Source organism: Cryptomeria japonica, chromosome 4 (genome assembly GCF_030272615.1).
Source record: "Cryptomeria japonica chromosome 4, Sugi_1.0, whole genome shotgun sequence".
Classification (NCBI taxonomy): Eukaryota; Viridiplantae; Streptophyta; class Pinopsida; order Cupressales; family Cupressaceae; genus Cryptomeria; species Cryptomeria japonica.
This window is the reverse complement of record NC_081408.1, coordinates 766,254,919-766,327,007: the sequence shown is the minus strand read 5'-3', so window position 1 is coordinate 766,327,007 and position 72,089 is coordinate 766,254,919. Positions and strand designations below refer to the sequence as shown.

The 72,089-nt window shown below is 36.5% G+C and overlaps 1 protein-coding gene across 1 annotated transcript; it reads left to right on the top strand.

Moving 5' to 3' along the window:
* Positions 1 to 18,512: 18,512 nt before the first annotated feature.
* Positions 18,513 to 51,878, top strand: LOC131074832 (uncharacterized). The gene is made up of 11 exons (XM_058011544.2): positions 18,513 to 18,967; positions 32,335 to 32,435; positions 47,672 to 47,828; positions 47,981 to 48,286; positions 48,480 to 48,627; positions 48,748 to 49,610; positions 49,730 to 49,784; positions 50,085 to 50,146; positions 50,555 to 50,661; positions 50,798 to 50,885; positions 50,979 to 51,878. The coding sequence occupies exons 1-11, from the start codon at positions 18,827 to 18,829 to the stop codon at positions 51,354 to 51,356; spliced, it is 2,406 nt and encodes an 801-aa protein (XP_057867527.2). The 5' UTR covers positions 18,513 to 18,826; the 3' UTR covers positions 51,357 to 51,878.
* Positions 51,879 to 72,089: the final 20,211 nt, after the last annotated feature.

Here is a 72,089-nt window from a genome sequence, read left to right as displayed (position 1 = left end):
GAAAAATTGGGCGATCTCTCGAAAAAGAATGAAAATTGGCAGGGTGGTAGAAGAGAAGAAGTTAGGCATACTGGGGGAAAATAGAAGAAAACGGGGGAAACATGGAGAAATGGGGGGTTCGGGAAGTTCACGGGGACCACGGCGATGAGCGGGGCGAAGTTACGGTGACGGCGAGGGGTATAAATGGGGTGAAAGGGGTGAAAACAGGACCATTTGTGACCGCGACCAGTTGAAAACGAGAGCTCTGACAGTGACATTTGGAGGAGCAAGGAGGAGTGAAGATGCCGATTCCGATTACCGAGCACCGATTCGAGCGAGTCCGACAGTTCCAGCGCCCAGCCGACTACAGACCAGCGGTACGCAAATTCGAAAACTTATTTTTTATGCATTTTTGATAGGTTTTTAGCTGAGTCCAAGTCAAGTCGGAGCAAGAGCGCTGGAACTATGGTTTTAGCGCTTTTGCTCCATGAATTAGTGCTTTTGTGCCGCAATAGCGCTATTGTGGTCTGGTTTGAGCGCTTTTATATGCAAGTTTTAGCGCTCTTGTCTAAGTAGCACTATGGTAGAGTTAATTGAGCGCTATTGATGTGTAATAGCGCTATTGCATAGCGGGTTTAGTGCTTTTGTTTTTGTAGCGCTTTTGTAGAGTTGTTTGAGCGCTTTTGTTATGATTGTAGCGCTATTGTGGATAACTAGCACTATTGTAGATGAAATAGTGCTTTTGCCTTAGGATAATGAGATGCCCCAGTTTTGGACAAAATAAATCTCCTGATGCGGATGATTGATGGATGGCGAGGTGAAATGGGAGTTGTTTTGAACCATAGCAGCCCGATGAGACTTAAGTCATTTGTTAGAATAAATGTCTGTTGAAGTCTAGGCGGCCATGATTGCTTACCTGTTGAGACCCGAAGATACTTGATCAAAGTATCTGATGATAGTCTAGGTTTAAACTTAAGAAAGTTTGATAACAAAACAACTGATGGTGATTTGATGAATGTCGATGTGCAGGAGGATCTGCGCGTGTTGCAGTTACGCGAGCGTCATCCTGCGACACAGGGGTTGCAGGACCGATTGACTCAGACTGAGATAGACTGCATTGCTGCGACTGGTTTGTACGAGGTGATGCACATGCCCGTGATTCGTATGAATCACGGTCTGATTACAGCCTTGGCAGAGCGATGGCACAGTGAGACGTGCACGTTTCATCTAGCCCAGGGAGAGATGACGGTGACTTTAGAGGATGTGTGGCGTATCCTTCGGATTCTGATTCGGGGGGAGCTGGTGACATATGATAGATCCTGGGGGACGGTGTCTTGTCAGAGGATTTTTGAGGAGGATGTATACATTGATGATGGCTCGATCGCATGGGAGGATATAGCGGCACTATATGAGCCCCATCCAGCAGTGTTATCAGGGATCGTGGGAGGACTTCTGTGTCCAGACAGGCGATCACATGGATTGGCGGTGGGATGGGGACAGGTGATAGAGATGATGATGACTGAGGGGACCCAATTTGCATGGGGGTCGTGCGTGCTAGCGCACATGTATCAGGAGCTACACGAGGTAGTGTACAGGGGGAGAGGTTCTCTTGCAGTGGGCATGACGCTGCTGCATGTGTGGGCATGGGAGCACTTACCAGTGACTCGACCAGTGAGTCTCAGATTCTGAGCCGTGGACCAGCCATACATGTTTATGTATAGTGGCATGATGAGTCAGCCCCACTTGGGGAAGTTAGAGTGGTGGCGGCGGGCATTGGATGACTTGGATGCAGTGATTTGGCGGCCATACTTGGAGTGTGAGCCATGGGAGGATGATGTGGAGGCACTACCTTATGTGTTCATGACCCGATTCCTCATTGGGAGGACCTCGTATCATGTGGAGAGACAGGTGTCAGGACGAGTGATGAGGCAGTTCGGACGGCAGCAGGGACTGCCTAGTGGATCTGGAGAGTATGCACGGGTGATTCGGGAGCGGTATGCATGGGGTCCAGTGCTACCGTATGATCAGGCACTAGTAGAGTTTCGGACACTGCAGGCGAGGCCATGGGACTTACGACCGAGGGTCGTTGATGCAGGGGTTACAGATGAGTACACGCAGTATCGGGTGGCGCACCCGATCCTACGGATATCAGACCCAGCTGAGCCAATCCCATCTTTTGAGGATGAGAGGACGGGGACGAGGACAGAGAGCAGGAGGCCGAGGAGGAGGAGGAGATGGAGGAGGAGATGGAGGAGGAGGTGGAGGTGGAGGAGGAGGAGGAGGAGGTGGGGGTGGAGGAGGAGGTGGGGGTGGAGGAGGAGGAGGAGGTGGAGGAGGTGGAGGAGGTTTGGGGATGCCGAGGCAGCGGAGAGGGAGAGGGGGACTACCTCTTCAGATATCACAGGGACCTTTGATGCAGGGAGGAGTGCAGCTGAGTGGGAGGGGGATGGAGAGAGAGATCCCGATGGATACAGGTGCAGGGGAGGGTGGTGCAGGGGAGGGACCTAGTGGAGGGGGTGATATAGGTGCGGCAGCCATGGACATGGGGGAGGGAGCTACTGGGGATCTACGGGAGCATATGATAGGTTATTTGCAGACCCGGGTGGAGAGATTAGAGGAGGAGATAGCAGCTAGGGATGTGCAGCTATTTGCACGTGAGTCAGAGCTGACAGTGGTGCTGCGGGAGAGAGATGCTGCGGTGGAGAGATTGGCGGAGCTGCAGGAGAGAGTTCGAGCCGGAGTAGGAGCACAGGGGCCTTCAGGGGATGTTATGAGGCAGTTTGGGCGAGCACAGGCTGAGATAGAGTATTGGCGAGGTTTATATGAGCAGGTGGTGCCACTCAGTCAGCGAGCTCTCAGTTATACCCAGATGCGGCATACGAGATCAGAGCGATCACAGAGGATGCAGAGCAGTGGGGGAGTGATGGGTCCTTTGAGGCGGGAGAGATCAGGAGATGCAGGAGGGAGTGGGGGTTCGATGAGGCCTCCACGGAGAGATGGATCAAGTGGTGCAGACACCAGTGGTGGAGCAGGGGGAGGTATTGGGACAGCATCTGGCCAGAGCGGCATTTGAGAGAGCATTCATGCCTATATGTGTTTGTAGCATCGTTTATTTATAGACTGTATCTTGGATGGCTCTTGGTAGCCAATTTTGTAGACTTCATTGTACTCTGATATATGAGATGAGATATATGAGGAGATCCCATAGTTTGATGATATGCATTTGATTATGTATGGATGCTTATGCATGATGATGATTTATGGCTTAGATGGATATGTGTACATGTATGCATTTGATGAGATGTTTCTTTTTATGCATGTTTTTATGATGATTTATGATGTTGGATACTGACATATGAAATGCAGGTTTTATATATATATGATGTATTTGATTTGTGATGTAATGCTTTATGTATGGAATGCCATGATGAGGATGTATGCTTATGCTTGATGTATGAATAGGATTTTTGATGTTTCCTATTGCAATGTAATGATAAGATAATGTTAATGCAATGGTCAAATGAACAAATAGTTAGTTTAAGATCAAAGAACACAAAAACACACAAAACGTTAGTGTTAGTCAATCCAAAACTAAACATATGAAGGCATTCCAAAAGAGACACTAAAAAGCATGCTAATGTATCTAATGAACAAAACAAAGATCATGAGGCATCTCCAACTGCCTCTTAGCATGATATTAGCTCCTTCTCCCTTGTTCCTCTCCTCTCCAAGTTCCAAAATAGTGTAGCTCTCAACAGCTTTTTGCACTATGGATGCTTATGGAGGATTGAGATTTGTAGTATAGCTCCACATACGAAATGAAAAGCTAATTTTATGCTAAAATGATGTATTTTAACTAAAAAGAAAAGATTTAGTTATGCTATGCTAAATGCTCTCTAAAATGTCTATAGCTTAGATGCATACAAGTTTTTCAGGATCTGGATTATGAAGGAATGGGCTCTATTTATAGGAAAAATGGAGCAATGGATGGTTGAGATTGAGTAATCTCAACAAGGGCCAGGATTGAATGATTTCAAATCCATGCGAGGGCTTTCAACCCAATCCCAGGATGACAAGTGTCAATGTGAGATAGGTTGAGAGGAGAGGGAATAAGCATTAAATGCCTGACATGACTTTGGGATTTTGAGTCAAGGTTGGTTGAATGAATAACCTCTTTATTCAAAGAATAAAGCTTTTATCCAATAGATAAACTCTTGTGCAAATGTGAAATGGATGAATATGGTCAAAACAATAAATGTTTGGGGAGACAAGATTGAAATAACCATTAGTGGTCTTGGAAGACTTTGGGGGTTAATTTGTTGAACACACAAAGCATTAAATGCTTTTCAAAGACTTTGGAGTCTTTGAGAAGTGACTCCATTTTTCTTAGGAATGTGACAATAATTAGGGGATGGATTAGGCTAATTAGGAAGGGGTTAGAAGAATCTAGAAGGGGATTAGGTTTGCAAGTGGATTTGGTGGGTGAGGGAAAATAAGATTTTATTTAAAATAAAAATTCATTTATTTCAATAAATGTGTGCAAGTTGCATTTGTAGGAAAATGCAAGTGGGGTGGGGATAATGATTTAAATAAATGTTTTATTTGATTTATTTAAAAGAGGAAAAGGGGATTTAACTAAATAAATTGATTTTATTTATTTAATTGATTGAAATTTGATTTAATGAATTAATTAAAATAAATTGAATAATTTATTTAATTAATAGAAGAATGTTTGGAGATGAATTAATTAAATATTAATTTAATTAACTGATGGCTAGTGGATTTTTAATCAAATAAATACGAAATATTCATTTAATTAAAATGGACAGATTTATGTGACTACAGGACCTTTCTAGAATGAATCAAATTTAGCATGTTGACTTGGTTTTGCAGCTCACTTCTCATGCATTAAAGCCAAATATCCTTCTTTAAAACCCAAATCTAATGCTTTCTTATCAATCCACTTATTTACTATTTCTTGATGATTGGTCATGGATTCAAAATCTTTTTCTCTAGTCTCTTGGACATTGAGAAACTCGACTATTCTCACTTCCATAGCTTTGCTCTCCTTGTTAATCTAAGAGGATCTGGTTAATACTGAGAGGGGGGGTGAATTAGTATTAACACCACTTTAAAATATGAAACTTAAACTTATGAAACATAAACCAACAATAGAATCATTTACCAGTACCGGTATTTGTTGATTATCATCTGTTAATTTAATTTATCAACGTTGCTCATTAAGTGTTCATTAATCATGCATAAACTGAAAGTAAATGAAATCAACATATCAAAGACATTCACCATATGAACACCATGTTTTTCACGTGGAAAATCAAATAGGGAAAAACCACGGTGGGAATTGGTACCCATAAAAATTGTGCACTCTTTCGGAATGCAGCCTGTTAGGAGCTTACAAATATGTCATGTTAGGAGCAAACCTTGTTAGGAGTCACCCAGTTAAGGGATTTAAATAATGAGCCCTATTAGGAGCTTTGACCTATTAGGATCAACCTCGCAAGAGGATTTAAGACTCTGATGTAGAGCTACCATGTTAGGGGATTTACAATATAAGGCTTGTTAGGACCTACTCGGTTAAGGGATTTTGACTGCTGCAACTATTAGGGAATAACAATGAATGATCTGGGTTATGCACTTAACTGCTTGCTTGACCAGATCCAATTATGCTCCAAATCTGCAACACTCTGGTTCGGCTTCACACACTTCTCAAAACCACCGACACAACAAACATCAACAATACTGACATAAATAACTTTTACAACTAGGTCGACAACTAAACCCTAGATACATCAAGAATTTACAATATAAATCATCACAGATCATATCAGATCATCATACAAATCATTACAGCATTCTAAAAGACTATCAATCATTGAGTGACCATAAGTCGTCACAACAACTCGATCTGATATGTTGTTAAACCCATAAAACATTATTCCAAGTGCTTCATTGTTTCCCAAGAGATTCCATCTTCAAATGTGCCAAAAAATCAATTCCAACATTTGAAATTGATGTAGATCACTGCCAAACCAAAAATCATTACCGATTATGAGAATTATTTACCGGTCCTTAAACCCTAGCAAAAACTCAACAAAAATCATAAACATGACTTCCGGTAACCAAAACATGATAGGGTTTCGGTCAGATACATATTACAATGATACAAACTCACATTCCAAACCGCAACACTTCAATCATCACCAATCACCAGATCCAATCAAAACATTTCCTCGATTACCGGTTAAGGTCCTAATTCTCAATTCATCGATTCATTATCGATAAGCAATTTCTGGTAGACCAAAAACACTTATATGACAAAATACAACATAGTAAACATTAGTTTCCATCAATGACAACATAAATAACTAATCAACACAAATAGTCCTTTACCAGTTCAGTCAACATTCTCCGTTTGCATCAGTTATGCCAATCGTGTTGTAGACACCTAAAAATAATTATTTTAATTATTTTTAATTCTTGACATGATTAATTTATTAATTATGCCAATTTTAATTCTCCTCGATATTAATTAATTATAATTAGTATTGTCACTATCTGTGATTTATTTATTTATTAAATCAACCCCTTTTTATTCTTCTAAAAATCTTCAATATTAAATCTTCTCAAAATCCTCCTCTTAACTAATTAATTTCAATTAATTAGTTAACTTAAGTGATTCCTACAAATCATCTTTTCCTAATCCATCGTTAACCTAATAAATTCTTCTAGAAACTCCCTAAGCTCACTTAGTATTATTCTTCTAATTTTTAATTCCCTCCACTCATTTTGTCTCCTAGTCAAATCCTCCTACAAATCTTATCTATCCTAATCCCACCCAACCTTTCCTCTAATCCCACTCCCAATGAGTTGCTAGTGGCTATCATCACGATTAGCCACAAAGTCAACTCCTTATCCCTTCCATCCAACCACTCTCCTTAAATGCCCTTTTCCTAGGTGAATGTGAGATTTTCAAAATCTCACATTCCTCTAGGCATCTCATCTTCCAAGGAATTTTTAATTCCTTCTTATTCCTCCAATCCCCATGAATATCCCTTTTTGAAGAATTTTTAATTCTTCCTCTCCATCCCTCAAGAAATGTCCCATCCCTTTCTCTTCTCAAGGCACATTGGGAAGTCTTCCCAATGTACCTTGAGGAGTGTGGAGACAAGAAATGCCTTTAAGGAATATCTCTTGGTCTCCACACCTCCTCTTGGGTCTTGTGTGGGCTCACAAAGAATCCTAACCCTCCATCTTGGGTCAATCATAGCCCTTCATTTTTCCTCTTCTCTCTATAAATTGAGGATTCCATCCCCTCACATTTGATCTCCAATTCTAGCAAGTTCATGCTGTTAGTTTGTGCCTAGAAAACCATATTTTCATCCCCACCATGCCAAAATTATCCTTCATCCATACTTAGCCATATTATCCATCTCATCCTTCGAATCCATTTCATCCATTTGTGCACAATGTTGGAGAGCCAACCACATCAAGAAATATAGGAGAAAATCGACATCACGTTGGTGGAATTTGGGCATACTTCGATTTCATCCAAGCTCCATCTGAGGAAGAAGGTAAAGGTTTGCAAGGTAAAAAGTATTAATCTTCATGTTTTCATGTGAGTTGATTTATGCTTTTATGATTTCATATGTTTTTGTGTTTTGATTTGCATATTAACCATCCAAATCCACCTTCCATTCTTTTCCCCTCTTCACATGCCAACATTCTCCCCCTTTGGCAGTGATGGCAACACCAACATAAACACTAACATACTCAACTCTTCATCTGTCGGTTACACTTATTCTGTTGGTTCTGATTCATTTTCATGTTTGATACTTCTCCCAGTTCTTCTCCCCCTTTCTGTTACACATATTCAATCATATTTCTTCTCCCCCTTGTCTATTATAGTTCTTCTCTCGGTTATATTACTTCTCCTCAATCATATTTCTTCTCCCATGTCTGATCTTTTTCTTCTCCCCCCTTGACAACAATGCCAAAGGTGCATATGCATCATCGGTCTTCAAATTTGTTGTTGTTGTCTTCAAACATCTCTGCAAATCATATTTAAGCCGCTCCCCCTACGAAGTAGGCTGCATCTCATCAATCCATAGTGAAGAATAATCAATGAGTCCATTGGATGGATGCATCTCCTGCATCCTAGTTTTTCTTGAGTAGGGGTCTGACCCCTAATTTACCTCTGAGGTACTTAAAGGTAGTCTCTGGCAATGACTTTGTGAAAATATCCGCTAGTTGTTTCTTGCTTGTCACATACTCAATTATGACTTGTTTTTCATGTACTCTCCCCCTTAGAAATTGATATTTCAGTTCTATGTGCTTTGTTCTTGCATGTAATATAGGATTTTTAGAAATATTAATTGCACTAGTATTGTCACAATAGATAGTCACCAATTCAAACACATCAATTTTAAAACCTTCTAACACATGTCTCATCTAGACTGCTTGTGTACAATTCATTGATGCTGCAACATACTTTGCCTCTGCTGTTGACTGTGAAACACAAGTTTTCTTTTTACTTGTCCAAGATATCGATCTACCTCCAAGAAGAAAAGCTCCACTGGTAGTGCTTTTCCGGTCATCAACATTGCCTGCCCAATCTACATCAGTAAACACATTCAAAGAAAAATCTCCTTTATAAGGATACCATAAACCACAATCTATTGTGCCTTCCAAGTACCGAAATATCCTCTTCACTGCTACCAATTGAGTCTCCTTGGGGTTCTTCTGAAATCTAGCAACCAATCCAACAACATGTGCAATATCCGACCTACTATGAACAACATAATGCAACTTACCAATCATTGACCAATATTCCTTCTCATCAACAAAAGGTGAATCATCTTGTTTAGACAATTCGTAGCTTGCCACCACCGGAGTACCAACTGGTTTACAATCCTCCATGCCAAAAGTTTTCAACACCTCCTTTACATACTTACTCTGATAGATAAATATTCCACCATCCAATTGATGGACTTGCAACCCAATGAAAAACTTAATCTCACCAAATCTAGGATATTCTCAGAAGAGAAAGACTTACTCTTATAAGATACAAAAGTCATCTTACCCATCTGACAGTCCTTGCATAACACATTGTTTGGTTTGATAAGCTAGGGCAAACCTCTCACAATACTTGATTTACTAACTTTTATCAAATTTTCAAAATTTACATGACAAAATCTCTTGTGCCATAACCAACTGTCTTCAATCTTTGCTAACAAACAATTATTCACATTAGTGTTCAGATGGAAAAGATTACCTCTTGTTTGCTTTCCAGTAGCAATCAGTTCACCATTACCTCCAAGAATCCCGCACACTCCACTTTTGAATTCAAGTAGATATCCCTTATCGTTAAGTTGTCCAACACTCAAAAGGTTATGTTTTAATCCATCAATCCGAAAGACATCATCTACATTACTCTTTCCATTCAATGAAATTGATCATTTACCTTTTACCATGCAAGGAGAGTTATTACCAAACCTTACAACACCTCCATCAAACTCTTCAAGGGATATGAACTTGTTTCTATCACCGGTCATGTGGTGTGAGCAACCACTGTCTATTATCCATTCATCACTGTTATCCATATGTGACACCAATGCCTTTTCATCAGTCAGATCTTCCTTCACAACAACAAACACTATCTCTTCATTCTCCTCATCTTCAGATTCTTCATTTGTTGCACCTTCATCAACTGCAACATAACACTGCTTTTTGCCTTTTCCTTTAAATTTCTTAAACTTCTCTTTCTTATCAGTGTTAGGGCAGTTAGCAGCAATGTGACCAATTTTATTACAAGATAAAAACTTCGAAGGTAACTTACTCTTATACTTACCAGTGCCTCTCGGTAATATTCTAGCTAATAATGCCTCAAGCTCCATCAGACTCTCTTCATTATCATCCTCAACTTTGTTACCGCCATGACTAGTCATGCAGTCAATATCCTTTCCTTTCCTCATAGATGTACCGGTTACAAAAGCTTTAAAAGCGGATTCAAATGGTTTTGAATACTATTATCAAAGTTGTTTAACTCAAAAGCAGTCAACTTTCCAATAAGAGAATCAACAATCACTTTATCTTTAGAAATAGATCTCAGTTCTTGAATTGCAAAAACTCTAATAGCATATTGTGGAAGAAGAGTTTTAAGCATTTTACTAACAACAACATCATCATCAATCTTACGTCCAACACTCTTTATACCACCTACAAATTTTTTAATCCTTTGACCATATTGTGTAATGTTCTCACCATCAACCATTTTTCATGTCATCAAATTTGCCTCTTAAACTTTCTTCTTTTGCTCTTTGTACATGTTCATCTCCTTCATAAATCAGATCTAGTTTCTCCCATACCTCAAATGTGTTAATGTTTGTAGCTTCAGTCGAATGATCATTTAGAATACATATAATATATGTTGATTAATAATAATATATTATTATGTTATATTATTATATTATTATTAATCATATAAAATTTAATATTCAATATTAATCTATTATATTATTCTAAATTAATAATTGATTGATGAAACATTATTATATTGATTAAATTAAAGGAGAGACATGTCCGTTCAAGGACATGCCTCTCCAGGGGAATATATATTGTATAATGTTATTCAATTTGAGAATATATAGAATTCCAAGAATGCAAGTATCATATTGAATCAGATATATACATTAAAATACATCCAATAAAACATGGGAAAATCAACATGGTATCAGAGCTCGGGCCTGTGAAGTTTAATTTGGAGGTTGGAGAGGGTTGGAGAATTCATTTTTTTATAGAATTTTTAGTCTGAAATATGCCATTGTACGACCCTTGGTTGGCCTCAAAATGAGGACTATAATATATGGATGGAAAGAAATGTGTTTCTAGTTTTTAAAATATGTTTATCTCATCAAATTTGATTCAGTTTTGTGCAAGATATGACGACTTTGGTGCAGGTCACTTGAAACCCTACCTAGGGTTAGCAGTTTTGGAAAAAATGTCATAACTTTTGTTTTAACCGTTGGATCTAGCTATAACTTGGAGAAAATGTTTTTAATTAGATTTTATAACATCTCACCGAAGAGATTGGATAAATTTAGTAAATTACAAAATTTATTAACAACTGTGTGTGGCAGATCATAATGAAAGTGTTGATCAAAATTATGAAAATGTTCTACATCATTCAGATGGAATTATGATGAGAGATGATTCATGCGTGATATTTCTTATATGGGCTCGCCTTATGAAAGGAAATGTTTTAAACTTAAGATAAGTATTCCATGTTTTATTAAGGCACATGAATTATTGAGTTTGTAATTTATGCTATAATATTGGCTAGTAAAATCTTGTATGCTTCTATCATTGGTATTTATGTTCGAGATAATTTAGTTTATGAGCTATTTGTAATCTCTCTCTGACATACCTTCAGGATGAAAGCACAATAAAATTGAATTAAAGGGAGAAATAAATTGATGCTTATAAACGAATTGATGATTGAGACCAGATGCAGAGGGAGTCTGACATTTCAAAAGAGGACAAGAGGTTGATACAAGAACTTGAGCTTCAGAGGGAGCAGATGGTTCAGTCAACTTGTGACAATTTCGATCATAGTGATTGAGAGGGATTTTCACTATTGAAGGTGAAACACTTATGAGGTAAAACTTTATTCAATTGATTATTATACTAATGAAATCATTTAATGCCTTATGGGCCCTGTGTAAATCATAAGGAAGTGACGACTTCCAAATGATTTCCACTTGTATTTTTTATGTTATTGGAAGGTGATGATCTTACAATAACTTGAGCTTGTGGATATAATCACCGACAAAGGCAATCCACATGAGAGCTCGTGGATAGAATCGCTGATTGAGGCAATCCACGTAAGAGCTTGTGGATAGAATCGCCGACCGAGGCAATCCACATAAGAGTTTGTGGATAGAATCGTTGACTGAGGCAATCCACGTGAGAGCTCATGGATAGAATCGCCGATTGAGGCAATCCACGTAAGAGCTTGTGGATAGAATCACTGACTGAGGCAATCCACGTGAGAGCTCATGGATAGAATCACCGACCGAGGCAATCCACATAAGAGCTTGCAGATAGAATCGCCGACTGAGGCAATCCACGTGAGAGCTCATGGATAGAATCTCCGATCGAGGCAATCCACATAAGAGCTTGTGGATAGAATCGTCGACTAAGGCAATCCACGTGAGATCTCATGGATAGAATCGCCGATTGAGGCAATCCACATAAGAGCTTGTGGGATAGAATCGCTGACTGAGGCAATCCATGTGAGAGCTCATGGATAGAATCATCGACTGAGGCAATCCACGTAAGAGCTTGTCGATAGAATCACCGACTAAGGCAATCCACGTGAGATCTCATGGATAGAATCGTCGACTGAGGCAATCCACATAAGAGCTTGTGGGATAGAATCGCTAACTGAGGCAATCCATGTGAGAGCTCATGGATAGAATCATCGACTGAGGCAATCCACGTAAGAGCTTGTCGATAGAATCACCGACTGAGGCAATCCACGTGAGAGCTCATGGATAGAATCACCGACTAAGGCAATCCACAGAAGAGCTTATGGATAGAATCGCTGACAGAGGCAATCCACGCAAGAGCTTGTGAATAGAATCGTCGACGGAGGCAAATTCACACCTTGAGACTATGGTCCCCTGTGATGAGCATCATATGGTTGATGCAAATACTCCCAATATCATGAGATGATATTTTTGAGTTATGGTGAATATCACGTGCCTTGATATTCTTGTTTATACCATACTTCCTGATATCATAGTGAGATAATATTTTCTCTAATTAATCTAGACTTAATGCATTTGCATTGATTTTATCTTCCCTGGCTAAGAGGGAGTGTTAATTATGTTTTGTGTAGCTATGGTGAGGGCCATAAGTGTTGACATGGGAGATCACTACACATTCTGTCTGATCATCCTCCCTAGCTAAGAGGGAGTGTTAATGTTTGTAGCTTCGGTCGAATGATCATTTAGAATACATATAATATATGTTGATTAATAATAATATATTATTATTTTATATTATTATATTATTATTAATCATATAAAATTTAATTTTCAATATTAATCTATTATATTATTCTAAAATAATAATTGATTGATGAAACATTATAATATTGATTAAATTAAAGGAGAGACATGTCCGTTCAAGGACATGCCTCTCCAAAGGAATATATATAGTATATTGTTATTCAATTTGAGAACACATAGAATTCCAAGAATGCAAGTATCAGATTGATATAGATATATACATTAAAATACATCCAATAAAACCTGAGAAAATCAACAAAATGTAGTTTCTAATCCATGAACATCTATATACTTAGAATCAAATAAAGTACTTACAATTGCTTCCAAGGCCTGAATACTTTCTTGTTGTTCCGAAAGATCATATGGTGTTAAGGGGCTGGTAGTAGGAGCAACATAATTGTTTACCACATGATTCCAGTACTGTGAACCCAATCCTTTAATGTAAATCTTCATCCGGTCTTTCCATATCTGGTAGTTGTCCTTGGTGAACTTAGGACCCTCCTTTTTCATCATCTTCCTTCAAGATCTTTCCCTCAAGTTGTTAAGCTTTCTGCACATAGAGGACCAATGCTCTGATACCAATTGTTAATCTAAGAGGATCCGGTTAATATTGAGAGGGGGGGGGGGGGTGAATCAGTATTAACACCACTTTAAAATCTGAAACTTAAACTTATCAAACTTTCACCAAATCAAACATAAACCAACAATAGAATCATTTACCAGTACCGATATCTGCTGATTATCATCTGTTAATCTGATTTGTCAATGTTGCTCATTAAGTTTTCATTAATCATGTATATACTAAAAGTAAATGAAATCAACATATCAAAGACATTTGAACCATATGAACACCATGTTTTTCACGTGGAAACCCAAACAGGGAAAAACCATGGTGGGAATTGGTACCCACAAAAATTGTGCACTCTTTCGAAATGCGCTCTGTTAGGAGCTTACAAATATGCCCTGTTAGGAGCAGACCCTGTTAGGAGTCACCTAGTTAAGGGATTAAAATAATGAACCCTGTTAGGAGCTTTGACCTATTAGGATCAACCTCGCAAGAGGATTTAAGACTCTGATGTAGAGCTACCATGTTAGGGGATTTACAATAGAAGGCCTATTAGGACCTACCTGGTTAAGGGATTTTGATTGCTGCAACTGTTAGGGAACAACAGTGAATGATTTGGGTTTTGCACTTAACTGCTTGCTTGATCAGATCCAATTATGCTCCAAATCTGCAACACTTTGGCAGATCTCTCACACTATGGTTCAACTTCACACACTTCTCAAAACCACAAACACAACAAACATCAACAATATCGACATAAATAACTTTTACAACTAGGTCAGCAACTAAACCCTATATACATCAAGAATTTACAATACAGATCATCACATACCATCATACAAATCATTACAACATTCCAAAAGACAATATCAATCATTGAGTGACCATAAGTCGTCACAACAACTCGATCTGATAGGTTGTTAAACCCACAAAACATTCTTCCAAGCGCTTCGTTGTTTCCCAAGAGATTCCATCTTGAAACACACTAAAACAATAATTCAATCATCCACGCGGGTTGTGCCACATCATCTCCAACATTTAAACTTGATGTAGATCACCGCCAAACCAAAAATCATTACCGGTTAAGAAAATTCTTTACTGGTCCTTAAACCCTAGCAAAAACTCAATAGAAATCATAGACATGACTTCCGATAACCAAAACATGATGCGGTTCTAGTCAGATACATATTACAATGATACAAACTCACATTCCAAACCGCAACACTTCAATCATCATCAACTGCCATATCCAATCAAAACATTTCCTCGATTACTGGTTAAGGTCCTAATTCTCAGTTCACTGTTTCATTACTGATAAGAAATTTCTAGTAGACCAAAAACAATTAGATGACAAAATACAACATAGTAAACATCAATTGCCATCAATGACAACGCAAATAATTGATCAAAGTCATGCAATCTCAATCTCTTCATCACAATTCAACTTTGTCAACACAAACAATCCTTTACCGGTTCAGTGAACATTCTCCATTTGAATCAGTTATGCCAATCATGCCAACACTCCTCAACTTCTAAAGACTTAAGTGATTGTAGTGTAAGGATTTATGTGAAAATGAGTAACACAACCTCTTTACCATAAACTAGATCATATGATATTGTTTTTAAAATTTCCTTTGGAGTGATCCTATCAACCCAAAATGTTGTTATTAGATGCTTATGCCACTCCTTTTGATGGTCAATGTCGATCTACTTGATCAACTCAAGGTTAGGTTCTTATTTGTGGATTCTACTAATTTGTTTCCTTGCATATAATATTTAGACAATTTTTGAGAAAAATCCCATTCTTCAACACAATATCTGACATTTTTAAGCCAAAGAAATCTCTTACATTATTTTATACGATGTCTTTCGGTGGGTCAAACCTTGTCACTAATTCTTCAAGGAAATTAAGGATCTCATTTTCTATAGTGCTTTTCAAAGGGATTGCTTTCGACCATCTGGTGAAATCATCTATTGCAGTGAGTCCATATATGTCTAGCACTAGATACTAGATTAATCATTTCAATGATGTCCAAACCCCATTGAGAAAAGGGATTCTCAATCACAATTGGGTTTGAAGGCATGGCTGAATTTTTACGCTTTCCAATAGAAAAATGGCATCGCAGACATCTCTTAACTAGATTTTGGCAATCTGTGAACAAATTCCTCTAGGGATATCCCACACATAATTTTCATTGCGGTTTTTTGCAAAAAATGACAACTCTAGGGCTACTATGGAATTCATATAAAATTTTATCGACCAATGCTTGTCCACACATTTGAGTAGTATTCCATCTGAATTTGTCTTCAATAGGACTCCCTCAACTAATACATAGCCAACTCCTTGTAATCTAGAAAATCTTTTCATATGTAGTAGAAAATCAACCGGGTATCTCCCTATCCCCATGAAATGAGTCCTATTAGCAACCCAAGACTCCATGGCTTCAAATCGATTAACCACAACTATTTTCAGAACTTCTTTTGCGTTGTAGCTTCAGTTTCTTTAGCTAAATATTCATAGAGCCCCTTACCTTAGATCACTTTTGTGGGCCTGACCTCTACATCATATTTGAGGATTTTATTGATCAAATTTTCTCTTTTATCCGTGATCTGGCCTTCCATAATATACTCTCTAACACTTGAGTGATCTATATAGATCATCATTTTATTTTTGGCTATCAAATGCCTTAACTTCTTAATACCTTTCACAATAGAAAATGCTTGTTTCTATACATAATTATATTTGGTCTCATACCCTCTCAAGGTCCTCGAATGGAAAACAATAGGACGCTCTCCTTTTCATCCCTCATCATTTTGAGTTAGCACTCCAACAATACTATGTTCATTGTTGTAAACATACATGATGAATCCCATAAAGAAATTAAGATTAATCAACACTGAAGTTGAAGAAATTGCGTTCTTAATCATCTCAAACATCTCTCTTCCTTTAGGAGTCCATTTAAAAGCTTGATCCTTCCTTATCATAATAGTAATAGGCTTGACAAGCCCAACAAAATTTGAGATAAATCTATTGGCAAAGTTGATTTGTCCTAAGAAAGATTGAACTCCCTTTTTGTTCATCGATAAAGACATTTCCTTGACAACTTTCACTCTTTTGGGATCTATAGAGATAACTTTTTTAGAGACTACATATCCAAGAAGCTTACCCTATGGGACTCCAAAGATACACTGATTGGGGTTCAAGGATACCTCGAACTCTTGGAATCTCTAGAATTTTTTTTCCAATTGATGAAAATGATCTTCTTTTGATTTTGAGAAAATTGTAAGGTCATCCAAGTATATGAGGATGATCAAATTAATTAGATCCTTGAAAGTGATATCCATTGCTCATCAAAAAGTAGCTCTTGCATCTAAAAGATTGAAAGACATTTTGGCATATGCAAATGTTTCCCATTTTGTTGTGAACACAGTCTTGTGCTGATCTTCCTTTTTTACCCATATTTGGTTGTATTGGAAGAAACCATCCAACAAGGAAAACATCTTGGAGCCCACAACTATTTGAAGAAATTTCTCCATAGAAGGAAGGGGATAATTGTCCTTTAATGATGCTCTGTTCAGGTCCCTCAAGTCCACACATAGCCTAATATCCCCATTCTTCTTCTGAACATGAACCAAGTTGGACACCTAGATACAATGCTTGATCAGATATATAATTTTTGAGTGAACGAGTTTCTTTAGTTCCTAAGCCATAAGAGATTCTATCTTCAAATTAATCAGTACATGATTACTATATAAATCAATCATCTTCAAACACATCAATCCTCCTTAATTTTTGAGAAAATTTACGTGAGGTCCATACTATCCACATGTTATCGAGGTTAGGCTAAATTGAAGGGCAATCCACATATCCAATTATTAAAATAAACACACACAAAGACCAATAGAACAATACCAAATTATGTGAAGGTATAATCATTTATTATTTCATTCGATACATTAATCTCATATTCTATCAAAATGATTGTTAAATGTGATATTTGATACTTTCACGATATTATTCCGGTCACTTACCTGCACACACTATTACTCATTTTATTATATTCTACTTTAAAATCAATTAATTTAAAAAATGGGTATTTGCCTTGGGCCATATACACTCTCTCCCCGATCAAGTGTTATATTTAATTTTTCCTTAATATGAGTGTGAAATTCTGCATATAGGGGAAAGGACCCAGTAGTTGTGCACCCTAACTTCGCGCTTCTCAAAATCCTACTTGGAGATTTCAAATCACTCCGATTTTTTTACAGCAGCTTACTTGTCAAGTCCCCTGCTTATAACTAAGGTTTCAGGGCCACATCATCAAATATGATGCCACATTAGCATGCGTTTTGCCAAGGTGTCCAAAACAACCCCCCAAAAAAGTGAGACCAATAGGCGTGCAAAAGAGACCCCAATAGTTGTGCAACTGACATGGCATCACCTGATTGGTTACTTTTTACAATATTAGTACATTTCTTAACAATTATTGGTACATTTCCTAACAACTGTTGGTACATTTCCTAACAAAAATTGATATTTTTTGTTTCAAACAATAGATTTTATTTGTTCAATTTTTGTAACAAAATGTATCAACAACCCTCACAACAATTGGTACATGCTCAACTCATGGATCCTTTACCCTATATAGTTTTTATTATTTTTATTTGTTTGTGCTTTACTTCTACACATATATAATATATTAGCACGTTTAATTTCTAAAAAGATGTATTATGGTCTGAGAGGACGAAAGTTGTTGGAACAACCAATCATATTACTCCCTTGGCTGTAAAAACGCAGTACCCCACGAGATTCCCCTAGATTCTAAACCCTCAACAAACCCCTACTAATTTTTTTCATACTGCCATACTTAAATCGACATGCACATACGAGTCATTTAATCATTGGGTGGACAAATAAAAACCCATAACAAAAAATTAACACACAATTAACAGAGTTTTAAGGTCGGCTAAAATACAAACTGAACCAACCTATCACCAAAAGCCCCAATATGCCTGCATGCATTCCATCTATACTTTATAATTATTGTTCTTCACGACCATTTTTGCTGCCCAGATTTCTCCCTTTGTAGTTTTTAAGTACAAATTTGGCGGATTAAATTCATTTTATCGAGCGAGGGTTTTCAGATTTTGTTGCGGCTGCATTTTTTCAGATTTTGTTTTAGGGGAAATCATGGAAGGCTCTTCAGGCGATCCGCTGAAAGGGAGGACGTTTGCAATAGAGCTTACCAGCGATGGGGCAGCCCGCTTGCGCGAGGTCATTAAACAGAAGCTCGCTGATTTCATGGGCAGCTACACAGACGATGTTTTAGCGGTGAGTTTGGTGACGTATTTGTTCTCTTATTTAATATGGTTCGTGAGTTCCTGTGAAAAATTTAGGGCTCTTTGAAGAGCAGTAACAATGTTATCCTGCTGTTTGAATTAGGTTTTGGATTTTAGAGAAATTTTAGGGCATTATGGGAAAGTAGCAATGTTTTTGTTCTGCAATTTAAACCGGCATATGGTTTGTTGCAATTAGGGTATTATGGAAAATTAGCAATGTTTTGGTCTTGCTATTTCATTTGGGCCACCGGGTTTGAGCGCAAATTTTAGGGCTTTGTCTAGTTTCAGCGACTTTTTTGGTCTGTTGTTTAACTATGTTGTGGATTATAATGCAAATTTTAGGGCTTTATGGAAATAAGTAACAATTTGCGTTGCCATTTAAATGGGGGTGTGGATTTTATAGTGAATTATATGGCGCTACAGAAAGTTAGTGGTGTTTTTGACTCACCGTTTAAATTGGTTCATGGAATATTATACATTTCTACTTAAATTGTCTTATGGAATATTAGCTCCTGCTTTCTAATTTGGGCTGTGGAATGTAGTCCAATCAGCGCATTGCGCTAAATTAGCAATGTTTTTATCACGTGCTATTTAATTTTGGTCTCGGTTTTTGTTGCAGAGTCAGGGTTTTGAAGAATGCTTCAAATATTTTTGTCCCAAGCAAAGTTTCAGTTCCACTGTTTAAGTTGTGTTACATATTTTAGACCAAATCTTAAGGCATTATGGAAAATGAGAAATGTTCTTCCCCACCTATATTATTAATGTTTTTGGTGCAAAGTTAAGGGCTTAGAGGAATGATAAAGCATTATTTCCCCCGCCCCCCTCCCCCTGGCTAATTGGGTTATGGACTATAGCACAAATCTAGGGCATCATGGAAAATTTGTAATTTTTTTTCTTGATATTTAATTTTGGCTGTGAAATTTAGAGTGAATATTAGGGCATTTGAAAAATTAATGATGTTTTTGTGCTGCTATAATTTGGGTAATGAGTTTCTTTCAAAGTTTAGGGCTTTGTGAAATGTCAGCAGAGTTTTTGTACCATTGTATAATTTGGGTTGTTGACCATACAAATTATGCTATGGATATAGTGTAATTCGGGCATTATGGAAAAATTGCAGTGTATTTTTTTTCTGGCTATTTAATTTGTTTGTCAGGTTTCAGTGTAAAGGTTATAGAATTGTGAGTAATTTGCAATGCTTTTTCCTGTCTTGACATTTGTTTAAATATTTTAGAGTGAAGCATAGGGTTAAATAGAAAATTAGCAATGCTTTTGTTTTGCTGGTTTAATTGGGTTATGGAGTATTAATATATTATGTCCTGCTACTTAAATTTGGGTATGAATTGTAGAAAACATTCTAGGCTTTTATAGAAAATTATTGGATAAATGTGGGGGATTTATTGGGGCACACATCCAAAAACCAGAAATTTATTATACAAAAAATATATCAGAGGGCTTACAGAGCCATTTACTTTAGACACCACCAAATGACTTATTGTAGCAAAATCCTTCAACCACCAAAAATCAGGCTAGCATGATTCAAGCCACTCTCTAAAGCCCAAACAAAACACATCCAGCACTCAACCACTTGATGAACCCATAACACATAAAATGCTGGAGTATGTACCCATATTTGTTTGGCTAATTAAATTTGGCTATGCGAAATTATGACCCGCTATTAGTTGGGTTATAAAATACAATGTACCACTATTTAAATTGGGCCATGTATTTTAGAACAAATTTTAGTGTATTGTGGATAAATATTAGTATTTTTGGTTTACTTCAAATTTGAGAGCTTTCTGTTTTTTTTGTTTTGATGGATAAATGTGGGATATATTGGGGTCCACACACATAACCAAAAAAAATATGTCCGTCAAGCCAAAATGGACCCAATAACAGGCCACTTTGACCCATTCAGACACCAAAAAATGCAAGACTCTGTCCTTGCACCCTAGGTTGAATATAGTTTTATATGTAACTATACATTTTTTTGTTTCCTTTCTCTCTCTAAAAAAATCACCACAGAGACCCTAAACTAGAGAACAAATGTTCAAGTTAGGTCATTGTCAAAATTGTGCATACTTTTTGTCTCACTTGCCAAACAGTTATTCAAGAGAGAATGAACTAGTCTTTGCTTTAGACATTTGGTCTCCCTCCTCCTTCCCCTCGAAACAATGGGGATGCTTTTAACTAGGATTCTAGCAAGGTTAAAGGTTCTTCGTTTAGGAGTAGTAAATTGCTTCTTTGACAAGCTAGACATAGTGTAGGAATTATGAATTTTAAATTTGTTGATGTGTTTTGAATGACACCACGCAACACATAATAAAATACTAGGTATTCTATCTTCTCTTGATGAAAGACCTCACGAATGCTAAACTCTATGATCAAACTAGACGACTCCAAGGTTTCGATAGCTAGGTCTTTTCTTTATACATGGATAGACTCAGTGTGTTGATGTGATTTTGCTGGAATCACAAGGGGACTTATGTTTATACTCGAACTACAATTAGGATACCTTCACTGTGACTGGAACTTGATCATCTGATATTGCAATCTTATGATGCTTTCTCCTAAACCAACTTGAATTGAAAAAAAGACATAAGAGGAAGGGTTTACGAAGACTAATCTAGTTCCTAAGGTCAATGACAACAATGAATGATGTTTTGATAGACAAATACTTCATGACTTCATATTGTAAACATTCCATTCAAACACCCAATATTGGCGCAATTGAAATGAAGTATTCACAGTCGAACGCAACCACAATAATGATTAGGTTTTGTAAAGTGGAAAATTGGATCCTAGTGACTCCCCACCTAGGAGAGAGAAAGGAAGCCACTAGGATGATTTTCACTTGGAAAGGACTTTACATTCAAAAGAGGGGTTGAATCTGCTAGATCCAAATCAGAAGGAAACAAGGATGTGAATTCTGAGTGGATTGCAAGTGGTTGAAGTGTGATTTACCCTCTTTCGTAAATGAGAAAGTTGACTTGTTGACTATGTGGAAAAGAGAGAGAAAATGAGTGAAATGAAGAGCTACCGATTCGGGATCGCGTTGTAACTTCGGATTTGAGCTAATTAGATTGATGCGGATCTACCTTGCAAATTTGGAGAAAAGTTGTTGGGACCGTGGCGGGAATGTACATGGTCCGCCACAAAATCCGCGAAACGAAAAGGGTTCTTCCGTCTCTGCAAATGAAGCCCAAACCTGCAATTATAGCTGTGCACCTGCAACCTACACACAAAAAGAGAAGAAAAAGGGGGTTGTGGATAGGGGTTTGCCTCAGTCAAACCCCAGCCGAGGAATCAACCTAGAAAGAAAGTAATTGCAAATGCTTGAATGTAAACAATGGAGATGTATACCTTGTAGATCTGCAACTTGTTGATGATGATTGCTTTGCTTCTTGAATGTAATCACAAATGTTGTATGAAATGGCATTGAACATGACAAAACCCTAACACACACATTCTTGCAAATGAATGTTGTAATGATGCTCCAATGGATGAATGAAGAAGACTTGAATGCTTGATGATGACCTTGAAATCTCGTATCTTCTCCTTATGCTCTCTATCTATCTTTTCGTTGTCCCTTTGTCCATGAATGAGGGTATTGAATTCCCTTTTATACATGCCTCAAGGATTAATTTTCAACCACCGAAGGTCGACAAAGAGGAATAACAACCCCCAAAGACAAGAAATGCATAGGAGATCGGGCAGCCCACACATAGGACCACCCTAAGAGGTGAGGACAGGGGTGCCACACCCTTGTCTTGCCCTATTTTGGGGCCCAGACAGGGTCTAGAGCAGACACAAGACATAAAGGAGGAAGAGAGAAGGGTTGGAAATGCAGAAATAGGTCTTGGTTAGGGAAGGAGATGCCATCGCCAAGGTGAGGACCCCAAATGTGGTTAAAATTGCAGGGGTCGCAATTTTATGACAGTATAGGTTCAAACTAACCATGCACTACGACTTGCAATCAGCAAGGTGTAAATGGTATGAACCAAAGGATTCATCAAATATCATCACACTTCTCCATCATAATCAATAAATTTTAATTAAATTTGAGGATATAACAAGAAACCATGCAATATGTAGAAGAAACACCACTATACACCATAAAATCAATGAATAGTATGTCTCAGATTAATTCTCAAATCAATGGGCAAGATTTTACAATAAAACCCTAATTAGGGTTTGTTACAACAAACTTCTTCTCAGCCAATAAGAAAATTACATTAAATTGGACACATGTCCATCTTTGAAGGCTGACCAATGAGTGATAAGGTTAGGTACATTGAACTTTGTGCTTTTAAATGTGGTAGTTATCCTCCTTGTTGGATGAGTCAAGTATTTGAATTTGGACCCTTTGACTTGGGAATGATGTGATTGGGTTGATGATGCCTAGGTGCCACCCTAGCTTGGTCAATTTGTAGATCATCACAAATGCTTGCGGTTGTAATTCTTCTTGATCATTTCACTTTTCATCTTCTTGTTTGGGAATTTCGCCTTATGATGTATTCTCTATGGTGTACTAGCCTTGAATCTTGGATTTCCGGAGGAAATTCAAGATAATTGCAATGTTTCCTCATGTTTATTGTTCTTCTCTTGGTGCGATGTCCTTGAACCTCTCTCCAAGTCTACCTTCAAATGTGTTGATCTCTCATCATCCTCATGTTGATGATTTTGATTACTCTTCCCTGCATTCTTGTGTTTGCTGATGAAGTAATATTCCTCGTGATTTGTATTGAGATGAACCCTTGATGTTACAGCCGCTTCTTCATTCCTTGCATCAGACCTGGAAAAGAAACATATTTCGAATCATAAAACACTAAGGAATGAATGAAATGACATTAACACTTTATAAACTGTGCCTCTTAAAACCTTCACCAAATCTGGAAATGCACATATTAAATCCTTTAATAGTTTTTACAGGTCTGGAAATGATATTTCAAACATAGAATTTCTTTATTTCAGATCTGGAAACGCATGGTTTTGGGTCTGATTTTCATGTAAATGACTGGGTTCTCTTTTACACTGCCCTTCCACGAATTTGGATAACAACCCTTGAGCTCTGGAAATGGGTCTTGTAGATCAGGGAAATTATATTATCAAGGCTGGAAATGACATCCTCAACTTGGCAAATTCTTGAAATATCAACTCTGCTGAAGAAAATTGTCCTCAATCAGAATCCTTGCATTTGATCATAAAATCATGGATAAATTTGTTTATCAATTCTCATCTATCTTGATAGTGCAACTTCTACTTGACCTAGCTCTTCAAGATTTCCAAGTTGTGGATTCCTTGGAGTCAAGGAATTTTAAAAGTCAAGTCGGGGATTCCTAGAGGTCAAGGAATTTGAGAACTCAAGTCAGGGATTCCTTGAGGTCAAGGAAAATGAGAAGTGAGGCTGGGGATTCCTTGACGTCAAGGAATTTGAGCACTTTTGCTTTCACCCACACTTGTCAATTTTTTTAATATCCACTTTTCATTTTCCTAATTTTTGATTGAATCTTCTCCTTCTTACCCAACCCTTGAGGTGTTCCACTTGCTTGAAAGTTACTCATCATTCACAAAATCTATCTCATGACTTAAAACTTATGGGTTGCATTGTGCTTCACCATTCAATGAAGCTCTTGACTCCTATGCAATACTTAAGTATTTTTGACTAAGAGAAGCTGAAGGTTGTTTGTTCATCTTAGTCCAAGACATGGACATGCTGACTTGATGACATCTTGACAATTAAAGCGCTGCATCTTCTCACAAGCAAAAGGTTAATAACTAAAGAAACTACTGCCAAGCTAAGCAAACTAGGCAAAAGAACTAACATACGAGCAAAAAAGTGGGGATCCCCATCTGTAATGAGGCGATGTGTGAAAACGTCACAACACAGTTGACCATCTAGGAGAACACTTTGCAAAAAGCCACTAATTGCCTTTTCTATTTGTGGACAACTTGGATCTCATCCCACAAGGTGTGTACTTCCAAGTTTTTTGCACATAGGCCTCCTCTCTACCTTGTCCATGGAATCGCCAATTGACATCAGCGCCCATAGAAGGTTTTCTAGAAGTTCATTTGCATTTTGCTTTGCAACTTTGATCTTGGAAATCTACTCAATGGATGAATGGGGGCCTTACAAGCCCAAGTATTATTGTAACACTTAAATTAGTACCCCTTTACTTAGATACAAATTGGATCTATTGGGGATGGAGAAGATATTTGTCAAGAGCCTTTTAGACTGTTCCTCCATAAGGAGAATCCTTCATGTCTGCCATTTCTATTACTGAAAAACTAGTTTCTCCCACTTACTCTGACTCAAGTAGTAGGTATTATTGAACTTATGACGACAAACAACCATAACCACCCCACCCACAACAACTATCCTAAATTTGTCTCATTGAAGCCATCATTTGATCAAACAAAGAAAGCACAATAAAATGTAGGGAAGCCAAATCAAGGAATAGATCTTCCATCCTGACACTCATCACGAATGATAGAAACCCTATAAATTTTCCGCAAATCTTGAATTTGAAAAATAAATTGAATGAATGATTCAATAATCGGATGATTACATTGAACAATACACACACGTATATATAGAGGTTACAAGACGATGTTTTTTAATTAGAACATAGCGTTGAAGTAAAAGATTAAAGAGCTAAACGCTAAATTAAGCGTGAAAGCTAAATTAGGCATGAAAACCAAATAAAGCTTAAAAGCTAAATAAAGCTTAAAAGCTAATTAACTAAAAAGAAAAAGCTAAATGCTAAATAAAGCTTAAAAGCTAATTAACTAAAAAGCTAAATGAGTCCACAACTAAAGATAGAAGATGACCATTATAGAAGATATTAATATTATTTTAACACCCTCCCTAATGGTCATTGCACTCAATACCCTATAGAAAACATTGCAAGTGTTATGATCCTAGATGCAAAGAACACTCTGCTGCTACGGAGACCCTCCTAGGATCTGTAGAATGTAAATGACCAAGAATACCAAAAGCCATCCAAGCGAATGTAGCCTTCACACGCGAATTAGAGATCTGGCACATGCGAATTACTGAAGCCTAAAACAATGATTTTGAGGAAAAAATCAGCAAACTCTTTTGCAGAAGAGTACCAACTCCAAAACTGAAGGCAAGATACCACGGTTGCAGATGTACGCCCTGGCAGGTGCGACCCAAACTGACTGCAACAAAGCTCGATTTTTGAGGAGAAAAATCGATCAAAACCAGAGAACTTCGCGAATCACAAATCCCACGCGAACTTCACGTATTACAGATGATTTTTGAGGAAAAAATTGTAAAAACCAGCAAACAATTTTTGAAGAAAAAATCGTGAAAACCTAGAATCCCACGCAAGCTTTGCGGATGACAGATAATAATTTTTAAGGAAAAAATTCTAAACCTTGAAATAGGAACCCCTTGAAAAGAGAATTTACGATTTTGAGGAGAAAATCGAAAAACCAAGAAATTTGAAGTTACAAATCATCGTAAAACCAAGATAACTAAAATCTTACACGAATATCGCGGATTACAGATGAGATAATTTTTAAGGGAAAATTATAAACCCTGCAAACAATTTTTGAGGAAAAAATCGTGAAAACCCTCCCATGATTTTTTGTGGAAAAAATCAGAAAACCGACAGACAATTTTTCAGAAAAAAATTGTGAAAACCCTGGGACTTGTAAGACGAGGTCTGGCCTAAATCAATCTGATAAAGGTAATGATATTCAGATATCGTGAACATGCGCTGTTTCCAGGTGTTGTAGTTGTGGCCACTGAACTTCTGACTGTGTTCCAACATGATGTTTGTCAAAGATGCCATCACGGAAATCAAGGTTGAACAAGGTCAATCGAGTGAAAGGAAGATATAGAAGAATCTGATTTAAAAAAAATCAGAATAGAAGTAGTTGCTGCAAAAACTGAAACCCTGGAGAAGAAATTTGGCACAAATTCAAAGGCACGGATTTCGAGGTTTGGAAGAAACCCATAAATTAAAATTTTCTGTAAACTTAAAACAGCTTAAACGATGCCCAAAAGATAGCAAAATTCTTGATGTCCACAAAATTAGCAGAAATCGCGGAGTGTTTTTAAATTTCAAGGCAAATTCGTTGGCACAAAATTCAAGGCACGGAAAACGAGGCACCCAAAAAAATTTGAGACCAACCCAAAAAAGCTCTCGAAAAACCCACCAAGAATCTGAAATCAGAATGCAGATCCAATGGATCAAAAATCGAGGCACAAAAAACGATGCACCCAAAAAAATCTAACGACGACCCAGTTGAGGTCTCGAAAAACCCATCAGGAATCTACAACCAGAATAAAATTTTGACTTGAACTGAAGGGTTAAAACCCTAGTCAGAAAATTGCAGAAACCTTAGGAAAATTTTCAATCTGCAAAAAAAAAAGTCCAGGTTGCACGCCCAAAAATCTCCAGAACCCTAAAAAAAACATGAACTGCTGCCTAGCACAAAGAAATTTGCCCATGAACAAGAAACCCTCGAAACCCACAAAAAACCTTCAAAAAAGCAAAATCGTTTTTGTATAAAAAACAATAAAAAAATCTGGAAAATATTCCAGAAAGAAGTCCATGAATTTTTATTAAAAAATTCGCCAAACTTTAAAGAATCCCATCGACCCGCTGTGATACCATGAAAAATAAATTGAATGAATGATTCAATAATCGGATGATTACATTGAACGATATACACACATATATATAGAGGTTACAAGATGATGTTCTATAATTAGAACATAACATTGAAGTAAAAGATTAAAGAGCTAAATGCTAAATTAAGCGTGAAAGCCAAATTAAGTTTAAAAGCTAATTAACTAAAAAGCTAAATGAGTCGACCACTAAAAATAGAAGATAACCACTAAAAATAGAAGATGACCATTATAGAAGATATTAATATTATTTTAACAGAATTGTCCCCAATTGTCTATCCATAATGTCTCTTTAGCCAAAAGGGTGCTACAAACCTTCTTGTAGGTGCTTTATTGAAAGACATGACCATCTTTTGTTGATATGGGGAGTGCACCATGTTAGTTCGATTACATTTGCATACAGGCAATGAACAATATTCTAGTTTGTATCGTTTGGACTCCTCAAATGAAAATGATTTTTCAACTGGTCCTAAATTGCTGCTCTGCTCTTGTGACTTTTAAATGTACTTTAGGCTGATTGTGGATGCAAAGCTGGTTTATTTATAGTTGACCTTTGTTTTGAATTTTGAACAAGATTATCAGCTTCATTTTGCTCCATTTGATATCTTTAATTTAAAATTTTTTGTAGGCAACAACCCCTTCTTTGTTTTGTGGTGAATTGCCCATGAAGCCTGGATTATGAACCTTTGAACTTCTTGATGCACTATTGACATGTCCATATGTAACTACACCACCTTGAGTTTTGTCAAGTATGGGGACATATTTCCACAACAAAGCTCTACGGTCAAGTTTGATCTGTTTGTTATTCCATTTCCCAACATTGTATACTGATGATGCTACGATGAGTTAGACAAATCATTATGAACAGATTATTCATTATACCAATTAAAGTATTGATAATAACAAAATAAATGGAAATCTTGAATTTCTTATTGCAGTAGAAACCATGTGCATCAATAACAATAAAATAAAGAAATTAATATTATAATTGGAATAAAATAAATATATATTTTAATTTTTGCCATAAGCAAAGAAAATAAGACAATACATTAAAGTCTAAAGGACATGATGACTTCAAAGCAGAGGATAGTGATGTCTTCAAAAAGTTCCAAAATGTGGATAGAGGATATCACACAATAGATGGGTAACAATAGAAAAGCTCATTGGATGATGAAAATGAAAATGCCAATAGATATGCATGGAAAACCCCCTCCAGTGTAATGAAACCATATACAAATGCAAAAAAAAAATAAAAAATGACATATACAAGATACCAAAATAGAGAAAACAAAGAGCCTAACTTTGCTTGTGCTGTTCAGCTTTGCTTTCTTCTTTGCTCGTGGCACTCAGCTTTTGGTTGCTCCCTGTTTGTGCCACTTAGCAGCTCATATCTTCACGTTGTACTCAACTACCCTATTCGAGACTTGATTTATGTCAAAATATTATAGATTTTTAACAATTCACCTGGATACAACACAATTTTTAAGGATGTCAAATCATGATGTATCTAGCATGCATCAAATTTGCCCCAATTTTGGGAATGATTGGGGATGTTATCCAAGCCATATACATGTTATAGTGTACCCATATCCATATTGGCACATGTAGTAGATGAATTATTGTCAAAGCTAGTGAATAGTTCCTTAGCTTCCTTTAGGATGCTTCCTAAGATTGTTTTTGGGGTACAAAACTTGATCATCCCAATGTTGGCCACCATCTGCTTCCAAGCAAACTCCTGCCTCGGACTTTAGCCAACTTTAAATCCTCTACGTGCGCTAGAAACTCGGCCAGGTTGTTGAAAGAGTGAGAAAGAACAAGACAACTATTCCCAACAATCAACCCTTTTCCATTTCTAGTTAAGCAGCCTGCTCCTGCTAGGCCGGGGTTTCCCCCTGACTGCCCCATCAATGTAGAGCTTTTAAAAACCTATTTATGAATGGGAACATTTATCTTGCTTCCAAATTTTCTTATGGACTCCTATCCATTTAACAGGGAGGGCTTTCTGAATATTGACAATGTTTTTACACTGCTATTTAAATTGGGTTGTGGGTTGTAGCACAAATTTTAGGGCATTAAGGAAAATTAGCAATGTTTTGTTCTGTTATCTAGGTTGGTCATTTGAGCTATTGTGCAATTTGGTCATTATGGAAAATTATGTTTGTTTTTGTACTGATATTTAATTTGGGGCATGAGTTTTGGTACAAAATTTAGGGCTTTGTGGAATGTTTGCAAATTTTTCATCTCACTATTTATTTTGGGTTATGGATTATAGTGCAAGTTTTAAGACATTATGGAAAACTAGCAATTTTTTGTGCTGCTGTTTAAATTGTGTTATGGAAGTTAGAGAAAATTTTAGGGCTTTATGAAAATTAGTAATATTTGTTTCTCGATGTTTAAATTGGGTTTATGGAGTTTAGAGCAAATTTGAAGACATTATGAAAAATGAGTTATGTTTTTGCCTTTCTATTTAATTTGAGTCGCATATTTCAGTACAAAGATTAGGGTTTTGTTGAGTTTCAGCATTGTTTTCGTTAGAGCACATTTTAGTGCATCAGGGATGAGTAGAATGTTATTTTAACATTTTAAAATTGGGTTTATGTATTTTAGTGCAATTTATAATGAATCATGCAGTTCTAGCCAAATTTTAGTGTACCATGGAAAATTAGCATATTTGTTCTGCGGTTTGGATTGGGTTTATGGATTTTAGAGCAATTTTTAGTGAATTATGGAATATTAGCAATTGTTTTTATCTTACTGGTTAAATTAGGTTATTGACATTATAGAAAATTAGCAGTGTTTTTTGTTCTATTATTTATTTTAAGTATTCGGTTTGGTGCAGAGTCTAGGGCTGTGCGAAATGTTTGCAATTTTTTTGCCTCTATTTAAATTGCTTGTTGATTTATTTTAACTTTAAGGACATTATGGAAAACTAGCTATGTTTTTGTCTTGTTGTTTAAATTGGGTTATAGGATTTTGGAGTGAATTTTAGGGCGTAAACTTAGAGCAAATTCTAGGGCATTATGGAAAATTAGCTCTCTGTTTAAATTAACTAGCAATATATTGATGATTTGCTGCTTCTGGGATCAATTGTGTAAGAGTTTTTGCATCAATGTTGCAGATCACCATCGAACATCAGCATTATAGATTGTGGAAATCTTAACATCAGCATTATAGATTGTGGAAATCTTAACATCAGCAATATATTGTTCTTCTATTTGATTTGGATATGGTTTTCCATGCAAAGTTTAGTGCTTTATGCAACATTAGAATCTTTTTTGCACCTTGTTTTCAAATTGGGTTGTGGAATGAAGTGCAAATTTTAGGGCCAGGGAGATTAGTTATCGTTTTATGCCACTATTTAAGTTGTGTTATGCCCCTTGGAGCAAATTTTAGGGCATAGTTGAAAATCAGAAATGATTTTAGCCTAATGTTAAATTGATTATGGATTTTAGTGGCAGTTTTAAGGGCATTATGGAAGATGAACAATGTTTTTCTCTTCTGTTGTTTGAACTGGGTTATGAGTTTTGGCTAACTTTTATGGCATTATGGAAAATAGGCAATTTTTTTGTCTTGCTGTTTGGTTTCTGTCATGGGTTTTTTTGCAAAATTTAGGACTTCGTGGAATATCAGCAACATTTTGTCCACAATGTAAATTGGATTATGGATTTCACTTGCAATTTCTGGGCATCATGGAAAATAAACAATGTTTCCTCTGACTCTTCAAATTAGGCTTAGTATGAGGGCAAATTTTATGGGTTTCAGTTCATATTTTAAAGTTGTCATGGAAAATTAACAATCTTTATGTCCACCAATTTTAATCAGGTTATGGATTTCAATGCAAGTTTGAGATCATTAAGGCAATCAGGTCTTAGGATCTGAAATATAGTGCTTTTGGGCAATTCTCTGAAAGTTTTGGATGTTTGACTATTTACAGGGCTGCTGTCTTAGGATGACCATGTCATATTAATTTTAGGTATAGATAGTTGTGAATTCTTAAGGGGTGCTTATTTGTCCAAACAACAAAGAGAGCATATGCCCTGGTGAACCCTGCTCGAGTCAATGTAAAAATGTATTGGGCTTTCGTTTGTTTTAAATTCCCTAAGTTATGTATAAGAATATTATTAAACAGAAAACCTTGATATTTCATATTTGGGCTGCTGTTTCTAATGGAGGAAGATAAATTTTGCTGGTTGATCTGCTTGGAACTGACAAATAAAAACCCAATAACCATTGGAAAGTATGCAGGCAGCTTCTACCAGATGAAATTTATCTGTTTTAGTTGTAATCATTTTTCTGTTTTAGTTTCAAATACTGGGTATTTAGGGATTTTCTTATTTCATTTTTTTTGTGAGGCTGCATTTTTTTTTTTTGTGTATAATATTATATTGTTTGGTTAATTGCTGCTTACTATATTATTCCATGAGTGTAGCTACGAAAACCCAATAACCATTGGAAAGTATGCAGGCAGCTTCTACAAGATGAAATTTGTCTGTTTTACTTTTAGTTGAAATCATTTTTCTGTTTTAGTTTCAAATACTGGGGATTTAGGGATTTTCTTATTTCATTTTTTTGTCAGGCTGTTTTTTTTTGTGTATAACGTTATATTATTTGGTTAATTGCTACTTACTATGTTATTCCATGAGTGTAGCTAGGTTGAAGTCTGAATCTCAATTCTGGATTCAACTTTTCAATTGCAGGAATATGTTGTTGTTCTCGTCTGTCATGGGAAGCATCAGGACCAAGCAAAGAAAGATCTGAATGCATTTCTTGGTGATCACAGCAGTGCATTTGTTGCATGGTAAGTGAATCTTTTGAGGCTTTCATGTCAGTTTTCAATTGCATTGTTTTGCAATGTATTTGAAATAATTTATGCTTTATTGAATACCATTCTATTTTGAAAAAATGAAATTTTATTAGAAATCATCTGAGTTGAACATTTTAGTTTCAAATGGCTAGAGTCAAGGGTTTGCATGTTTATTGATTCAACCGGGAAGCATTCTTGCAGTGAATTTTGTTATTAGGAGCAAAAGGAAATGTGATAATGTTTAACAGATCAAAATGCTGAACTATATTATATGTACCATTAAAAAGGTAAATTGAGCTGAATGGAATTTTTATTGGAGGGGTTTTCATCAAAGCAAAAATCCATTTTTTTTTTGCGAATATCACATTTTAAAAAAAATTGCACCTGTCATGATTTAATCTCCCAATAAATTGCAATTTACTGGCATGCTTTTTTTCGGAATGTAAATTTGTTAAAACTCAAAAAATCAGATAAAAAACAGCAAAAAAATTGCTAGGGTTTCAAAAAAATTCACAGTTTTAATAAACAATTCAGTTAGGTTAAAAGGGGATTAAAAAACGATTCTTTTGTTGATGCCTGCACTTTAAAATGAGTGAAGAGGAGCCAAGATCTCCCTGCTGCTTCTAGTTCAACTCCATTGGAAGATTATTCTCTACCAGCACTTTGAGTCCTTGAGCAGAATAGATACTGTCGTTGACTTGGTGGTCAGCACCTCCATGGGGACTCGTGACATGGCTTAATTGCTTCCCGTTGGTTGGGTTAAATCTGGCGTTTGTATCGAGCATTGATAGTTTGAGATTTTGGTGCAATGACAAACGATTCCAACAATTGGTATCAGAGCCTTGGGTCACAGGTTCGAGTCTCCCTTCAGTGGGTGCTAAGGGGGAGATTGTTGACTTCGTGGTTAGCACCTTTGTGGGGACTCGTGACATGGCTTAACCGCCTCACATGGGTTGAGTTAAATTTGGTGTTTGTATTGAGCATTGATGGTTCGTTCTTTTGGCAGAACGACAAACGATTCCAACAATTGTATCATTCATTGCTTGACTTGCCTTTGGATAGGAATAAGCACTGAACCATCATTGGAAGATTCCTCTTATTCCTCTATACCCACAATAATCAAATTTCTTGCTACCTGGCTGGGTTGAGAAGTCTTGTCATAATATTTATCATGGTAATCCAATGTTTTTTTTTTGGCGAAAGTGGCAAGCCACTAATATATTATATTTATATAAAAACTGATTCAAGAGCTCCAGGAGGAAAGAATCAGTAAAGAAAATCTCCCTTCTCAGCTCAAATACAAAATACAAGATTAGGTAAAGGGCCTAATCAACTACTTATGAGTGCAATTACAAGCATCTTCCATATTGCACTTTGTACATTTGATATCAGATAAGATCTCTGAAAGGATGCCTATAAAACTAGAAATTACATATATGTTGATCCATAACCCATTATATTAATTTAGCATAAGAAGCTAAATTAACATATTACAATGTATAGCAACAAAAAATAATATTTTAAGTTTGCTATTCCTCGGAAAGGCATACTTGTTGAAGAACTGTTGATGGTTGACAAAAACCACACGGAATAGGTGCCCGACAAGAGGGAAATTCGAAATGGTGGCTCCACAAAATGTCAGTTTGGAATATTAAAGTGGTTGGCATTGTAGAAACGATATGCCTAGTAATATTTTCTACTTACATCCTTTAGAATACTTGTAAATTTATTTGATAGCAGCTATAAGCTACCACAGCCTTTTTCCCCAGGGTCAAGAAATCTTGTCAATGATATTTATCACAATAATCCAAGGTTGTGACCTCAATTTTGAGAATTCAAGTAGTTGGCATTGTAAAAACATTATTACATTTTCTAAATCTGTCCTTTGGACTTGTTAATTTTTTTGATAGTGGCCAAGTTGCTACAGATTTCTTCCGTGGACAAGAAACCCAATAATTGTTGATGACTAGTGTTATGAGGCCTCTGTCAGATGATTTCGGATTAGTTTTTGATTAATTCTCTAAAGACTTTGACGCTTTATATACTAGTTTAACATTATATGGAGAACTAGTAATTTTAGGTTTTAAATTTATGCGGTTGTTAAACTTCTGTTATTTGATTTTAGGACCCTGGATTATTGCTTGTTTATAACTATATCACATGATACATGAGATCGTCTAATTTAATCATCCCGATTCATTCTTTTTCTCTATTCTACTTTCCTTTGCATTTGGAGTTGGATGAGTGAGTAGGTTACTGTATTAGAGAGTAATTGAATCTTTGATTTGGTGATTTGGAAATAAGTGGTGATCATTGGAAAAGATTTGCGATTTATCTCACTTGTCTCCTCTGCGTTCTTACAAATGCAGAGCAGCCTCTTGAGAACCTGAGAATTTTCAGGAGAGATATAGTTTACTAGTGCTTTAATCTGTATGTGATTGAAAGAGTGTTTAAGTACTCCTGGATCTTATTTAGTTCTAGATAGGGATGATTCATTGTCTGTACTTTTATGGGAAAATTTTGATTTGTTTGAGCCATCCATTTTGGTTGCTTGGGACAGAATCGAGTAGATACATCTTTTATGGAGTACTGTGATGTCCCCATCTCTAACCTTATAATAAGAAGCAATAAAATACTTATGTGATCAAGGGTGGCAGCCTTGAAACACCTTCAATTAGTAAATAGTTAGGAAATAACAATTTGTACATGGTATATGAGAAGTTCAAGTAGGTAACTTTGCATACTATATCAATAAAGACTGAAGCATGAAGACCTATTGAGGAAAATCGTCTTTTTTAATAAGACTTCACGATTTTTCTATCAAGCATCAAGATAAAGATGCAGAAGTAAAGCACAAGAGGTTTGACATGCTATCCACACATTCTCATGATCAAGGAATGAAGACTTTCATCAATATCAAGCATACAATATATTGAGCCCACATGATGTCAAATATGTCAACCTTGCTGACCTTACCATGAATTACAGTGAAACCAATGTGACCAAAATAACAGAAAGTAAATCCATAATCTGATATGTCCTTAAGATGGTATCCTGTCATCATCAAGACAACATCAAGGAAGTATGATAGCATGGACATAGCAATACTCAAGGATCATGATATTAATGCGACACAGAAGCATACATATTGTAGCAGCAGTTCATGAGGAACTCTTACATGCATCAATCATATAGAAAGACAAATCCTTATCGGTATCACCACCATAACATCCATCTATTATTATCAGTGTAATGATCCTGATCACATGAACAGAAGACCATCATAATCCTGATCACATGAACAGAAGACCATCATAATCCGCCATCAATCATTATCGTGGGAGGAAGATTGTCATATATGAAGACAATTCATATAAATATCATCATATCAATAATGGAGAAAAAACATATTATCCTCATTGTGGAAGAAGGATTAGCAGGTCAATGAATATATCATTCATTAAAAAAATCTGATCAAAAAATGATTAGTTAAGAGGTGTTCTCTAAAGGATTAATTAATCCTTATCAAAGGATGTGGTTAAGGATTAAGAAAAAGATACAATTTAGGGAAAGGTATGTCTATTCCCGATCCAAGGATGCAACTCTTGAATCCCACAAGATATTTAATGAGGAACGAATTCATTCCAAGGCATCATCGGATTTTGTCTTCATTTTATATTTACATCCTGTATTGGATCTGCTTGATTGAGCATTGCCTTTTGGCATCAAAATAGGTCGCATATATTCAAAGTGACATTCAGAAACAGCACCAACATTTGCATATTTTCGAAAAGTTAAATCAGAAACAACAATTATTCCTTCTGTCGCTATAAGCAATAGGAGAGACTATCAGCACAGTATTATTGCTATATCAGAAATGGCTTGAAGCAGTTGAGAGATAACTTGCAGCATTATATACATTGACATATCAAGAAGAGTGGAGTAAATCCCACAATTGCAGATCAGAATATGACAGAGATCAATCTTTGTTTAATTCCCTCAATTCATATCACAGATAGCAAGATTTCTCTATTGTAGATTTGAATATCAAAGTTATTCATTGCATCCCATCACTCTTTTATTACATATTGCACATTTGACATATTATATGTTTTATAATTAATATATATGTATAGCAGATTGTAAATTGTTATCAGCCTTGTAAGATTCATAAGGATTTAGAGCTTAACAAGAAGTTGTCTCTTGCAATTGATTTACAAGTTAATTGTTCCCTTCTTCCTAAGTGTTAACATAAGGGGACATTAATTCTCAGGAATAAATAATTTGAGGACACAATTTTGCAAATAGAACTAGGATCGATGAGTCTGGGTGGGTAGTGTTAAAATTTGAACCAGAATATATATAATAAAGCAAAGAACAGAAACTTAAATACAAGAACAACAGGAGCACACAAAAAAACTTAATCTTGGGAAAACCCTCCACTTGAGGGTGAAAAACCCAGCCCACAAAAGATAATGCCTTTATTTAGCTCTCTAAAACAAGTACAAAATTATTGATGACTTCCTGAGACACTTCCTTTACAAATTCAACTCCTCGACTGTAGAATCAGAATAATAACAGCCTCTCAAGACTCATAATACTGAATACAAAAGATATGATTCTCATAACAAGCATGACAATCACACATACGTCTTGGTATTCACCAAAAATACAATACATCTATATCTCAGCACGGGAGGTGAAAGAACCACAGTTACAAAGACCCATCACATTGCCATAGAACTGACCATTACTCTCCATGCCGTGACAAAGCTTAACGACCTCATACAAGAATAAACCGTCGTCCCATAAAAGATAAAAACTGACAAACCATGAACACTTTGTGGTCGAATGAATCAACATCATCCAGCTATGACCAAGTCACTCAATAACCATGATCCACCTCAAGACATTCAATCCCATGTCACGCTGACTCAGTGGTGAGAACAGTAGAAAAGAATATGAAGGAGGCAGCTCCCGTACATGACCACAGATAAATACATTGACCACGAAAAAGGAATGGTCCCAGCTCTCAAAAGAAACAGCTCGAGCATCAAAGATAGAAAGGCTCATATACAATAAAGAACAGCTACAGGAAACATCAGCTTGAACGAAATACAATCAGTCTATCATATCAGATGAATCTCAGAGAACTCACAACAATTCAACACAGGTAGATAAACTCTCTTGCAGCTACAAAAACTTCAACACTCACTCTTGGCAAGAGAGAGATTATTCATATGTCTTGCCATCTCTTAACATGACAAGCATAAGAAGCTGCAACAAGAAATGTCAGTAATCAAAATCTCATCACAGATTTTTTTGTTTAACACAATATTGTCATCTCAGCATGACATTCACCATGGCTATTCCCATAAAAATGTTTGAAGGCCTTGATCATGGATCATGGCTTTCGCTGCCTCAACAATAGACTTGTTCTTTCTTTCAGCTACACCGTTTTGTTGTGGATTATAAGGGGACACAAATCTCCCTCTTAATCCCAGCTTCAATACAATGTTTTTGAAATGTACTAGAAGTATATTTACCCCCATTATCAGACCTTAAGATCTTTATCTTCTTATTTGACAAATTTTCAACAAGAGCTTTAAATTCTTTAAATTTGGACAACAATTCATCAGACTCACTAGATTTTAGAAAATAAATCCATTACTTATGAGAGAAGTCATCAATGAAAGTAACATAATACCAAAAGCTACTTAATGAAGCAACTGACATAGGACCACACAAATTAGAATGAATCAGCTCTAGGACATCTTTGGCTCTACTTTCAGTACTATGAAATGGATGTTTAATGTTCTTACCTAGAGCACACCCTTTGTAGACACCCTCATGATCTTGATTCAGCTTTGGAAGGCCGACTACCACCTTCTCCATGGAAGACAGGGTTTTGAAATTTAGATGAGCAAATCTTTTGTGCCACAGCTCACTTCTGCTTATTGAATCATGTGCAAAAACTTGAATAGGATGAGCTGAAAGTCTATTTAGATTGTCATGGTGTACACCAAACTCACGAGCTGTCTTAATGCTTGAGTTTTTCTTCTTTGCAAGGACTTTTCCATCAGTAAATGCAACATTATAACCTTTATCTTCCAATGCTCAAATGGAATTCAGATTCCTCTTAATTCTATGAACAAATAGTACATCACTCAAGTGAAGAGAAATACTTGAATCTAAGTGAAATGAAGTGGAAGCAACACCCTTCACAGAATAGAAAGCATCATCACCAATGATAACTTGTAAGAGTCTTTTTCTTTCAAATTAGAGAGGTGCTCACGATAACCTGAAATATGGCGGGAGGCTCCACTATCAATAAGCCATGTATCACTATCAGTAGGAATATTACTGGAGAGAGTACAAATAAATAAGAACATCTCTGAATTTTCACTAGACTCTCTAGGGGGAGATGTATTTTCAACATTAGAGGTAGCAGCTTGATGCTTGGGTCTAGAGTTACAATCTCTAGCAAAGTGACCATATTTGTCACATCTGAAACACTGAATCCGAGATAGATCCTTCTTCTTTTTCTTGGAGGATTCAGGAACTGAATCAAAATTCTTATCTCTGAACCTCTTGAAGTTATCTTTCTTCCCTTTCCCTTTAGAAGTATGGGCATCAAGTACATGATCATCTTCATGGTGAGTTTTACGTCCATTACCTCTAGCTTCTAACCTACATTCCTCCTGAATGCAATCAGCTCTCAATCGGTCAAACTTAGGGAGTTCTGCTCTACCACTGATACCCTAAATGAAGGATTCCCATGAGTGCGGGAGGCCATTCATGGCCAACATAACAAGATCTTTGTCTACAATGGAATCTCCAATTGCATTGATTTGATCCTTTAATTCTGAAATCTTCATAAAGAAAGACACAACTGATTCACCATTAGCCATCTTAATAATTAACAACTGACGTCTCAAGGCTAGAGCTCTACTAGTGTTGTTGAATTCATATAGACTTTGAAGACATTCAAACATCTCCGTGGCTTAATTCAACTTGGAAATGACGGGTACCAAATGATCTTTAACAAAATCAATTAGGATCTTTCTTGCCATGACATTGTTCTTTCTCCATTGCGCTTTCTCAGTGTCATCAGTAGGCTCAGCTACATCAGACTTCATGTAGTGAAGAAGATTATTTTTGTCAAGCGCAATTAGAATCCCGAACTTCCAAGAAGTGAAGTTTGAGGCTCCATCCAACCTATCTTCGACTTTCAGTCCGTTCACCATAGTGTAGAGCTGAAACAAGCAAACTGAAAGTAGAGCAAAGAGTAATATAAAACTTAAAGATTTTGGTTCTGGATCGTTTCCTTAGACCCACTCTGATACCATTTTAAAATTTGAACCAGAATATATATAATAGATTTAAGAACAGAAACTTAAACACAAGAACAACAAGAGCACAAAAAAAACTTATCTTGGGAAAACCCTCCACTTGAGGGTGAAAAACCCAGCCCACAAAAGATAATGCCTTTATTGAGTTCTCTAAAACAAATACAAAATTATTCTGGGTGGGTAGTGTTAAAATTTGAACCAGAATATATATAATAGATTTAAGAACAGAAACTTAAACACAAGAACAACAAGAGCACAAAAAAAACTTATCCTGGGAAAACCCTCCACTTGAGGGTGAAAAACCCAGCCCACAAAAGATAATGCCTTTATTGAGTTCTCTAAAACAAATACAAAATTATTCTGGGTGGGTAGTGTTAAAATTTGAACCAGAAGATATATAACTAAAGCAAATAGAACTAGGATCGATGAGTCTGGGTGGGTAGTGTTAAAATTTGAACCAGAATATATATAATAGAGCAAAGAACAGAAACTTAAATACAAGAACAACAGGAGCACACAAAAAAACTTAATCTTGGGAAAACCCTCCACTTGAGGATGAAAAACCAAGCCCACAAAAGATAATGCCTTTATTGAGCTCTCTAAAACAAGTACAAAATTATTGATGACTTCCTGAGACACTTCCTTTACAGATTCAACTCCTTGACTGTAGAATCAGGATAATAACAGCCTTTCAAGACTCATAATACTGAATACAAAAGATATGATTCTCATAACAAGCATGACAATCACACATACATCTCAATATTCAACAAAAATACTATACATATATATCTCAGCACACATATATTATGATCAAAACTAAGGCATCTCTCATGGGAGGTGAAAGAACCACAGTTACAAAGACCCATCGCATTCCCATATAACCGATCATTACTCTCCATGCTGTTACAAAGCTTAACGACCTCATACAAGAATAAACCATTGTCACATACAAAACTCGTTGGCACCATAAAAAATGAAAACTGACAAACCATAAACACATTTGTGGTCGAATGAATCGACATCATCCAGCTGTGACCAAGTCACTCAATAACCACGATCCACCTCAAGACATATTCAATCCCATGTCATGCTGACTCAGCGGTGAGAACAGTAGAAAAGAATACGAAGGAAACAGCTTCCGAACATGACCACAGATAAATACATTGACCATGAAAAAGGAATGGTCCCAGCTCTCAAAAGAAACAGCTCGAGCATCAAAGATAGAAAGGCTCATATACAATAAAGAACAGTGACAGGAAACAGCAGCTTGAACGAAATACAATCAGTCCATCATATCAGATGAATCTCAGAGAACTCATATCAATTCAACACAGGTAGATAAATTCTTTCGCAGCTACAAAAATTTCAACAGGTAGGAGAACATGCAAATCAAGGATATTTGAACAATATTCAATTATTAATAGATAAGACTTGTAGTTGTAATAAAGCCACCTTAATTGCAAGTGTTTTCTATCCGTTTTTTTAAGATTCACATTTTAGTTTTTAGTGAACCTCTTTGTAATTGTTGTCCTATCATCCTATGTTACTCAGGGACATGTCCCTAGGCTAAAATCCCCTGGCCCCGTACCGGGGACGGCTTGGGGACTTGGGGACAGCCTAGGGACTTCCCAAAATTGCAAAATCTGTGGGAAATGTCCCGTAAACTTGGGGATGGCAGTGATTCTCAAAGGGGATGTCCCCCCATCCCCAATATGATTGTGGACTTTGTGATGTCCCCTAACTGTCCCGGGGACGGCCAGCTGTCCCCCTTTTCCCAGCGCATTAAAAAAAAAGAAAGAATCAAATGCTCAAAAAAACAGTTTTTAATTTTATTATATGTCTGCAAAGCTGTATTTTCACTAATATGACTAGTAAACATGTCTGAATCACTACCAAAATCACTTAGAAATAATGAGCAGTAGCCTGGTAAAAAATTTCACAAACACTTAGAACTTGGTAGTGTGTAAAAAAGTGGTTGCAGGTCTGCAATATTGGACTTTTCACTAATATGAAAGGTAAACAGGTCTGAATCATAGCCAAAAGCACTCAAATATGAATAACAGCTTGGTAATGAATACTACAAACACCCAAAACTCTGTAGTGCATAAGGAAGTGGTTGTAGGTCATAATTGTTATGGAAGACTATCAAAATATCCTCCAATCAGAAAGAAACAGTGAACTACACGCAAACAAGTGCTGGCATATTGACGATGAATTTTCATCTATGAATGGATATTGAGAATTGACAATATATTATGAATTATGAATGCATATTGAGTATTGACAATGAATTCTAAACACAAATGTGGTATGTTAAGGTTCTATAATGTACATATACCTGCTTTATCCATGTTTTCATATGACTATAATGTATATATACACGCTTTATCTATTTCTCATATGGATATTTAAATTTCCCTATATATTTTAAATTTTACCTATATTTTATATTGCCGCCCCTCCGCCGTCCCCAAAATTGGCAAAAAAATTGCCGTCTCAGAAACTCGTTGCGCCATCTCCTGCCGTCCCTGTCCCAGAAACTCGGGGTAACATAGCTGTTATTTTGTTATTCAATAGAATATTAAAATATTGAGTTCTATTATTTTTTGCAATATGGTATCAGAGCAGGGGGTCATGTGAATTTACTAGTTGCTTGGTATAATTTAAAACCTATTTTTAAAATTGCAAGGGTTTTGTTTGTTTTAACGTCACAATTGTCAATCTGCAAAAAATCGTGACCTGGTTTGACGAAAATCACAGATTTTTTATCAGCTAAAAATTGTGCCAAGTTTATTCTAGAAAACTGTGGCATTTTTATTGAGAAAATCACAACAAATTTACAGCACAGATTGCGACTGATTTTTGTTAAAAAACGTGCCCCATTATCATGCATATCGCACGACAATTTTCTTTCGTAAATCGTGATGCGTTTTTTGATGGTCTTAACAATTTTTAAAGAAAAATTGTGGGTCTCTGGTGTAGTTAGAACTTGTTTTGTTTTGACATTAGAACTTGCTCGATTTGATTGATTTTTTAGCTTTGGTATGTGAAGTATGATATTAGAAAGCTATTGTGTTGCTTGCATTTAGATGGGATGGGAAAATGAGTTGATTGACATTGGGGCTCTAGATTTTTTTAGACAGAGAAAAAATGTTAGGCAACGTTGGTCTAAATATTTGAATGTAGATAGAGTGTTGCTTGAATCCTTGTAGAGGTAGTTATATCTTCCTTCTTTCTCATAGTAAATGTCGTATTTTAAAAATGAAGTGTTCCTTGGTCTCCACCTCTTAGAGGGAGCAAAAATAGTAGATTTGCTCGTGATGGAGGATGTGATGATTACTTTAAACTTGTACATGCTCTCAATTGGCCAAGGGGGAATCTCAAGCCATGGAACTAGTGGGAGTTTGAAATGGTAATTGCATGTTGTAATTAATTAAGGAGAGAAATATTCCTTATATAGAAATTTACAAGACGATCTTTCCATAACAAAAACAATCGTGAATAGAAACATGAAAGATAGAAAGGAAACTTCCTAAAACTAACTAAAGACAAAAGACAAACTGAAGTTTCCCACTATATCAATATTACAATATTATTTTAATACCCTCCCTTAATGGTTATTCTATTAACTAGCCTACAAAGTCTTTACATAATCTGTAGGTCATTTGGTTATGAATGCATAGAAGGCTGCCCCCATCTCCTCAGAATGCTCCACGACATTAGCCTACTGCTGAGACTCTCCTTGGTTTTGCAAAACTTTTGGATATGACCAAGTTTACCACAATCCTTTGAACCTTCCAACATGATGTTGGGTAATGAAGCCATCCCTCCCTTTATCCACTGACATTGAGATCAGCTTCTCAAAGAACTTTGATTTTTGTTGATAAAAATCGTCAAAAAATAGAAACCATAACATTGTGGAAAAATCGTCAAATCTTCGATGCGATGCTGAAATTACACACCTTCGTTTTTGTGAAAAAACGATAAAAATCCCACAACAACAGCACCTTGCATGATTTTGTGGAAAAAATAAAAAACCCTACCCTTCATGAAGAAAGAAATCAGAAAATCCTACATAAACCATGATTTTTGTCCCAAAAAATTGCCAAAAACATAAAACCTCCACATGTTGAAACCCTAGCTAGGGAAAAACCCACCATGATTTTTTTTTTGGAAAAAATATAAAACCTAGAAAACAACAACACCCCTCATGATTTTTTGTGGAAAAAATTAGAAAACCCTCCAACAGAGAGAACCCATGATTCTTGTGCAAAAAACAAAGATACCAAGATTTTTGAAAAGAGAATCGTGCAAAACCCTCCATGATTTTTTGTGGAAAAAAAATAAAAAGACTCATCCACGATTTTTGAGGAGAAAATCGTACAAGAACCCCTAGTTTGTTCAAAAACATTATTCGTGACCATCACGAGTAGTAAACAAAAATAAAAACTCCCTGTTTTTTGTGGGAAAAATCAAGCAAAACCCACCCTTGATTTTTTTGTGGAAAAAATAAAAAAATCCACCAATTTTTTTTTGCCAAAAAAGAATCTAAGCTCTATTACCATGAAATGGTAGTTACATGTTGTAACTAATGAAGGAGAGGAATACTCTTTATATAGAAAATTACAAGATGATCTATCCATAACAAAAACGATTGAAAATAGAAACACGAAAGACAGAAATGAAACTTCCTAAAACTAATTAAAGACAAAAGACATAAGCAAAATTTTTTAAATGCTAACTAAATGTTTAAAATGACCTTTAGATCAATATTACAATATTATTTTAATAGAGTTGGAGATAGTGAGGGTGTTGAATAATATTATTCACCATCTATAAGAAATGTTTGGCATAGAAAACCAACTTGGTGCTGGATGGCTCAAGGGCGGGATCTATGTGGTTTAGTTGGCTCTTATTTTCTTAGACCTATTGATTGTTTTGGGAAGCTCAAGGATGTTGAATTCCGATTTCATATTTTGAGAGATGCCATTTGGGGCCTCAAATGTTGTACCGGTGGTGGTCGTTGTTTTAGCATACACGTGCAAATTAGTTGTCTTAATGGTGGAGGATGCTTATGAGCACATCTTTTGGACCCCATGTTGTGTTCATGTATTGAATGACACATTGAAATACATAAGGAAGATAGATTGGGTGCAATATTTGTGGTAGAAGCTAGAGATATTTAGATGTTTATTTGCAATGACCACACATGGCTCTCTTTAGGTTTTTTTAAATGAATTCCTCAAACTTGTGGAGACAAGGTATGACATTTATTTAATTTTGTTAGAGAGGTTGCTTGAGGTACAAAAGGTTCTCTATATTAAGCTCAAACTCTTCATTTTTAAAGGTTAATAGCAATAGCTAATAGTTAGCTAACAATGATTAGAATAGAATAGCATTTAGAATAAAAATTAGATTAGGAGAAGGCAAAGGTTGTTGCCAAACTTTGTTGTAGAGAACAATTGATTTCATTGAAGTTATGGTGAATTTGATTTGTTGCTTCAACAACTCGCATGGTCTTTACTTCTCAATTTGCTTTCATGTTGATTAAATTGAGTGGAAGAATTTATTGAATGTATCTGTGTGGAATCTGCTTTGTCCAAACCACTAGCCTCTTGCTGATTGTAAATGTGCCTTGTGTGGTCAACTGGAGTGATATGAGCTTAACTTCGAATCATTATACGTCCATTTGCTTATGCATGAACTTGAATGGTGATCAATGTTCGATGGTAATGATTTGAACATCTTTAAAATGTCCTTAGAAGTTTGCACTGAGCTTGTGTCAGATTGTTCAAGTTGATGGTGAGACCTCGCCCAATAGGATTCCAGCTGATCATTCTACTATCTTCTTATATTCTAGGTCTTAGAGTAGACTCTCTCAACCCTTTCCTTTTGCCCTTTTTTATTCAAGCTAGTTTAGGATAAAACAAAGCATCACAAGATCGCAATATCAGATGATCTAAGTTCCAGTGATTCAAGCATTCAGGCATTCAAATGTAAGTCCCTTTGTAATACCAGCAATCACATCAACCAACAGAGCTTATCCACACATAGTGACCCTACATTCATGAAGCTTGGAGTCTTCTCAAGTGATCCTTAAGCTAATCTTCAACATTTGAGAGATTTTGTTCAAGAGAGGATAAGATACTCTTGGGTATTTTATTTTGTGTTCGCATGTGCATAAAAAACACATCAACAGGTAGGCTGCCTATGCGTGATGGTGAAGTTGTGAAAGAATGGTTAATGAAGGCCCTTGTAAAGACGTATACAATTGTGGAGTTGATAATCTTCATGGTCGTCCTACATTCAACACTCCAAAGGTGAAGACAGAGCTTTATTAGGTAAAATTGATCTTATCGGATGGTGGACATGACGTGACAGGGATACACCAAAGTCGAAGAGGTTTGCTATTAGCCTCCTTTCACAAGTTGTTAATTCTTCTGCTATAGAGAGAATTCGGTCCATATACAAGTTCATTTTCTGTATCAAGAGGAATTGGTTGAGCTCTAGATGAGTAGAGAATTTGGTGGCCGTGCACAGTGTTTTATGACTTAAGGATCAGTAGGTTTTAGAGTATCGACAAACTTTAACTTTATAGTGGGATGTTGATCTAGAAGATGCCACTGAAGTAGTTGCTCATAGTGGTAGTGATTCGGAATTTGATTTTGATGTAGTGTTGGTAGATAGTGATTAGGGATAGCCTTATACTTTTTATCAATATGTTTTTGTGACTTTTGTCATTTTGACTTTTGTAGATCAAACTTGCAGCCTTTGGGCATTTTGTTGTATTACTATTTTTTAATTTTATATCATATGCACATTGACAATGAATTATGGAAGAAATAAAATTTTATGTTTTGACATTTGATATTTGTCGATATCATGAATGCCTTCTCAATGTTATCATATGAATATTTGAAATTTCTCTATATTTTCAAAATTTGCCCTATTCATTATATAGCCTTCCCCTTTGCTGTCGCCAGCCCTACTAAATCATTGCCTCAAAAAATTCCATCCTGGAAACAAGTCTCACCATCCCTTGCCGTCCGTTGCGGTCCCCATCCCAAAAAACTTAGTGGAACAAGGTCATAACTTATAAGTTTGTAACTTATCATTTGCCAAGGACAATTATCCTCACATGATTGTTGAAATAAATTCTAAAATTATTTTAAAAGAAAATAACCATGGCCATGGCATTTAGGTAACTCTGAAAATGGTTTTGATAAAATTACTAGGAACATTCAAATTTTGCCTGAAAAGTTTATATAAATAATGACCATTTTAATTGATCTGTTCACAAAAGTTTATAACTCTAGGAATCGATTGAATGCAAGCATAGTGAGATGAATTGTTTTATGATTTAGTCTATTTTATACTACAAATTGTTTATTTATAGTTTGTGTATATTGGTTGCAGTAATGAGTTTGATTAGAAGGTGAAAGATTTCTGTATATATGTGGGTTCCTACTGCTATAATACTCAAAAGGAATATTGTAAAAAGATTATTGCTATAAGCAGTTTGAACTCAAGCATCAGCCCTTTAAACCTAAGTAGTAAATCTGAAAATGTGATAGTGACCATGTTAAAAAATTTAAATTCAAGTTATATCACCTGTATGTTGGTGAATTTTGAAAGCATCAACTGAAATTAAATTGGAGGGAACTACAGCAAATTAATTTAACTAAAAATGTGATAATGACCATGTCAAAAATTTTAAATTTAAGTTATATCACCTGTATGTTGGTGAGTTTTGAAAGCATCAACTGAAATAATATTGGAGGGAACTACAGCAAATTATTTTAACTATTCCAAGACTTAGACATCCTGCTAATTTGAATTTAAAATTAAGTTTTCTGCAAATTATAATTTATGCAGGCTTTGGGATCATGTTGCATCCAACATTCACGACTATTTGCCATCATCACAGACAGTGCAGCCAGTTGATATAAAAGAGCAAGCAAAAAATCATTTTGAAGAGGGACTAAAAAGAGGCTCTGAGAAACGGAGCAGGAGTATTGATATGGAAACAAAGGTATGTTGCCTGTAAATGTTGTACTTATTTGCTGAGTAAATTTGAAAAAATTGGGTAATTGTGTTGGTTTCAAAAGATTGTTTGTTGTTAGGACCTTCCTAATTGAATGTTTTTCAGAATCAAATGTTACTCATAGAACCAATTTTATGCAGTCTAAAGGTGACAATGTAGAACCAGTTTCAGTTGTCACTCACAAAGAGGTGATGGAAAGATCCACTAAGGTTCCAGGAACTCGGCGAAGAAGGGAATGGGCTTCTGCTTACAAGTCGTCAAGAGAAGTAAAGGAAATGCCAAGAGATGAAACACCAAGACATCAAACTGAATATGAAGAACGAAATGATTCTAGAGCAAGTCGAAATTCCCATTCCAGAGGCAAATCAGGCTCCAAGAGACGGCACTCACCAGAGATATGGACACAGAGAGAGCAGTTGCGGCATGATGAAGGTCATGCAGACAAGGTTAGAGATCTGATTGGTATCATATGTTTCTTTACTGGTAGACAAGGTTAAAGACTTGATTGTTACCATACTGTTTGTTTAGTAGCCACGTGGTTTACTACCTTTAGGTTTTAAATTTGAAATGTAAAGCATGTTATTTGGGATACAATCTTGTAGTAATGATTTATAATGGATGGTTGATTGTGTTGAACAGAGAAAAAGCTCACCTGCAGGTTTACATGCAACCCGTCGGCTTCTACAATCTGCTGTACGTGAAGCTGTTGGTCCTATTGGGCCAACCCATTCTAAACGATTAGAATCCTCAAGAAAGCGTCTGCGTTCCGTTGTTTCTACACATGTTGGTAAGTCAGCTGTCTAATATGGTGCATTGTTTTTGTAAGATAATTTTCTATTGTTTTTTACTTTTGATGTTCTTAGTTCCAGATCTCTAATTATTTTCATTTTCTAATTTTTTTTGGCAGAGGATTCAAATGAACTATCTGATGCTTTTGAGGACTCAAATAGGCCTAGGGTACTTGCAAATTCTCTACCAGCTATGGCTGTGGCTGTGAAAGCAGCAGCAGCAGCAGCAGAGGATGTAGCAAAATTAAAATCAACAGGAAGTGTCTTTGATAGACTGGGCAAAAAGCTTGGCAGTGATGTAAACAGATTACATGAAGACATTGAGAAACCTACTCTGGATGATGAAGGAAATGACATTGAAAATGCAATGACAGAAGGGGTCTACCGAGGACGCAAATTTCAAAATAGATCTGAAATTCATAATAGATTAAATAGGGGATTAATAGATGATATAGCAATGATGGATAGGGAAAGTGTTATGCCTTTAGATCCCACTTCTGAGGGATATGACGAAGTAGAAGATTCAAGGCAAATGCGACATTATACAGGTTCTTCAACCAGAAGAAAGCAATTAGAAAACAGAGAGAGTGATGTTGTCTCAAGGGTCTCAAATTTTAAGGAAAGGCAGCCTCTACGACATCAAGAACCAAACAAACACCCAGAGGAATCAGTGACTGTACAATATAGAGTTGCAAAAAATTCCCAGGATATGGCCAGGGAAAATAGAGTTCAGAGGGCTGCATCAGAAACAACAAGTGCTTCCGGGAAAATCTTGAACATATCTGTGAATGTTAATACCTGGAAGCCTACTCATTTCCAGTCATCAAGGGATGCGGTTGCAATGAAAACAAAGACCTCTAATGTGGATCCTAATTTACTGCAAGATCACACTAAAATGGATATTGATGGTACTTTGCCAGATGACACTGAAATGGGGGTTAAAAATGAGGTTGGGCAAATTGTCCCTGTCACTGAGGCAAATGTAAGTAAATTAACCATTCATGATTTCCTAGTGTGTTTTAGCATAAATGTACATCATGTACATTATTTTATGACACTGTTGATCGCAATTTTGTTTCTCATATATATTCATTTTCGCAGGGTGCATCAAATGCAGATTTTTCCAGTGATATCAGGAAAGGGACTTCAACTTCAGGTAAGTTATTTTTAGATTAACAGGCACAAGCTTTTATCAAATGATAAATGAGGCTTTCATGTAGATAGCAATTTGATTATTGTGTGATCCTTCTTTGCTTCATGGATTAGTAATTTAGTTTTAATTTAATCAAGAAAAGAAGGGCCTTCATTCCTGCATTTCTGTTTTGCATCATTTAACAAATCAATGTGAGTTAATAGTTTTTTATTTTGAGTTTTTCTCTAAGTTGGATAGAATTGTATACCTTATTTTCTAATAATAGGGTGTAGGACTCAATGCATTTTTTTTGATTGATTGCAGGAGTTGGTACTTCAGGCCGAACTCCCGAGGATGCTGATTCAAGGACTGTTTTTGTCTCTAATGTAAATATAAAACTTGACAACTCATTGCTTTACGTTCGTGATTATTCATTGGTTGCATGGGGTGTGGCACTATACTATCCAATTTGTTTGGCATCATGAGTAAAATTTTCTTATATTAATGGCAAATATCTTTATAAATAGAAGTGTTCATATTTGTTTAGGGTAGGCTTATTTTTTGTTCTTTTGATCATTACATATTGTGTTGCTTGTTGAATTGCATGGAGTTACATACCTTGCAAATTGTAACCTCTGTTAGATATGAAGTTTCCCTGTAGTGTTGCTTTTTCCTTAAAACATTCAGGTGTTTGGACTAATGTGGTTAAACCATTTCATAATTTGTCTGTCCTCAATAGCGAAGAATTTATCTATGGTTGGTCCCTGTTTATTCATTTTTTGCTGACATTTCAGGTTCACTTTGCTGCAACTAAAGAGTCATTATCCAAACATTTTGGTCGGTATGGTGAAGTTGTCAAGGTTATAATACAAACAGATGCCACAACCAGCCAACCCAAAGGGTAGATGCTGATTCTATCAAATTTATTAACTCCATGTTATGTATAAATTATTATATTTTAATTGTCCTCATTTGCCAGTTGAAAGAATTGAAAAATCCAATTTAACTGTAATCTAAATACTGTCTATAAATAACAGGTCAGCTTATATTGAATTTGCTAGCAAAGAAATGGCCGAAATGGCTTTGGCCTTGAATGAGACTTCATTCATGTCCCGAATGCTGAAGGTAGGTTTTCAGGGTTTTGAAGATTTTATTGTGCTTATCCTTTATGGATTTATGTGGCCAACTTTATAATCTATACTCACTGTTTATGCACAGGTTATGCGAAAAACTGCTTCAAATTCAAATGTTGAACCTTCTATTATTGCTCGGCCTCCATTACGTTGTCCTTTTCCATTTCTCAGCAGGCCACCAGCAAGAGCTGTGTATGGAAGGGGCTTTCTGGGTACATACAGAAGGGCAGGCTATATGGCAAGGCCTTTTGGTAGTACTCGCAGTTTCCAATGGAGGAGAGATAAAGCAAGTGGTACCTCTGAAATTTCAGGAGGTTCTTCTAGTGAGTGTCCAGCACCATCAAGCTCTGTACCTGCAAGTGGTGGAATTCCTACTGGTCTAAGCTCTGCACAGTTGCCAAGGCCTCTTACTTATGTTCGCAATGCTACAAAACCATCAATTGAAAATGCTGGCCAGGCTTAGTAGTAGTGGTGCTATGGTTGGAATTAAATTCTTTACGCCAGTGAATGAGAACATTGAGAAGAGATGCTAGAGATTACTGCTCTTTTCAAATTGCATATCTTGAAGACTTTAACAAGAAATATGTTACAGGATAATGTGGCAAGAGTTCTATGTTCATAAGAAAATGATAATACTTCAATTTCTTGACTAGAAAAAAAAGATTACATTGCATACGGTTATCATGGTTGAAGAGTTTGTGCAAAGAAGCTGAGGTGTATGTTTCAGAATTGCACAATTATTTTCCAGGCCAACCCAGTTTTGAGCTAGAGTTGTAAGACATGCAGTGTAATAAAAAAAATATAAAAGAAAGCATGTGGCAAGATTTGAAATAATTTTGCTGTGTATGGTATTTAGGTTTTTAACATTTTTTGGATGACTTTGTTTAGCTATTTTGGCTGGATATCATCGAACCTGCGCCTGTAGTATTACTTTCTAAATGCCTTTCTATCTATTTGATCTAGTGCTGCAAAAGCTTTACAGTTTTGGTGAATTTATTTTCATGCTGTGCATGCATTCTGCAACTCATTATACAGTGCATCCGATGGTGGAAAAGCTATACAATTTGGGAAATTGCTTTCAGTGCTGATATATACATTCTGTAAATGTTTTTACATTAAACCTGTTTTAGATTCAGTTTCCCATATGGCTTTTGGGAGAACTCTACCATTCACTATGTACAATAAGCACACACTTGTGTGCTTGTGTATGAAATTCATGTAATTTTTAATATGGACAATTGACAGTCAATTGTCCCTAAAGATGCAACTCGGTATACGATGCATCCAATTGTGTAAAAGCTGTACAATTTGGGAAATTGCTTTGAGTGCTGGTATTTACTATCTGTAACCGGTTTTACCTTAGTTTAGACCCTGTTTTAAATTTCCAATTTTCCCAAAAGCTCGGGAAAGCTCATTCACTTTGTACAATAAGCACTTCTTGTGTGCTCTTGTGGAATCTTCTGTCTATGAAATTCATATAATTTCTTACAACTCAATAGACAGTGCAACAATGGTGGAAAAGCTGTACAATTTGTAAAATTGCTTTCAGTGCTGATATATACATTCTATAACTGTTATTACATTAAACCTGTTTTAAATTGTCAATTTTTCCATTTGGTTTTGGTGTAAACACTACCATTCGCTGCAATGGGGGTGGTCAAGGTCATGGTCAAGGCAGAGTTCGAGTTGGTGGCCATGGTTGACGCAGGGGTCATGGTCACGGTTCAAGGGGTTGATCCTGTGTGTGGAAAATGAAAGATGTGTCCTTTGGTTTTTTGATTTGAAATTCTGTACAGTTTTCATGGAATTTGCAAAACAGTAGAGGATGGTAGTAGATAGGTTATTTTTGTTATGTTACGTAATAGAAAAACTGGATCAAAAATTTGAGGGAAGTTAAATATTTCCCATCTAAATTTTAGTCTCAATTTTGAATTTTCAATCTAAAGGAAGGACTGGAAGGACCATCTCAAAGCAAAGATGTATTTTGAAATTTCTCTTTAATACTAAATTTTCGGCTCTGCCTTTATCGATTAAAAAAAAACAAAAAAATTATTACCATTCGCTTTGTACGGTAAGCACACCCGCAAGTGCTCTAGTGATATTTTGCTTTAATGAAATTCATATAATTTTTTACTACGAAAATTGACGGTCAGTTGACCCCAAAGATGCCAATTGTTCTCCTTTTGGAGACTGAGTGATTTGTTAAGGTTGAATGTTATTCTGGCTGAAACGAGCAGACCTATTTTTAGAGGAATATAGGTGAAGTGCGCTGAAGAGATGATATTTGTTCATTATTCCACTTAATTAAATGGGAAAATAATATATTAAGATTACATTATTTTTAATTTATAATTATATTATTATTTTATATATATTGATCAATGGTGGAGAATTTGATGATTTGATGAGATGAATTGTTTGAGATAATTATGAAGTTAACTGATTGCAATGATGGATAGACAAAATTGATTGGTCTAGGTAAAGTATGCCAAAAGATATATATATTTATTATTGCACTTAAAAAATTATTATATTATAATATTATAATTAATTCTAAATTATTATTAAAATACGATTATATTGTTATATTTTTTATTTTTTTATTTTATTAAATTCTTTATAAAAGTAAATATTTTTCTATCAAATAATTATAATTATAATTATATTTTCATTTTTTTATTAAATTTTTGATTAAAGTAAATTTTTTTTAGACTATTTCATCATCATCATTATTATATCATCATATTTTTATTTTATATTATAATTAATAATATTAGATTGAGATAATTACAAAGTTGGTTGCATGATGGAAGAAAGAAGAATAAAGTCATAGTGAATGGTAGTTGAGAGGTGGAAGTGTAGATATAATTATAAATAAAATGTTTTTGTTTTGTTTTCTATGTTAAAATATATTTTTATTTTATAGGGTGGTGGTTGTTAAGGAATCTAAATCAGAGATAGAGAATACAATAGTCTGGTAATATGTAGTGAGGACATACTCTAATAAGATCACTGCAACGAATATGTTTTACCTTCGATGTGTATATATATATATATCTCTAACTATTAAACTTCTATGATAATATCGACAACTTGCTGGTTCGTGAAATTGCCACAGTTATTGGTTTCAATTCACAGCAAGTGTCGCTGCCTATAAATAAAATGGAGTCATGTCCACGTAGGGCATGACTTCTATGTGGCTTAGAGTCATGACCCTACGGGGACATGACCCTTCGTCCAATGTTCACTGCTATTAACAATAACGATGATGCTTGGCTTTAGTAATTCTTAACATGTCAACTAATATATAAAATAATGAATGTGTGTGTGTGTGTGTGTGTGTGTGTGTGTGTGTGTGTGTGTGTGTGTGTGTGTGTGTGTGTAATACTTGCTTCAATCCGAATGAAACTATATCCTTAACACTCCCTCTTAGCAAAAGAGGATTGAATTTCATAATTAAGTTTTAAGGAACAAAATTCTAGATATACACATTCATTTGACATGATCATTTACTCAGTAACACTTACTATTGAAATACTTCATATCTCAGAGAGATATAGATTATCTGATATCCAGTACTCTAGGACAACGACTACTTGAAGTCTTATCAGATTGTAACCTTGATTCTAGTGGCAATTGTAACATTGTCATTATCACAGGTGAAATAATTTCAGTATCATGATATCCGGCACATTCCAGGACAACAATTAATGTAGTCAATCATAATATGATTGTTATCATAATTTTCGACATATTTCAGAACAATCATTTAATGATAACAATTCAATAACTCTCGTAGAAAATTTAGTATCAAGATTTTCGGCACATTTCGGGACAACAACTTAATGTAGTCAATCTTGATAACAGATCAGGCTATTGTGAAAGTCGTCACCTTACAATAGTGATCTTACACTTACATCACATGAAAGATCGTCACCTTCCATGACATAACACATACATGCAATAGTGCATTCAACATATTCATGAATATATCAATTACATATGATTAAGATTAATATCATAAATTTCTATTATAATTTAGTCATACCAAATTTACCTCTAAAGTACTCCACTTTCAAGTTTGCAAGAGGTTTGGTGAATATGTCGACACTTTGCTCTTTAGTACTGATGTAGGTCAATTTGATGACATCTCTGTCTACCATATCTCTTATGTAATGGTATGGGATTTCTATATGCTTGGATCGATTATGAAAAACTGGATTTACAGAAAGTTTGATGCAACTTTGATTATCACAATGAATCACAGTGGGGTTTAGGGGCTTGCCAAATAGTCCAACTAGTAATTTCCTTAACCATACTACCTCATGTGCTCCCATGGAGGCAGTCATATATTCGGCTTCAGTGGAACTCTGAGCAACTGCTGACTGTTTTATGCTAAACCAGGATATCATAGCTCATCCAAGACTAAAACAACACCCCGTTGTACTTTTACGATCAATGGAACTTCCAGCCCAGTCGGCATCAGAATACCCTTGGAGTTGTATCTCAACATTTTTATACTTCAGGCCAAGTCCAATAGTGCCACGCAAGTATCTCAGAATATGCTTAGTAGCCATTAGGTGAATCTTGATAGGTTCGCACATGAAATGACTTAACACGTTGGTAGTGTAACAAATATCAGGGTGAGTGTTTACCAGGTACATAAGAGATCCAATAATTTGTCTATAGTATGTAGGATCTGTAGGTTCTGAATCTACTGCTTCACTTTTGAGCTTATGAAGATTTGTTTCCATTGGAATGGATAGAGGCTTACAATCTATCATACCAAATCTGGTCAGGATATTAGTGGTGTATTTTCCTTGATTTAGGAAAATGTAATTCTCTTTTTGCCATACTTCTAGGCCCAAAAAAAAGTGTAGTAGACCTAGATCCTTCATATCGAATTTAGCCACAAGATCTTGTTTGCATTTTGCAATGAGGTGATCTTCTCCTATTATCAACAAGTCATCAACATAGAGAACACGTATTAACATGTCACCATCTGATATTTTGAACTATATGTTGGAGTCTGCTTCACTTTTGGAATATCCTAGTTTGGAGGGATAACTATCTATCTTTTCATACCATGCCTTGGGAGCTTGCTTAAGGCAGTAGAGAGCTTTTTTTAGTCTACATACAGAGAAATTTCTATCATGTGTAGCAAAGCCTTCAGGTTGTTCTATATATACTTCTTCCTCAATAACACCATTAAAAAATGCGATCTTCATGTCCATTTGGTGTATCTTCCACCCTTTGGAAGCTGCAATGGCAATGATGGTTCTTATAGAAGTATATCGGGCAACTGGAGCAAATGTCTCTTCGTAATCAATTCCAGCCTTTTGAGAGAACCCCCTGGCAATGAATTTGGCTTTGTGTTTTTCAATACTACCATCTAGTGCATATTTGATTTTGAATAACCACTTTGACGAGACAACTGATTTGTCTTTTGGTCTAGGTACAATGTCCCAAACATCATTTTTTAAGATAGATTGGTATTCCTCAATCATTGCATCTTTCCAAGCTTGACATGTTAAGGCCTCTTCAACATTTGATGGTTCAGATTTTGTAAGTTCGGTCATGAGCGCAACATAGCACGATTGACTTCTTGTTTTCTTATTCTCTTTGAAGATTTCATCGGGTTCCACATTATTTTCTTCAATCATCTTTCTTGCCCATAGTGGTCTTTTCTTGTTGTTAGGAATTTCAAAATTCTCGAAATTAGGTGATTGAAGTTCATGATTTTCTATGCTATTCTCCCTCTGATTTTCAATTGTAGGATTTTCATCCGATTCTGCGGTTAGATCATCTTCTGCACTTAGAGATAGTTTATAAGCAACATCTTCTTCAAATTTGACATCTCTACTAATTTCAATAGATCTTCTGCGCTTAGAGATAGTTTATAAGCAACATCTTCTTCAAATTTGACATCTCTGATTTTCAATTGTAGGATTTTCATCCGATTCTGCGGTTAGATCATCTTCTGCACTTAGAGATAGTTTATAAGCAACATCTTCTTCAAATTTGACATCTCTGCTAATTTCAATAGATCTTCGTCCTGGAATATAGACTCTGTATCCTTTAGTGGTTTCATTGTAGCCAACAAATATGCCTTTCTTCCCAGAGGGTTCTAGTTTGTTTCTCTTTTCTTTAGGAATGTGAATATACATGTGACAACCAAAGATTCTTAGATGGCTTAAATCTAGTTTATTTCTTGTAAAGGATTCTTCAGGGGTTATATTCTCTAGGATTGAATGAGGGCATCTGTTTTGAATGTACACAATTGTATTTGAGGCTTCAATCCAAAATGAGATATGTAGATTTTGATCATGCATCATGGCTTTAGTAGCTTTGATGATGGTTCTGTTTTTTCTTTCTGCAACTCCATTTTGTTGAGGATTATAAGGTACAATACACTCCCTCTTAATCCATAAATGCAAAATTCTTTAAAATTTTCAGAGATATATTCACCCCCATTATCTGATCTTAGAGTCTTTATTTTCTTCCTAGTTTGATTTTCCACTAGGGCCTTAAATTCTTTAAATTTCAAAACACTTCATTTGATTCTTTGAGTTTTATGAAATGCATCCAAGTTTTCCTAGAGTAATCATAAACAAATATCACGTAATACAAGAATCCCCCTAGTGATGGTAATGACATTGGACCACACAAATCGGTGTGGACAAGTTCTAGTACAATTTTTGATTTGTGTTCACTTGAGAGAAATGACCCTTTTGAGTTCTTCCCTAGAGCACATCCTTTACAAGTTCCAACATGAGCAGATTTTAGATTGGGTAATCCTGTGGTAATTTTTCCTATAGAAGGTAGGGCACTAAATCGAAGATGTCCTAATCTTCTATGCCAAATTTTATAAGAGTTTGATACTTCATGATTTAGTGCTTGTTTTTGAGTATTACATAATTTGTATAAACTACCATCTCTAGATCCTATAGGAATAACATTCTTTATGTTAGAGTTTTTAGGCTAGAGTAAGACTTTATCTTCATGGAAGGTGACACGATATCCTTGATCAACTAGTCCTGAAATAGAGACCAAATTCCTTTTGATACCTGGTACAAAGAGAACATCTTTCAATTGTAATGTGGCTCCTATTCTTAATTGAATTGAGCAGGTCCCAATTCCTTTCACTGGATAGGTAGAATTGTCTCCTATTGTAACTTCTTCAGTTGAGTGGCCTTCAAAGGTTTCAAATTGATCTCTAAATCCGGTTATGTGTCGAGATGCTCCGCTGTCGATTATCCACATATGTTTGTTTGAGTTTAGTTTGCTTGATAAGGCTAAGAAAAATAAAGGATTTTCTACCTCCTTGACTTCAGCTATGGTTGCTTGAGCTTTCTTTCTTTCTAGGCAGAACCTGTGAGTGTGTCCAAATTTATCACACTTGTAGCATTGAATCTTGGAGAAGTCTTTGCTTTTATGATTATTTCCTCTCTTCCGTTTGAACTTCCTTTTCTTCCCTTTGTTGCTTGTGTTAGCATGTAGTGCTTGAATTTATCCCTCTTTGTTTGGACCCAATCCTCTCGTGATTAGTCGAGATTCTTCTTGAGTACAATCATTCTTGAGTTGATCGGATTTTGTTAGTGTCGGACGAGCACTAATGCCTTGAACAAAGGATTCCCAACTGGATGGTAATCCCTTAAGTGCTATTAGAGATAGCTCCATATCATCTATATTATTTCCAATAGTTGACAATTGGTCTTTTAATTCTGAAATCCTCATGAAATAGGATGTGATTGTTTCTCCTTTGTTCATGTAGTTATGCATTAATTGTTGTTTTAAAGTGAGCAATCTGCTTGCATTATTTATTTCATATGAGTTTTGAATGGTCTTGAACATATCATAAACTGTAGTTAGTTTTGAGATGGTTGGGAGAACGTGATCTTTAACAACATCAATTATGATTTTCTTAGCCTTGTTGTTGTGTCTTTTTCAGGTTGTTTTCTCTGGCTCGTCTTCGGGCATCTTAGTATCTTTGTCTATGTATGCATCTAGTTCGAGTTCTTGAAGAATTGATGTTATTTGAATTCTCCATGAGAGGAAGTTGGATGCACCTTCGAGTCTATCCTCCACTCTAACACTATTCACCATGATTTTCTTTCCTTTGATTCCGAGTGCAAGTCTGAATTTTTAGAAAAGAGGTGTCACTATTTAATTTTCTATACCAACTTGGCTCTGATACCATGTTAAGGAATCTAAATAAGAGATAGAGAATACAATAGTCTGGTAATATGTAGTGAGGAAAAACTTCAATAATATCATTGCAATGAATATGTTTTACCTCTGATGTGTATATATATAACTCTAACTATTAAACTTCTATGATAATATCGACAGCTTGCTGGTTTGTGAAACTACCACGATTATTGGTTTCAATTCACAACAAGTGTCGATGCCTATAAATACAATGATGGAGAGTCATGTCCACGTAGGGGCATGAATTCTACATGGCTTATGCCATGTAGAGTCATGACCCTATGCAGACATGACCCTTCGTCCAATGCTCACCGCTATTAACAATAATGATGATGCTTGGCTTACTAACTATTTCAACTCCGATAAGCATCGGAATTATTCTGCTTTAGTAATTATTAACATGTCAATTAATATATAAAATAATGAATGTGTATATATGTATGTATGTGTATAATACTTGCTTCAATCCGAATGAAGCTATATCCTTAACAGTTGTGGCTTCCGAAACAATTCACTCTATGACAATTTCCAAGGTGAGATCTATGTTCATCAAACTGGATATGGCTAAGGCATATGATAGAGTTAAGTGGCACTTTTTGTGGAAGATTCTCCTTGCCTTTGGCTTCATCCCAGAGTGGGTTAGTTGGGCTATGAGCTATGTCACGTCTTCCTCCTTTGTTATTCTTAATGGGGAGTCTTCTAAGTTATTTGTTGCCTCTAGGGGTCTTCACCAAGGGGATCCCCTTTCTCCCTATTTGTTTATTATTATGGTTATGGGCCTTGTTAGATTGATTAAATCTCAGGTTTCTCAAGATCAGACTCAGGGTTGGAGTTGGAGTAATGGGCTACCCAAACTTTCTCATCTCCAGTTTGTGGATGATATTGCTCTTATGGGGATTGCGAGATTGCATTAAGCTGAGACCTTCAGGAGAATGTTAGATATTTATTTGGTTGCTCCAACTTAGAAAGTCAAAGAGCATAAATCTTCAATCTATTTTTTTAATACTCTAGAGCCTATCCAGAGGAGGATTGCTATCATCCTTCGATTTCAAATTGGATCTCCCCCCCTGCATTATTTGGGCATTCTTATTGCAGTTGAGAGACAACCTAGGCTATTTTGGCAAGGCTTGCTAGATAAGTTGTGTCAGAAGGTTAATGATTGGACCCATCGGTGGCTTTCTACCGTTGCTCAGGTGACCCTTCTTCAATCGGTGATTCAGGCTCTTCCTATTTACATAAACATGGTCCTGGTAGCTCCTGTGTATTTTCTTAGGGAATTTGATGCCCTCTCATGCCATTTTCTTTGGAGTGGTGCTCTATAGAATTCTAAATGGAGCCTAATTAAGTGGGAACTTGTTTGTCAGCCTAAGAAGGAAAGAGGGTCTTGGTCTTCGTTCTGCTATCTTGAGTGGGCAGGCTCTTGTAGCTTAGTTATATTGGTGTTGTTGTACCAATCAACATCAGCTTTGGGCCCGTATTCTCACGCATAAGTATTTATCAGGAGTTGACTATTTGGATGTTTCTTGGTATCCTTTGGAGCACAATGGGTTTATGGTTTGGAACACTTTGAAGACTAGCGCTCAGCTGGTTAAGAGAGGTCTATTTTGGATTTGCAATAGGGGCTCTAAAGCTCTCTTTTGGATGAATTCTTGGGATGGTAACCCTCCTCTTCTTTCCACGTATCTGCATTTGCAGGATCTTTGTGACTGCTTTATTGTAGCTGGGTGGGATAAAGTTGTGCACTATAAGAATGCCCAACATTTTGGTCTGGTTGTTGGTTATAGATGGAAGGATTCCTCTGATTGGCCACTGGGTGGATCAGAGAGGGATCGAATTGAGTTGACTCAGATTCTGGCTTCTAGGGTGTGTAGTTCCTTGGGGGGACCCGATGCCCTAGCTTGGGGTAGTGAGCCATCTGATAGATACTATATTTTTGCAGGGTACTTGGAGCTTAACAGACAACTGTTTCTTGATATTGAGGTGTCTTGGTGGAAGCAGGTTGGGAATAAATTTTCCTAGCCCGAATGCAATTTCTTCTTGTGGCTTGTGGTTCACAACCATTGTCTTACGTGGGATAATCTTTGCAAGCGGGGCTTTCAAGGCCCTTCGATATGTGTGTTGTGTTGCAATAGTGAGGAATTTGTCTCTCATCTATTCTTTCAGTGCTCCTTTGCTAAGCAAATGTGACACTTTTGGTGGGGTATTTGGGGTCAGATTTGCTTCCATGTTTCTTCTTTGTCTGAGCTTTGGACATGTTGGGGTGAGTCCCATGCTAAAACCACTTTTCTTCATGTTGCTTGGGCTCTTGCTCCTCCTTTTATCATCTGGCATGTTTGGCTGAAAAGGAATCAAAGAGTCTTTCAGGATATAAGTATGGATGCTACACACTTGTGAAAAATTATTCATTCTCTTCGTGAGATTCTTGTGGCTAATTGTGATTTGTCTAGCACTGTGGATCCTAGTGATGTTGCTATTTGCACTCATCTTACTTTTCCCCTTCAAGGGGGTGCTCTAGGGTTTGGTTTGCATGGTGGAAGAGGTATATGTAGACATCCATTATGACGGGTCAATTGGGAGGGTCGGTGGACACCCCCTCCCCTCGGTGTGTTAAAAATTAGCACTGATGGTTCATCTCGGGGGAACCTTGGGCATGCTAGCATTGGTGGAGTTGTGCAGCATAGTTCTGGTGATGTTTAGTTTATTTTCTTTGTCTATAAGAGCTTTAATACACATAATTTAATGGAGGCTCTTGCCATTTTGTATGATCAAAATTGTTTTGCTCTTGGTTGGTGCAAAATTATTTGTGAGTCTGATTCTCAGGTGGTGGTGAATTTGCTAACCTGAAAAGAGAATGGGGATGTTAGTTGGCACTTGGCTTCAGTTATTAGTTAGATTCTTCATTTGTGCGGCTCCCTGGATTTAGTTACTTTCACTCAAATTCCTAGGGAGTGGAATGGTGTTGTAGATTGTTTGGCCAAATGGGTCTCAGATCAAATGCTGGGTTGGAATATAGTAGATAAGGGGTAATTGCTTCCTGATATGGCTCTTATGCTAGATCAATTAGTGGATAGTGATAGGGTTCTCTAGTACTCTCTTCTTGACTCTCTGTTTGTATCTCTTTTGTGATTGAATAAACTTTTACCCCTCGTTTAGTTAATAATATTAGGTTGAGATAATTCCCAAGTTAATTGTTGCATGATGGAGATAGAAGAATTGATTGATAAACTCATAATGAGTGGCAGTTGAAAGGTGAAAGTGAAGATATAATTAGAATTTCTTTTAAATGCTTTTAGTTTTATTAACACATATTTAATTACACTGAGAGGCGTATTACACTCACATATGGAAGTCAAAATATGTGTTAATAAAAACTAAAGTCATTTAATTTCACGTGCATGAGTGTTGTGTAATTAAATTAAATAATTGATGTACATATGCGTGGCGTAATTATTAAATTTAATAATTAAAATTAAATTAAATAACTTAAATTAAGCATAGTCATTTGGTTTTAATAATAAATTAATAAATTTAATAAAATTTAATAATAAATAATTTAATTTAAAATATGAATGAAATAAAATAAAATAAATAAAATAAAATGAAACTATAACAAAATAAAATTTAAGAATTGCTTAAAAATTAAAAAAATAAACATAATAAATTAAATTAAAAAAATTAAGCATAGTAAAATTTAAGTTTTGTTGTGATGTTGGAGAGAGTGCCTCTCATCTCTTCTTCTAGTCTTCTTATGCTAGGGAGATTTGACATTTTTGGTGGAGGGTGTGGAATATGCCCTGTAGGTATGTTTCCTCGTGGACTGAGTTTGTGGATCGGTGGGGTAGGACTTGTTAGCATATATTTTTACAAAATATTTTATGCTATATAAATACTTTTTCTTTTTTTCATTTTTGTCATATGAGCATTTATTGCTAGTTTGCATGTGCAAAATTTTTATTAGCATGGGTAAAGTCCTCTAAAGGATCAGTTGTTTTGGGAGTATCAAGGTATTACTTGGGCACACTAAGGGCATGCACTAAGTATTGATTGCACAAGGAATCCATTATTGAGGCATTTTGTCAGCAAACAAGTCATTATGGTATGATCCAGGATTATCTTCTAATATGTATTAGATCCTGTGAGAAAAATGGGGATCACTAATATTCAAGAGTGATGGTCCATCTATGCTAAATTGCAAAATTTTAATCATTGGCATAAGTAGTCCTGATGAAACAACATTGGCGAGCAAAAGGAGTATCGACATAACTTATAACGATGAAACAACAGGCAGATACTTTGGAGCTTTAAAAAATACTCAGCATGGTGCACACTCTTGAGAAAGTCATGTCATCGACAAAACTTGTTCCGATAAAACAGAAGGCGGTTGTTTTCCTATCAGCATACATTGACTTATCGACAAAACGTAGAAATTGTTATACCGATAGCCTATGAATCCATCGGTGTAACTTGTAACGATAAGGCAAAGCTCATTGTATAGTATCGAGAGATTGGAAGTAATGAGAACAGTCTATCCCGATACCCAATGACTAAAGGGAACCGAAGGCAGGCCCATTAGAAAAAGGAAACATATCGGAGTAGTACAAAAAAGGTTAGCCCGATCCCTGATGACATGAAGAGTCGAAAGGCGGAACTATTGGTATTACTTATACCGATAAAACAAACTTGAAGGCATAAAACATAAAGGTGCATCAGAGACTCATCGAGACTTCGGGAGGAATAGAAAAGGGCTATTCCGACCCTCAATGAAGATAGAAGCGCTTATGGGGACATCAGTGTAAACTATGCCGATAAAGAAAGCATCTAGTAAGGATTCATCAGGACATCAGAAGAAGAACTCTTATGTTATGCCGAGACCTGATAGGACCATTTAGGTGAATGGTAGGTTGCGAGGAGTTCTTCGAGATGAGTTATGCCGATAACGCGGTGGGCTTATGGAGAATGCAGATTGGTATATTGAGATCATCGAGGCATCAGAGAGACATGAAATAAACTATGTTGACAACCGATGAGTTAAGTAGAAGGAAACCAAAGGCAAATGCATCGAGGAGAGTTACGCCGATGGAGCGTTAAAACAAAAGGCAAAACTGAGACTAAAAGGGTGCCCATCGGGATGAAATGAGCCATCGGGATAGAGAAGAACTTGCTATCCCAAGACCCGATAAGTTGGTCAGGATAGTTTGTGCCGATTAGAAAGTGAAAAGCGGTAAATTCATAACAATCGACGCCAAACACTTGAATCATTGGAAAAGGTCTCGTCAATTAGCCGTTGGAGGCTTTGATGTGAAAAACTAACATAATGGATTCAATTAAATGCATCTATGGAGTAGGTCCGTTTCCACGCAAAGCAAATCCATCAAGATTGTGGTCATTAAGTATAAGATTGGACTCCTTGGGATATATAACCAGTGTTGCATAACAGTATTTCACACAAAGGTATTGCAGAAAAAGTATCAGGTGTTTTATGAGCTGCTGAGTGTTGAGTGAAGAATTTTGCAAAGATGGAAGGGTCAAGTTCAAAAGGGAAGCAAAAGGTTGTAGAAGTATCCAGTACCGTGACGAAAAAATTTAACGGTGAAGTCAGTGAGGCTCGAAGAAAGCTAAACCAAGATATGATAGATCAGATGGGCTCTCTAGGAGCCAGGTCACACAGAGCTAAGGTGAATTTGCCTATTCGAGAGAAGTTGTAGGACAAGTACAGAGAAATAGGAGATGTACTCACAACAGTGCGAGGGCATGAGCTGTTTATTTTTCATTACCTCCGCAAGGATGAGCCTATGCCAATTTCAAACCCATGGAACACCAATTTAGCCACAATTCAGGAAGTTTTTGTAGTGGATCTGAAGGCAGATGTGCCTTTGTCATTTACGGATTTGGAGGAGGAATATAGGAAAATAGATACTATATATCAGGGTTGGAACCTCACAATCCACAAAATAGTAAAGGGGAGGCTAATAGAGGAAGTTGGCCCTCCTTATGATATAACTATTTTCAAGAAGTATATACAATATATGTTAGGGTTTCAAGCAGATCCGAAGCAAATATGAACTAACAATTATATGAAGATTTAAATACAAAAGATAAAGAAATAAAACAAGACACAAATAACACAGAGATTTAACGTGGTTCACCCAGAATGGGTTACGTCCACCATACACAGTCGTCCAATCTTTCTTATTATCCAGCAAAAACAGTACATCAACCTTACAATGCCTTAAGCATCCCAACCGCTTATAACATGCGTTTTTAGGGCAAAAACAAAGTCGGCCTTTTTAGGGTTTTATTGCAATGTCGGTTTTCATCAAAAAATACCCAATTTTTTTTTTCTCGGGGGCTCCCACCCCCGAACCCCTACTTTTCTTGGGGGTTGCCGCCCTCGAACCCCTGCTCGGGGCCCAGCCTAGCCCCGAACCCTGGTGAGGATACGTGCTGAGTGTACAGTACTTTGCTGATCAGTCACCATATTTCAACAATCTCCCACTTGGAGACCGATCAGGCTCCACACCGAACAATCTCCCACTTGGAGACTGATACTACATGACACCATTGTACATGCAACATCCGCTGGATAAAACACTAGTACTCGACTGGTATAAATTCCACAATTATCAATCAAGAAGACCAACATAAACTGATGAAGAAATCAGCTTCTCCTGTGGAACTGCCTTCGTGAACATATCTGTAGGATTCTCACTTGTGTGAATCTTCTCAAGCCGTAACTGACCCTCCTCCAAAATAGTCCGGATGAAGTGGTACCTGAGCTGAATGTGCTTTGTCCTTGAATGAAAAGTAGAGTTCTTCACAAGATGAATGACACTCTGGCTATCAGTATACAATGGGCTATCCTCTTGTGTCTGACCCAATTCCTCCAGAAAACATTGCAACCAAATCATCTCCTTGCTGGCTTCTGTAGCAGCAACATACTCAGCTTCAGTGGTTGAAAGTGCAACAACCTTTTGTAGCCTAGAAATCCAACTGACTGCAGTTCCCCCTATAGTAAAAACATACCCTGTAGTACTCCTCCGTGAATCAATATCACCCGCCAGATCAGAGTCAACAAATCCACTCAGAGCAGCATTAGATCCTTTGAAACATAATGCCTTCGTAGTAGTTCCTTTCAAATACCGAAGAATCCATTTTACAACATTCCAATGTTCAATACCCAGATTACTCATAAACCTGCTCAAAACTCCCACTGCATGTGCAATATTTGGCCTTGTGCATACCATTGCATACATCAGACTGCCAACAACTGATGAATACAGGATGTTAGACATTTTATTAACCTCTTCCTGTGCCTTTGGGCACATCTCCTTAGTCAATTTGAAATGACAAGCCAAAGGTGTACTAACTACTTTTGCATCCTGCATGTTAAATCTTTTCAACACCTTCTTTATATACTCACTTTGGGACAAATTCAAGGTTCTATTTTTCCTGTCCCGTGTAATCCTCATACCAAGAATTTGCTTAGCTGCACCCAAATCGTTCATAGCAAATGACCTGGCTAATTTCTGTTTAAGATCATTTATATGTTGCATGTTAGACCAGCAACAAGCATGTCATCAACATAAAGCAACAGGATAATATAACTGCCATTATCAAATCTCTTAAAATATACACAATGATCAGAATGACATCTATGATAACCGTGTTCAGCCATGAAACTATCAAATTTTAAATACCATTGTCGGGGTGCTTGCTTTAGGCCATACAAACTTTTCTTCAACCTGCACACCAAATTCTCCTTACCCTTGACCTCATATCCCTGTGGTTGCAACATGTAAATTTCCTCCTCCAAATCTCCATGGAGAAGAGCTGTTTTGACATCTAATTGTTCAAGATGTAAATCATCTGCAACCACAAGACTAAGTACAGTTCTAATTGAAGTCATTTTTACAACTTGAGAAAATATTTCATCATAATCTATACCCTTTTTCTGTGCAAAACCTTTTACCACAAGTTTGGCCTTATATCTTTTCTGACCTCCTTCCTCCTCCTTCAGCCGATAAACCCATTTGTTAGGCAAGGCTCTTTTTTCTGCAGGTAAAGGGACTAAGTCCCAAGTCTTATTTTTCATCAAGGAGTTCATCTCCTCTTTCATGCCTAGCTCCCACTGTTGTTTGACATCTACCTGCATTGCTTCTTCATATTTTTCTAGTTCACCAGAATCCGTTAATAAAATAGAATACAAAGAAGGAGAAAATATTTCAGGGGGTCTACTCAACCTCGTAGAATGTCTAAAACTTGCAGGAGTTTGTGGGACAATCTGTTGTTGCTAAGCATCAGGTACCTGTGGCATTTCATTTTCAGGAATCTCATCCAACACCACATATTCTTGTTTGTCCTGTTCATGCTTCTTTTCCTGCATCTGTTCTTTATACATAACCTTCTCATTGAATATAACATCTCTACTTCTAATTATTTTCTTATTTTTAAAATCCCATAACCGATAGCCATATTCATCTATCCCATATCCAATGAAGGTACATTTCTGAGATTTAGCATCAAGCTTGGTTCTATTTTCTTTATCAACATGGACAAAAGCTTCGCAACCAAAAGTTTTTAGAAAAGAATAATTTACCTTTTTATCAGTCCATGCCTCCTCTGGAATACCACCATCCAAAGGGGTTGAAGGTCCTCTATTTATCAAATAGACAACAGTATGTACAACATTTGCCCAAAAATGTAAGGGCAATCCAGCATGCAATCTCATGCTCTTCGCGCGTTCCATGATAGTCCTATTCATTCTCTCTGACACACCATTTTCCTGTGGAGTTCCTGGAACTGTCTTCTGCTTTCTAATCCCATTTAAGGAGCAATAATCTTCAAATGCTTTGCTGCAATACTCACCTCCATTATCCGATCTGAGACACTTCAACTTTTTTCCTGTCTCATTCTCAACCAAAGCTTTCCATTTCTTAAAAGTTTCAAAAAACATTTGATTTTTGTTTTAGGAAATATACCCATGTTTTTCTGGTTGAGTCATCAATAAAAATAACATAATAACAAGAGCCACCAAGAGATGATACCTGAGCCGGTCCCCATACATTTGAATGCACAAGCTCTAACTTCTCACTCTTCTTCTCTTTCCCAACCTTGAGAAATCTGACTCTTTTCTGTTTGCCATAAACACAGTGTATGTGGGAAAAATGGATTAATAAAACTTAAAATGTGAAAAATTACGATAAATACTAATCCACACACACACACAGGACTTCTTGATGCAAGCTATGGAGTAACGTGGTGTTACTCAGCTTCCCAAGGAGGGTCCCATGGTTCTCTATCTCACAATGTCCCTCAAACCAATGTTTTGCTCTCAGATTACTGAGCAAAATGGCTTAGGGATGGCAAATATGAGAACGAGAGAGATTTTAACTGATCTTAGTATGAGATGTGTTATAAGCTAGATGAGATGCTAGAAATGCAATAAACTAAATGATAAGATGACAGGGTTAGTATGAAATACTATCCTAACATACTATATCTAGTCTATGATTGAACTAAAGTGATAAAGAACTTATTCTAAGCATGCATATTTAGTCTAATTTATGATCTAAAAAGAGGCTAAATGATGAGCATATATGGAATGAGAAAGCTTGACAGAATTTGAGCATAAGTATGATGCTTCAAATTTGAAAGATGATTGTTAAGAATGGAGGAATGAGGGCTCTATTTATAGCACAAACAGGGCAATGGATGGTCAGGATTGAAAGGTTTAATCAAGGGCCAGGTTTGAAAGTTGGGGATCCATGTGCACAATTGACACCAATAAAATGATGACAAATGTCCACACCAGATTGGGTTGAAAGAAGAGGTTGGAGGCATTAAAGGCCTGAGAAGACCTCATGGTTATCTAAAGGCTAAGGGTCAAGTCTAAATTAGGTTTACCCACTGAATTAGGATCTAATCCAGGGATAAACCTTTGTGCAAATGATTAAGAGATAATCATGGTCAAAGCATTAATAACCTGATGAGACCCTTGAGTTGGATAGAGGTTGAGTCAAAACAAATCTTTTAACCATGTGGGAGGGTTTGAAATAACCATTAATGGTTATTGGAGACTTTGGGGATTAAGTGGTTGAAGGTTGGAAGCCTTCAATGGTTTTCAAAGACTTTAGGGTTTTTGGTGGTTGAAGGTTGAAAACCTTCAATGGTTATCCAAGACTTTGGGCCATTTGAGAAGTGACCTCCCTTTGCTTAGGGATGTGACAAAGTTTAGAGGAGGGTTAGGTTAATTAGAATCGATTAGAAGATTCTAGAAGGGGTTAGGAAGGGGTTTGGGATTTTGCAAGTGGATGAGGGGATAATAGGATTTAATTGATTTATTTGATTTTCATTCAATTTGGTTGCAATTAAATAAATTTGATTTATTCAATTTAGGATAACTATTTAATTAAATTTGAATTTAATTAAAAGTGGCTAGGGGGATTTAATTGAATAAAATGATTTATTCATTAAATGGTATAGTGAATTTAATTAAGTGATTTACTTAATTAAATAGAAGAATGTGGATAATTTAATTAAATTGGATTTAATCAAATAGAAAAATGAACATAAAATATTCATTTAGGAATGTGGTCATTTTTATACGTCTACATTTTGCCCCTCTTTGAAGTGACGTGTGTGCACATGTTAATTCAAAGAAAATGATGTGTTTTTGTGTTTTTATGATCAAATGCAATTTTTGTGTCGCTCTTTTGATTTGCCAGTCGTGCCCCAGATTTGATGTGATGTGATGCGATGCTCCAGATTCGATGCGATGTGATGCCCCCTCGGGAGATGAATCAATATATATATATATATATTTTTTGGTTGGAAAATTTCTGATTTAAATTGATGTCGTTCGTATGATGTGTAGGATTTCATGCGTGTAGTTAGTGTGTAAATTGATTCATCTCCCGAAAAATTAAAAATGTTTTAGTATAGGGGAGACCGCGACCATATTACAGGCCCAGTTAGGTAACCCTAATTTCATTTTCTCCTATAAAAAGGGAAAAAGGTTTGATTTGAATTCATTTGTGTTTGTGGACTTTGAAGAGAAGAGAATTTGCTCTGGAGAGAAAATGCCGATTCCTTACCACAGACACCGTTTCGAGCGCGTTCGGAGATATCGGAGACCTGCAGCGTATGGACCACCAGTAAGTCAACGTTTTTGACCCCCTTTTGATTTTTTATTTTGTCGTTTTTAGCTGTTTTTCGAATTTTAAAGTTCAGACTCATCGTTTTAGCGCGTCTAAGGCGCGTATTAGCGCATACGCAATGTGAAGTAGCGCATACAAGCCATTTTAATTGCTGCGTCCGAAATGATTGTGATAGCGCATAGCTCGTTTAGGTTAGCGCGTCTATGTAGAATAGCGCAGGTAATGTGTATAGTAGCGCGTTAGAAGAACAGGATAGCGCGTAGGTCTAACCTAGCGCATAGGAAGCATAGAAGTTCGCATCAAACAGGAGGTTTAGCGCATAGGCATAACCTAGCGCATAGGGCTGGAAAGGTAGCGCGTAGGCAAGGGGATTTAGCGCGTAGAACTAGTCTAGCGCATAGCATGAAAAGGAGAGCGCTTAGAGAAGACAGGTTAGCGCGTAGAAATATTCTAGCGCATAGGTTAGTTTAGGTAGCGCATTGGAGGAAAAAAATAGCGCGTGAACAGAGTCTAGCGCATAGGATAAATTGGATAGCACACCAGTAGAAAAGGATAGCGCATGGATTGAATCTAGCGCATAAGAGAGATAGGTTAGCGCGTAGGACAAACAGCCTAGCGCGTAGGTCCTTTTAGCGCATTTCATGTCTGTTTTAGCGCATCCAGGAAAAATTTGCGTTGTGGTTGATCTAAAATGTGGTATTTTTGCGTGTCTGTCGTGTTTTTGATGCATGTATCCAATATGAATATTTGTATAACTTGTTTTGATGTGAATGTTTCCAAGTTTTGTATAGATATCAAGCTATTTGTGGGGATCAGAACATGATTTATTTTGTGTTATCTGTTTTAAGTTCAAAATGCATATGAAAGCCTGAGTTGTTTTACAAGCCGGTATGGGTTGAAAACTTGAGTTGTTTTACAAGTTTTGATATGGGTGGGAAACTTGAGTTGTTTGACAAGTTTGTGATTGTGGTACTTGAGTTGTTTTACAAGTTTTGATATGGTTTTTGAGAACTTGAGTTGTTTTACAAGTTGATATGAAATGATAGGTTTTTGAACTTGATGTAGATGAGCAAATTTGTTTCATGTATTTGATGTGAGTTGTATTTTGATATCTTTTTATTGATGTGGAATCTGATATTGGATATGTTTTGTTTGTTGACAGGAGCGATTGGGGATCGTGCAGTCGAGGGAGAGATTCCCGAGACCATGGACATTGATACCGCGTCTGTCACAGGCAGACTTAGATATTATTGAGAGGTGTGGATTGACCTCACTTTTGGATATGCCTCGGTTCACTGTGAACCGGGGACTCTTGACAGCACTGGCAGAGAGATGGCATAGTGACACGAACACCTTCCATTTTGCCACTGGGGAGATGACCGTGACACCAGAGGACTGCTATCGCATCTTGCGTATTCCTGTGGTAGGAGCTATACTACCCTATGAGCAGACAGAGGAGGGCGGCACAGAGGCACTGCGCTGGATTTTTCATGATGAGAGTGTCTGCGGGTATGAGATCCCGTGGCAGGAGTTCCTGGATCTTGATTATGCACCGCTGCCATCTGTATTGGCAGGATTTATTGGAGGATTCCTTTGTCCTGATCGTAGGTCAAAGGGATTTTCAGTGGGATGGGGGCTGGTTCTGGAGCAGATGGTCACACAGGGCCGGAGATTTGCATGGGGGTCAGCGATGTTGGCCCACCTTTACAGGAGCCTGCACGAGGTAGTATACCTTGGTTATGACAGTTTATCAGCAGGGGTGACACTCTTACAGGTATGGTGCTGGGAGCACATTCCAGCAGCGAGGCCACTGGCAGACAGGGATAGGC

Bases quoted from the DNA above. Each gene is read 5' to 3' on its own strand.
- LOC131074832 (XM_058011544.2), top strand. From the start codon at position 18,827: ATGGAAGGCTCTTCAGGCGATCCGCTGAAAGGGAGGACGTTTGCAATA. The intron at 32,436-47,671 runs GTAAGTGAATCT...TAATTTATGCAG, and splicing joins AGCAGTGCATTTGTTGCATG to GCTTTGGGATCATGTTGCAT. The intron at 49,611-49,729 runs GTAAGTAAATTA...TCATTTTCGCAG, and splicing joins TCCCTGTCACTGAGGCAAAT to GGTGCATCAAATGCAGATTT.